This window comes from Rousettus aegyptiacus, unplaced genomic scaffold (assembly GCF_014176215.1).
Source record: "Rousettus aegyptiacus isolate mRouAeg1 unplaced genomic scaffold, mRouAeg1.p scaffold_m13_p_2, whole genome shotgun sequence".
Taxonomy (NCBI): Eukaryota; Metazoa; Chordata; class Mammalia; order Chiroptera; family Pteropodidae; genus Rousettus; species Rousettus aegyptiacus.
This window is the reverse complement of record NW_023416295.1, coordinates 101022379-101094467: the sequence shown is the minus strand read 5'-3', so window position 1 is coordinate 101094467 and position 72089 is coordinate 101022379. Positions and strand designations below refer to the sequence as shown.

At 33.6% G+C, this 72089-nt stretch overlaps 2 protein-coding genes across 2 annotated transcripts; both read right to left on the bottom strand.

Moving 5' to 3' along the window:
- Window positions 1–12782: 12782 nt before the first annotated feature.
- On the bottom strand, window positions 12783–14032 carry CCER1 (coiled-coil glutamate rich protein 1). Its single transcript, XM_016160507.2, has one exon. It carries the CDS (start codon window positions 14030–14032, stop codon window positions 12836–12838), a length of 1197 nt encoding a protein of 398 aa, XP_016015993.2. The 3' UTR covers window positions 12783–12835.
- Window positions 14033–22765: 8733 nt separating this feature from the next.
- EPYC (epiphycan) lies at window positions 22766–57244 on the bottom strand. The gene is made up of 7 exons (XM_016160513.2): window positions 57154–57244; window positions 54684–54864; window positions 35899–36067; window positions 30953–31111; window positions 29900–30102; window positions 28528–28623; window positions 22766–23399 (listed from the first exon to the last, which is right to left on the bottom strand). The coding sequence occupies exons 2-7, from the start codon at window positions 54849–54851 to the stop codon at window positions 23229–23231; spliced, it is 966 nt and encodes a 321-aa protein (XP_016015999.1). The 5' UTR covers window positions 54852–54864; window positions 57154–57244; the 3' UTR covers window positions 22766–23228.
- Between the last annotated feature and the right edge of the window lie 14845 nt (window positions 57245–72089).

The window sequence follows — 72089 nt, the reverse complement described above, 5'->3', positions numbered from 1 at the left end:
ATGAGAGAATAAGTAGTGTTTTCTCAGGCAGTTTCAAAGAAAACCAAGTTCCTTGGAGGAGCATCAGATTTCCAGAAACCAGAAGGCTCTGTCTGGGAAGAGTTTGAGAATGCCAGGAAAGCTATTTCCCATGGTAGGGCCACCCAGCTCCCTGAGTGTGCTCCTAGAGTTCTCAAACAGAACCTCACTCTCAAAAGAGGATGCTGACCTTGTGGCCATCACCTTGAAATTCCTGTTAATTTTGTCTCAGAATTTGTATTTTGTAAGTGAAATCTGTTGGGACGGTGGAGAATGTGCGGGCAGCTAAGAGCCTCACCTGTCGTCTTGCCTCCCGGCCTTCCTGGACATGACCTCAGCTACCTTCTGCCCCTGACCCCTGCCACACTCCCCCACTGCTCAGCAACTTGCTGCTGCCCCAGGGTAGGGTGACTAGGGCCACACAGTGGAGGTTGTGGGGCAGACCAGGCTCCTGTGACGGACTGGATTTGCCCTCTTTAGAGGGAGCATGACGTTAAATGATTTTTTATAAACCATTGTAACTGGTTTAGAAAGAGACCACAGAAGAAAGAAAAAAGCTTCTTTCCTCTGCTTTGTGCACAAGGGGAAATTTTACATTTTGCACTGGCCCTACAATTTGCGTGGGTGGCCCTGACTGAAGGTTTCTAAGGGTAACAGAAAAGATTACAGAAGGAGGGCAGTGGTGAGAAGAGTGATTAGAGAGAGGGGACACCACACTGACTTTAGGGGAGGATGGATTGATAAATTGAGATAACAGGGGATGATGGACTTTGCATTTTGAGCAGTGGCCAAGGATGAGATTGTGAGAGACATGAAAATTACCCTGTCAAAGATCCAAATGGAGTCTGGCAAAAAGTTTTAGTGTGAGTACACAAAAGAACTCCAATGCTTAACTTTATTGCTGATGGTCTCAGCTCAGGGTAACAAACAGGGAATTGAGAGGTTCTTATAAGTTGATTCAAAAAATCCTTTTCCGGGGGCTACTCAGAGAATCTTCACTTCAAATTTGAAACAGCTCCTCTTGTTGAATACAGCAGTACTTTGCATGGTATGTGTGGGCAGATGTAAGTCAAGGGAAGGCAGTGGGTATAGAATTTGGGTCTTTTTGTAAAGAGCTGGATGCAGCCAAGCCTATAGAGCTTACAAAGGAAAAAGAAAAGACTTTGAGTCCTGGCTTTTCAGTTACCAATTTGTCCTGTATTAAAGACCTTAATTTCTTTGAGATTTATTTGTAAAATGAAGATAATGATAATTCCTGCTTTCTGACTGCCCAGGGTTGTTGTGTCAATGTATATCATAAATGTGAAATTGCCTTGCAAATAGCTACATAAATATTATTTTAATTCTATATATATTTTTGAAGGATTATAGTATATTTCAAATGATTCTGTGATGGCATTAGGAGAGAGATGCTGGAGTCCTGCGTTATCACTGCTGGCCCTACGTGCCTTGAGGGGGAAACCTTAGGGTGGAGTAATGGAAAAATTTAAAAACAAAACAGAAGGAAAAGGTGAAGTTCCAAAGAACAGAAAAGCTAAGTTTACATATGCAAATGCAAAGTGTAAATGAGTGAGTGTCTTACAGGTAGATATTAGGGTCATAAGAATGTAGGCAGAGAAAGAAAAGGTCACATCTTTCTGAATTTTAGAATATTTTTCACTCCATATCATTTACCTATATCTAAGTAGTCTAAATTTTTTTCTTTGTTTTTTTCTCTTTTTCAATATATTATGGAAGTATCTAAAATGTAAGTGGGCTTCATCCTACTTACCCACCTTCCTTCCTTCATTTACCAGCGGAATACCCACAAAAGAGCAACTGTGGACAGTGTGAAAAAAATGAACAAACAAACCCCAAACAAAAAAACAATTACCAATCCAAAGAGAACAGTGAAGCATTTTATTAAATAATAATGTCATGGTTTTAGAAAAGGAGCTATGAGTAGCCCAGAACCTGAAATTTGAGTAAAATGTTTTAGTCCCTTCCATATTAATTCAAGCCAGCTTAATTCAAACCAATGTTTTTGAAATATCTTTTCTCAAACACATATTTATATTTTTTAAGTAGATAACATCCATCTTTCCAATTTTGTGAGATTTTGGAGACAGAATTTAAAATCGTATTGTGTGACAAAATTGTCATCCCCCACAGTGGAGATGAAAATAGTAGCTGGAATAAAGTATAAAGTATAAATATTCGGTGTCCATACTAGCTCAATTCTCCTAGGTGGCGGTGATGGCTTCTCTTCTTTGAAAAGATTGCCACCTAGGGGAAATTACAAATCAAAGCAACATCTGCAATGCACCACAGAAGCTGCATGATACCTAATGATACATTTAAGAAGAAAAGAATGTAAAATTCTCTCATATTTCAGCAAATTAGGTGGGCCACCTAAAAATCATACTAACTAGTGGGCTAGAATGTGTGTTTGTTTATAATTATTTTTTTTCTAAGTATCATTAGAACTGCATAGCTTTTGTTTATACAGTAGAGCTTGATTTTTATTTTTTCCTCCATACCTAGAAATATATTTAGAAAATACACATCGTGAAATTTTATTACAGGGATAAAAATTACATTTTGAGCAAATGGTTCAATTCAAACATTATAAATAACTTTAATTAGCACCCCGAAAGTGTTTAACAGCCTAACATGTAAAGAATTTCCACGTAAGTCTTAGAAATAAGGAGAAAAACTTTTCTCCATGGATTTATCTCTGAAGATTTATGACTAAATTCTCAAATTAGAGCAAGTAGAGTGGGAGATCATTTAGTTGGTTAATTCAGGTAAAAGGGGCTATTTTTTTTTTTGCTTCAATTTCTGATGTATTTGATACGTCTTAGAGAATCACTGCATTTTCTAAAAACATATTTAACATGAAATATGATCCATGTAGTAACCTTACCTTTACGTGCTAATGTTAATAAAAAAAAAAATAGAAAACTTGAAAGGAACAAATCTTTAAAGTCGGTTTAAATGGATGATTGAGCGGTTATGAGTAATTTATGTCCTGTTTTTTTTTTTAAAAAGGTTACTAACTTTAAAATTTAACTCTTTTAAAAAATCTCTAAAAACAAATTAAATCACATGTTCCAAAGAGAATAATTTTTGGTTGATTAGCTGCCTCTGGATTATGAGTTTTTAATGTATCAAGAATTACGAAGTAGAACACAGTATAAATAGAAAATAAAAACAAGCATATGGATTATTTTAAGAACTTTTATTGTCCTGTGTTTACCCTTATTAAATCAATCTTCATTATCTTTAGCGACAACTTATGAACTCATCACTCTTCCTCACTAAATGGTAAACACCATGGGGGCATAGACTACACTTTACATACGGTCATTTCTAGGGTACTATATGGTCAGTGTCTGTTCTGATTAACTGGTGCCCACAGCACACATCATTAAATACTTTGAATATAATTCTTAGATGTATCTATAGCACTTAAAATAATGCCTGACATTCAGTAGGAATGTAAAACACAATGAGTGAATGAATGAATGAATGGCCTCACAAATGGGATCTGTCCCTTGCTTTTAAGTGTATGTTTATGAAATGTACCACTCTCCTATAGAAAAAGAGCAAAACATAATTAAATTAACCTTCCATAGAAGGCATAATTAATAGTTGTAAGGTAAATGTGAATATAAATTATTCTCATTGCTTTTTAGATGATTATTAACCTAAACTTCTTCATAGGTAATCAATAGGTGGTGTGCACACCAAAGGTAACTATTTTGTCATATGAATTTTATGAAAAAAAGATTCTAAGACGCATTAATATAAATTATGAATGTATCTATTTGGATAAGTAAACTTGACGTTTGATCACTGCCTGGTAAAATTATTTAAATTATTTGGCAGTTCACAGGTAACACCCCTAAGCTATGTTAAATTCAATAAGCACTGATTATCTTGTTTGCAAAGTAGCTGTTATAAATCCAAACTTTAGTGTCCTCTAGTTTTCATATAAAAATGGCTAATAATAACATGCGAAAATGCCTAATAATAATAAACACCATTAATTCTAAAAAAAAAAAAAAATTCCTTGTAGATCTGCCTTGTAATCTGGACCAATCACCCTCCTCCCTCTAGCCTCCTTCAACAATACATCATATGAAATCCTCATCAAATCTCATCCTGTTCTATTCCTCATGAGCCCTTTTTTTTAGTGCAAGTCAATGACTTTGTTAAATTGGATAAACAAATACATACTAACATATTCATGGGGAATTATTAATTGCCAAGTCTCTCCTGATATATGCAGAATTTAATAGTTGATTTATAAGAGAAAAAATTGTCTTAAAGTAGTGAAGATGTTTTAGAGAGAACACAAATATTCCAATGACCAGTAGAAACTATTTTGAAAAAAGTCGAGTTTTAAAGTATCCCAAAATTTAAACTCCCTGTCCCTTATTCATACTGTGGCTGGGTCTGATGGTAACCTTAGTGACATAGGAGTTACATTACGTGGTATTATTCCTAGCTAGTTCTTATTTTCTATTGTTTCATCCACATTTTCTATTTAGAGTCTTACTCTAATTCCTGATACTTTTTTTTTTTTAAGCTGAACTTTTCTCAGCTTTTACATTTGGACTCTTCATTATACCCATATGACCTCCTGACACTGACTATTGCTTTTATTTTTTATACTGTATTTAATTTTTTTTCTAACCGTGACTGCCATGTGGCAGCCCTTGGGCTCTTTTCCTGCCAATAGCGAGCCATTTTCCATTTCTACTCACTTCCATTAGGGATAGCTGATTCCTAATTAGAGAATTAAGAATTCTGCAATCAGAATGAGCTTTATACTTTCACCTTGGAAGAAAAGGGAAAGGGGCCAGGAAACTGCTCTAATGATGGGAATAGTCTAGCAGTTTTGCACTCTGCTTCTTTTATCTCTTTAAAATTTCTCATCCCATAAATAATTTATCACAGAACCTTTGAACACCAATTACTGACACTCAGCATTTTTCCAGTACGTATTACAATATGCGGCATGAGTGCAAAACTTTGACTTTGCATATAGACTCAGAGTTATGCCTTTGAATAATCTAATCTACTCCATTTCACAGAGTAGAGTTAATGATATAAGGAAGCAGACTGTGTGGCTTCCAATCTGTCACCTATTAGCTGTGCAACCATGAATAAGTTGTTCAAGAGCTGTCTCCATCAGCTTTCTCATTGATAAACTAAGCACATGGTGCTTAGTGCAGGCTCTGGCACGGGTCTCAGCAAATGCTAGTTTAAACATGGAATAAGATAAATGTTGGCTGTCTTAAATTTCCAAACCAGGCACTTTAAATTGTAGAATTACAACAAACTTAAAATATATTTTCAGGTATACTTTAAGAGGAGAATTGATGCTGTATGGATTACCTAGGAGGTTCATAAATTCATGATTCTGTGGCCCAGCAAGTTGGAGCTAAGAGCTTCCTTGTTACATTAAAAGATTTTGTGCCCAGTTCCTATAAGGATCTATCTAACAGAGTTCAGAATGCAAGAAATTTGGTTGGGTACCTGCTCTCTAACAGTTCCTTCCGTGCTCACCCTTCTCTAGGCTTTTTTACTGAAAGTGATTTTAGTACACACATCACGAATTAGTCACCATGCTTCCCTGTTAGAACTATCTGATAATAATAGTTCATTACATAGATTTATTCAACTACTAGTTCTATGTTATTCGTTTCTTTAAATAATATTAAGAATATTTCATGAGAACTTCTTATGCGCGACAGGCTCTGCACTGGAAATACAAAATTAGTTCCTTGCCCTGTAGGATTTTCTGGGCTGAAGAGAACCATACACAACTTACTATAATTTCAAAAGGATGATGGAATAATGACTGAAGTGAGTCCTCACAGAGCAGGAGTACCTACCCTTTCTAGAGATGCTCGCGAGCAACTGGAGAATGCATTACCAAGGAACTCGTGAGCGTGGAAAGTGACTCTCGGGCTAAGGCAGAGGCAATCCTTAGCATCAATTTATGTACCCAAAAAAGTAGTTAAGCAGATGGAAGGAGCTGGAAATAGGGCAGTAATAAAAATATTAATTATTCTCTGAATGCTAGAGTCATGCTCTAATTAGTGGCTGTGGTCATTAATAAATTTAATGATGCTCAGATCCCAGGAGGTAAATGACTATCACAAATCCTAAATTTAAAACTAGTCGAATAAACATATATTTTCATTTTTGTTTCTTAGGATTAAATTATAAAGCATAAATTTAGTTTAGCATTTAGGATTTCAAAATATGAATTCAAAATATGTATAATAGTAATGCCTTTAGATAAACTATTATTAACAGTGTAAAATTATTATAACTCTATAAAAATAATAATTTGTGGAAATCCAAAGACTCTTGGTGGGTCTGTTTCCCTCTTTTATAAATTTTGATAGTTCATGACTTGATCTCATAGGTCAAAAAGATATTATTAAAAAGTAAGGCATATGATAACACATTCAAATAAACAATATAAATATTTTAATATGGTGATTATGTCAATACCTTTACAATACTTATTTAATATATATTAATGTATTATGAGTCACAAGAAATGAGTCTGTAAATACAACAGAACCCCATGATGTTACATTTACATGTTTTACCCTTGCCACTAGGTGGCTCCTATGCATTAGTCGTAGAGCATGTTCTGAGTAAAACAGAAAGTAAATGAGAGAAAGAAAAGTCAGTTTCATTAACTTTGTTTTGTATATAAATATTTATGTTAGTATATACCTTGAGGTCATTGATTTATTGCAGGAAATAGTGTGGAATTCACAAAACTTTTAAGAAAAAGAAAAGCATTAAATATTCTTTTGTAAAGGAAAAAAACAAAAGATGAATGTTGACTTTGGAAAATCCACTAGAGAAAAATGTAGAGCCACTTAGTCTTGACCTGGTCATTTCTCAGCTCACGGAAATGTTACAATCAATAACAAATTAACACACAGATACAGTTATGTACTGTACTATTATAATTTTGCTTCTGGCAATGCTGTTTAATGATAAATGTTATATGAAATATCTAATCTAATAGTGACTTTGTGAGAACTGATAAATTAAATTAACGCCAGTTAAAAGTCTTAATTTACTAAAACTAAAAGTGGCATGCTAAAAATCTAAATGTATTCTTAGCGGAGAATACTCAAATATTTCATAACAGAAATATCACTATGAAAAGTTCAAATGCATTATGAAGATATGAGAAGATGTCAATATTAATAGCTTATCTTTATGTATAGCATAAGACATACCCTTTGATAATATGGTAGTATTATGAATGATGTCATCCAGTTATCTTACACACCTATAAAATTAACCTACAAATTCTAATGAATATTTTTCTAAAGTAAAATTTTGATTTTACTTTAATTATAGTTGAGAACAAATAAAATACATCTTAGACTAATTTATTCCACTCACGTATTTTTTTCCACCAAATACGTGTATATTGGTACACATATACATAAAAATATTAAACAACAATTTGTTAGATTCTCATCATATGACTTACATAAACTATAAAACTATGACTACGAATTATAATTGTGACAGAAATGCCAGTATCTCTTCATTAGGTGCTACAATTAGCAACCCTGCATTGAAGAGGCTACACTCTTTTCTACCCTTCTTGGAACTCAAGTCAAGCATATAAAGGAAATTTCATTTCTAGACAGGTTGTTTTAAATAAGGCAGCAAGAGAGATAAGTTTCAATAATATGTGTACCAACAACTTTGAACACAAAATAGTGTACTTGGGTCTCAAAACAATTTACTTCTTTGCATTTCAGTTCCTTCATCTGTAAAAGGAAAGTAAAGCATTAGTTCACAGGGTGATTATGCTTAAACGTGATAATATACGTTAAGAATCTTGTATATGCTCAAATGATTTTTTTTATTTAGCTTAAGTGTTCTCCATAGGTGGCTTATAGTAGACATTTAATATTTATTGAAATTTTCAATATATTTAGGTATAGCAAAAGACAGAACCTTCATCTTTAAGCATTACAATGCATGTATTTTGATTTTTGAAAAGATGCATTCTAATATTCATTGCTTGTATGGGAAAAAATGACCCTGACCTGAATGGGTAATTTTTAGTATTAGCCATATTAAGATATTAATGTTAGCCATAAGAGGAAAGGAAACATCATTTACTTGCAGTGGGAGAAGGAGATAAAGGCCAGAAAGCATATTTTTTTTTAATGAATCCAGATCTAGAGATTTAACTGGTTCTCATAGTCTGCATCATGGTATGTGCAGCTCAAAGTGGTATATCTGATTGCAGTTACCCAAGGAAAAACAAGACAGAGTTAATGAATCACTTTATAAAATTTTACATATATGGTTGTTCTAATCATTAACAAGTGACTTTTAGATAGCACATAATGTGTCAATGGTCTCATCTGTGCATTGTTAAATACTTATTAAAACTAGGTAAACATTGATTATCAGTGCTTTGAGTTCTGGGTAAGTATTGGACAATTTAATCTTCATAATATTATGAGGCAGATATTACAGATAGCAGTTAGCACATGTGTTTTACATGCAGAAGGCCCTGGGTTCATGCCCCAGTGGTGCTATAGTCCATGGTCTATGGCCATGCCACCCTAAATAAGCCAAATGTCTGATCTCAGAAGCTAAGCAGGGTCAGGCCTGGTCCGTGCTTGGATGGGAGACCACCTAGGAAGACGAGGTGCTATAGGTATAAATAATAATAAGTAATTTTTTTAAAAATGAGAAGCCAAAACATCAATTACATGCCTGAGATCACTCAAGTAGTAAATAATGGAAGTAATAATTAATGGAAGTAGTAAACCACAATCTTAAACATTAAATTAATATGAGGGCTCTGCAATGGATCTAACACCTAAACCACAGAGCTTCTAGATCTTTAATGTGCATGTATATTACTGAGAGGTCTTGCTACATAGTAGATTCTAACTCAATAAGTTTGGTGGAGTCAGGGCATCAGCATTTCTAACAAGCTTTCACTCAGTGTCAATAGTGCTAATCCATGAACCACTCTTTCATTGTCAAGGTGCCAGACCGCTGCATTTGCACACCATTTTACCAGAAGCAAAAATTAAATTTTAAGACAAGAAGATTTATTCGTAGTTCAGTGGCAACAACTAAAATACTTAGATACCTCAGTCCAAAAGAATTGCAATGAGATGAGATTTCCTGAGTCTTGTTAATGAATCTAGATTGATCTCATGTTCAGAAATTGAGACGACAATTTTGATTTTATAATGTAATTTAGTGTATGATGAGTAACAGTGATTTACAGTCTATAACGTAATTCTTTTTCAATACTTGGTTATTTGGGCTTCACAGTAGGTCTGAGAAGTAATGGAGTATGACAATTATGTTTAAGGAAACAGAGACTGAAGACTACCACCACCCCCCAAGTTCTCTTAGGCAGCAATGACAACACACGTATTCCCTAACTCTTCTCTTTCATCAGATGAACTTGATAATAGGCTGTGTTCCATTAACTGGCTAAAAGTAAATTGATACAGAACAATCTACTACTGAAATAGTTAAGATAGAGCCACATTCTGATTTTGCTTTAAATGTACAAATATTCAAGGCCAAAGTGATTTGGAACCATTAAGAGTAATTTTCTATTGTGATTGCATTAATTTGAACCTGTATAAATACAAACAACATGTATCATTTTATTATGCTGCTAAAATTTAAATTAAAGAAGCTATTATCTTACTCCCTTGGCCCAAGACCACCAATGGGGTGATATTTGTATCATTTTCTTCTTGAGCTCTGTAGGTTTGGTATAGCTGGCAGAAGACTGGTTATTTCACCTAGTGTGTTTATTTTAATGAAACTAAATATGTTGGAATTATTGTCTTCTTCATATGCAGATGTTGTAAAATTTTATAAAACCATAGTCAGAATTCAGTTGATCTCTAAATGTCAAACATATTTACCATCCTTAGAGGGCTAATATTTTCACAGAAAATAAAATCTCTTGAGGTAGCTGTGCAGACAAAGTAATGAAGATAAATCAATAAATGCAATAGAGAATAGACAGTACAGATTCTAAACAGATTAATGGTTTATGTTATTTTTCTGAAAAATGACAAAGGAAATAATTCCATCCTTGAAAGAAATGGCTAAATGGCACTTCATTATTATTGTTCATTTACAAGTTTCAAATGACTTTAAGAATAATGAGCCTATTTTAGAAAATTGTGTTTTCTCTAAGCATACACTTACCTCTAAAACTAAAGACTGGGTGTATTCTGAGCCAGACTAACACTGATCCATTGAATCATCATCAAATTGCACTGAGCAAGCTTTGCACAGGTTCTCCATGGGAGTTTAAAACTGCGGTGCTCCAGTCATGCTGAGCAACAATTCCTGAGGGCTCTGCCATTATATGATAGTGTGGAGAGGTCTCTGAAAAGGGTAGTAAGTCTACTGGGAAGATCGATCTCCCATTGCCCAACATGATTTAATCATTTGATACCATTCTTCAGGATTAGTCAAGGGACCACTGCAATGTGTGGCCAATATCTGTCTATTCAGAAGATAGTACAGGTATGAAGAGGTAATGTGGCTTCTGCCTACCTCTCTCAATTCTCACTGTCCATTCCTTCAGGACACTAGGGTCCTCAAAGGCACCAAGATCCTCCTAGCTCTCCACCTTCAGACTCACAGCTTCCTCCATTCACAGTAAACATCCCCAACTTCATTCTTGGGTTCCCTTGTGATATAGACTCTCATAGTGGTACATTTCCTTTAGAACAGTTGCAGTGACTAATTTGTCCAATTCTTCACTTAATGTTTGTCTTTTCTACTAAACTATAAGAAACAGGAGAGTAGGAATTTTGCTTATTCACCTTTGTGCCCTTAACACTCTTTACGGTGCTCGGTCCCTAGTAGTTCAGTAAATATGTCTTGGCTAAAGGTCTGTGAAATAAACTGAGGTACTGTTCATGTTTACATCTTTGCGCATATGGAGACGATGTGCTACATTTCAAAATGTAAAAGTAGCATCTTATAAGAATAAATTGAGAATTGTCTGGATGTGATTATGAAGAAATTCAGTCATAAATGATAGGGTTCTTTTTTTTTTTTTTTTAAATGAGAATATACTTAAGCCTTAGTGATTGAGTATATTGGGTCAAGTATTTGGGGGCTATGACTTGTAAAGATTTATTGACCAGCATCAGGATTAACCAAGAGCAGGATTCTTGGTTCCTCCCTGTATATATACATTAGAAATGCAAATGGGCGGCCAATTTTAAACTACTTTTATAAGTAACTCAGAAATTACATGTTGCAGGAAATGATTTCTTAGAGTAAAATTAAGTGGTTATTCATTGCTATAGTTTGGAGTGTTTGGTATTATTTAAAATTTTCTACAATGTTTGTGTTAGTTTTGCTTCTTCTTTTCATCCTGTTGGCTACTGAAGTTTTGCTGAATAGATACTTGATATTTAAATAAAAGTGAGAAGTAGGGTACTTTCATTTAATACTTTATTTTTTAAAAAATTTTATTTTTTAATAGCTTAAGCTTGTCACTCTGAAACTTCCTATACACTGGGATATATAAGTAAAAATCAACATTCGGGTAAGGTGTCATCATACCGTCTTCTTCACCAAATAAATACTAAATTTATTTACTATACTTAGAAGTACAGTTTGTCGAAAAGTAATTTTTGAGGAGGCAGGCTCAAATTCTTCATCTAAGGATTCAACATATTCTGGAAATATGCTATGGATAAAAACTTTAAGTTATGAAAATTAAGGAAGGAATGTCATTACTTCCTAAAAAGATCTAAATAAAAGCTATCATTGCAAAAGATATAATTTGCATAGAGAGTTGTTTAGACATTGGAAATTAGCTCACACAAGCGTGCACTTACACATCTTTGTTTTACTCTCCTTTATAAGGCAGAAAAATGGAAAGAAATAAGCTATTCCACCCCCAGAAGGTCAATAATCTTAAAAAAATCCATTCTGCAAAAACAATTTTTATGATTCCTGTGAACTTATGACAAGGAGTACACCAGGAAAAAGGCTTCAAAATCTAAGCCATGTTCCATTTTTTGCAGTTACCTTGGATTTTAACTAGATGTGCAAAGTTGACTTCTGACCATGGTGAATCCTCTCCATGCATGGATTTATGGATTGTTGAGGCCATGGCAGATAACCAGTTCCACAGAAGCAACTTCATGTTCTTCTGAGGAAGGTCCATAGCACTGTGGAACAAGGAATATAAATGAGCAATGCCACAAGAGACTGAAAATAGGGTTACCAAAATACAACCCTCAAAAAGGAACTCTGAAGGTGGAAAAATCTACAAGGAATTTTTTTTTTAATAGATATTTTAAGATGATTTGAGTTACCATCTTAAGAGCACTGAATGGCACTTGCTTCTTACATATTTAAGTCAAAATAGCTGTTGGTTCTAAGCTCATTAAATTGACAAACTGTATAAATTTGTTATAAAAAGAAAGTTTTAAGCACTGCCAGAATCTTTAAAAACTCAGGTGTGCAGAGGGGAAATATCAAATGAAAATGTTCAAACCGTAGTAATAAAATATTTGGCCTTTAATCGTTTCCAATTAAATTATATTGGAGAGTGTCCCCTCCCCCACCCATAGTCATACACAAACACACCAATTTTTAAACATTTTATAATGGCCAAAGAAGGGGTTTACATAGATGTTTATTAATGGAACTCACTTTTTAATTAGTTTTTTTTTTTTTTTTTAGTAAGTCGCTAATCCAATTTAGCTTCTCATCAGTTCATCCCATTCCTCAATCCCTTTCCTGATGTCTAACAGTTAATGTCCTGTAACAGGAGGAGAGCTTCCTGTGGCACTTGGGGAATGATCTGTTTTGGGCTTAAATAAGGACAGTTTATAAAGTTCTCTCTCTCTTCTTCAGCCCCCACCAGGAATGATAAAGGCATTTCTAGGGGCAAATGATCCTCTTCCTCTCTCTGCTCATCCTCCTCCAGCCCCTCCTCTTCCTCTTCCTCTTCCTCTTCCTCTTCTACTTCCGTCTCCCCCTCCTCTCCCTCCTCCACCTCATCTTCGTCCTGGGCCTCTGCCTCTTCATCCTCCCCCTCGCTCTCCTCCTCGCTCTCTTCCTCCTTCTCATCACACTCCTCCTCGTCACTCTCCTCGTCATTTTTCTCCTCTTCCTCCGCCAGTGGTGGGGCGGGTGACTGGTTTTCCTCCACTGGGTCAGGATTGAAGACGAGGGAGGGATTCTGCACACAGCTATACAGCGACTCGGGCAGCTCCGCGTCTTCCTCGCCGCCGCTGCGGGGCGCGTCGTTTCCAGAGGAGCCCGCTGGGGAGGCCAGGTCGCCCGCCTGGGCCTGCTGCGCCCGCAGCGCCTCCTGCTGGCGCTCCAGCTTCTCTTGCTGCCGCATGTCCTCGTAGATCTGGTTCATGATGAACTGGGTGGTGTTGCGTGGCGCCCGCATGCCGGGTGCCCGCCACCCGTACAGGTTGACTGGCCGCAGCAGCGTGCTCAGATCCACGGGTGGGCTCTTCGGGAAGGAACGGCGAGGGTGGCGGCGCAGGCCGCGGCCCCTCCGGCCCCAGCGCTTCTTCCTGCCAGGGGGCCTCTCCCAGCAGGGATTCCAGGGCCCGCGCCAGCAAGAGCAGCAGCAAAGGCAGAGAGGGTGCAAGCCGTACACTCGGATCACTTGTACCCGGCCTGGGGGCTTCCAGAATCCCACCGGAGGTGGGCACCAGGGCCCTCCCCAGCGCCCCCAGTTAGAATACATAGCCCAATTGGAACTTCGAGGTGGTTGGAACCACGGGCCCTGGCCGTGCTGTTGCTTCGGTTGTTTCCTGGGGGGCTCATACTCGGCCTTGGGGCCATAGCGGTGCCGCCGCTTGTACATCGGGGCGTTCCTGCGCCTTCGGTTGCAGGAAGACCAGGTGCGAAACGGGGCGGAGGATGCACAGCCTCCGCCAAGGTTAAGAGGGTCTTCCCTTTTGTCGAGGGTCTGGGTCATGGTTCAGGGAGCTTCAAGAGGTCTAAATGAGAAGCGTCCTAGAAACTGACTTCAAATTTGGCCCGATCTGACGTCTGAAGAGCCTCACCGTCACCCTGTGTTTCTCCTCGCAACACCTGCCGCTGAGATCCCGCCTTTCCTCTACAGGAGGACCCCTCTTCTCCACTCGTTAGCTCACTCGCTGGTCTGTGTGATCGCTTGTCCTTTGCACCCAGGTTGTCTTGTCCAGGTAGGTTGGGTGGGACTGGGGCTGGATAAAGATGGTGGGGGAGGAAAATATTGATGGGCGACAGGCAACGAGAGCCGCTCCCGGGTCCCACACACACCCACCTCGGTAGAGGCTTGGGCTGGGGACGGGAGAGGCAGGGATTGCACGTTACCTTGCTGCTCCCTCTCAACCCAGGTGCTTCACCGTCGCCGCCCTGGCGGGACTGTGGTGCGGCTACAGCGGACAGCCTTTAAATACCGGCTGGAGCCCTCCGCGTGCCCGCCGCGTCCTTGGTTGCCCTGGGCGACAGCCAATTGGGGTTGAGGTCGTTCTTGCGCTACGTGGAGGTGGGTTCTGGCCAGAACCGGGTGCGCCATGAACGTTCTCAGGGGTCTTGTGACGCAGTTTTTGAGAGGCCAAGAGGGGTTTGTGCTGCTTCACTCAGGAACCGATTGAAGCAGTTTATTTGAACTTTTCGTATCTCTTCCAGGAGTGGGGATACAGAAGATGGTCCTTTGGCTGAACCTATTGAATGCTGGCCGGGGCGGGGGAGCGGAGATGGGAGAACTGTGTATTGAAAAACACATATCCTATACCTTTGAGAAGCCGAGGAGGTAAAGAGAAAGATCTTTCAGTTAGAAAACTGGACCCCACTCCTTACCTTATGGTTGATGCCTGCTCTTCTAAATCCTGGACTTGCAGTTCATGCTGCGTGAAACAAGACCGCAAAAGTTTATTGCGTTACATTGCACATGTGGGCCCATGGCACGTAGTCCTCACGTCTACCCTGTGAGGTAGTCATTGTTACCACATCTCACAGGTTAGGGGACTGTGAGGTTAAATTGCCCAAGGTTGTGGGGCTAATGAACTTCAGGGCTAGTTTTTAAGCCCAGGAGTGCTTGACTGCAGAGCCCAAATCCTTAAAAGACGTTGCTACGCAATACTACACACCTACCTAAATAGGTCTCCTGTAATGAGCAAATGAAATCAGTATGAGAAAGCACTTTGCTAATTGTAATATAACACGCAAATGTCCTGTTAAGTAAACATTACCAGGTTGTATACCGCTGGTTCTTGAGAATAGGACTATGCCAGTGTGTCCTTTCTTTTTGTCCCTTTATTAGCCAGATAGCACATACATTGGGAGACTTCACAATATTATGGTTAAGACTGTGGGCTTTGATTTAAATAGACATGAACCTATTCTGATACTATGTGGTGGATACATGCCATTATACATTTAGCTAAACCATAGAATGTACTACATTAACTGTGAACCTTTATGTAAACTGTGGGCTTTCAGTAATAAAGATGTGTCAGTGTAGGTCATCAACTGTAAGGAATGTACCACTCTGATGGAGGAGGTTTATAATGGGGGAAGCTATACATGAATCAGGGGAGGGAGTATATAGGAAATCTCCATGCCTTGTGCTCAATTTTGGTGCGAACCTAAAACTAAGAAAATAAGGGCTATTGAAAAAGTAGACATGCTTTAATTTTAGATCACCAATTACGATCCTCTATAAGCCTCCAGTACCTTACCCACACCATTAGTATAGTTTACAGTGCCTCATCCCGTAGTGTTGCATTAAGGTTTAAACAAGGCACTTCATTAAAGCACTCACGGCAGATGCCCAGTAAGAACTCAGTGACTGTTAAATATCATTATCTTATTTAAATACTTTAGGACTTTTAAATAAATTGATATAGTATATGTAAAGATAACTGACCCTGTGCCTGATGAAAAACTAGGTACCCGCCCTTGTGTCCTTTTCTTATTCCACTTTTTAGAAACATCAAGCCTGTACTACCAGGCTTGCTCCTAGAGAAAACTGTTACATAGTATATCCCCATATTACCTTCCTATGATGAGTGGAATTGTGCAAAATGAAACTGCCCACTGGGAATCTCGACTATAAATGCCGTCAGTAAATGAGAAGCAAAATGTGGGAAAGCCCTGAACTTTGCAAAAGTTATTTATGCATTCCTGGTTGAAAACTGAGAACAGTTATGGGTGGAGAAGGAAGTGGGTGGGACGAATGGTGGAGGGTCAGGTCCTGGATCAAGACTCCAACCTTTGCCCAGATTTCATTCAGTTTTATTTGCTCTGTAGTTGGCTGAAGATGAGCCTGCTTGACTCAAAGTGCAGAAAACTGGCACTTTTAGCCTCCACTGTCCCTTTCTGTATATAGACTCATATATTTGGCAGTTAACACTCGCCCTGCTCTGTTTATCTCAAAATGGAATGGTGATATTCCAGATTTATTTTTCTAAGAAGAATATTGTAGTATACAATATTGGGTTTTAATTGAGAGCTTTAGAAATTGACCATGTTGCTAGAGTGGAATTTACATCAGTTTCTTTCTTGTTTTAAAGTAGAAGATTAACTCAGATAATTAAAGACATCATTTTTTTAATCATTTGTTGTGAACTTTATACAAATAATACTGGTTTTGTACACTTTTTTCATGGTGAGTTTTATATCTTTCATATTCATTTTCCCTATTAAAAATATTAATGCAATATTGCCTTGCCCCACTCTTCCTTTTATTAAGAAAAATGGCTAGTTACAATTCATGATTTTTAGTTTTTTCAACACATTGGGATTATAATATGAATTGTTCATTTATTGGTAAATCACCCAAGAAAATTAGCCCCAGAATATTAAACATATCCATCAGAAATACAATTAAGAAATTTTTAAAAGACATTTTAATTCATCCATATTCTTTACTGCAAAATGAAATGTTTTGCTTTAATATTAAAATACAACACAATTACCATATTATTATATATTGTGTTAGTTTTATATTGCTGCACAAAAATTTTCTACAAACTTAGTTACTTAAAACAGCATACATTTGTTATCTCAGATTTTCTAAGTGTTGGGGATTCAGGAACAGCTTACTTGTGTCTTCTGTCCTGGGTCTCACCAAGGTTATGATCAAGTTAAGAATATGAAGCATTCGTAATGGACATTTAAGTAGGATATATTTAGAAGGAATACTAAAATGTTATCACATTTTCAGGGCTATAGTAAGTGTTTTGTCCTTCTAAAATTCCTGGTGAATTACACATCTGGCAGTTTGGGTTCTCATCCTTGGGACTCAATTTGGAAAAATTTGCTCCCAATATTATTTGCATTTTGCAGAATTTGTTTTCTCGTGGCTGAGTAACAGAGCCCTGGCTTTTAGCTGTCTGTTGGCTGAAGGATTTAGGTTTAGAGGCCACCCATAGGTCTTAGGGGACAACAGCAGTTCCTAGATGCTACATACTGATCTCTGCCATGGACACCCTCAGTGTGACTGCTCACTGCATTAAATCAGAAAAAAAGAATCCCGTTAGTGCTTCCTATCATGATAAATACACACACGATAAATACACTGTGTATATCACAATTATGGGCTTGACATCCATTTGTGACATCCATTACCCTTGCCATATTCTGTTGGTTAGAAGCAAGGTCCAGGTCCTACTTGCCCTCAAAGAGAGAGAATTAAACAAAGAGATGCACACCAAGAGGGGGAAATTCATTGGGCGTCTTATTAGAGTCTGTTTGCCACATATATCAAGTAAACAGCAAAATATGTTCATATTAACTAGTTACAACTTTGGGAGATTTCAATGACATTGTTGCAATTCGAAATTCTGATAAGTGCCATAGGATGGCACAGTTTTGGTATGCTTTGTTTCATGCAGAGCATATGTTGTTAAGTTGAAAACACAGTACAATGTTGATGTTGGTTTTGTGCATTTTTGTGACTTAAATGACTCCTAACACTCAATGACAGTTATAACTCTTTCAAAATCAGTCAGCGGGAGGACATGTGTGAGAAATAATGAGAAATTAGACATTTTATTTTTATATTTTATCACAAATACCAAGCTCAGACTATTCCAGGCTGCCCATATTAATGGTTCTTTATTATGGTGCAGTGGAATTGGGTATACTTACTAGATTTTTAACTGTTTCAAATGGCTTTTAGAAGGTAAACCAGCTAATTAAACTTGTAAATAAAATTATTTAGAGGGAAGTTGGATACACCTGATATATTTGGTCGGAGAAATGAAATTCAACATATATTTTTAGATTTATCTCTGGAACCAATGCATTGCTATGAGGTACAAAAAAAAAAAAAAAACCAGTATAAATATTATGCATTTTATGCACTCTCAAACAGTTGCCTTTTTCCATCCTGATTTTGTTCACCTGTAGTAATTGAAACCAAAAAGGAAGGCGTCATCTAGTGGTCACAGGGATGAAGCACAAGGTATTAAGCCTTTCAGGCTTTTCAAAAGTAAGATGAAGGGAATCAAAATTACTCACTGTTTTCTCTTGATAGTTTGGGAAGTCGTGGGGTTAGTGAGGCGTGTTGTGCATCTGGAAGTGCCATTTTGGTAGTTTTTCACTTATTAATCATATTATTTAAGTAAATTATGAAAGAAATTTAACTTTGTAAGAGGTATTTACAAAGACCGTTTCTACACATTTCGAGAGGTCGGGATGTGACTTTTACACTCATAATAATAGTACTATCTATAGATATTATTTGCTCTTATTCTTTGAAAATATTAATCCTATAACAATTTAGAATTTTCACAGGATTAACACAACATATTGTAGTCATGTCATCAGAAAAACATGTACTCACTAATGATTACTTAAGAACTTTAACTGAAAATGTTTGCTTATTAATACTCTTAAAGTATACCGTAGTATTGAGCAATAAAATGCAGTGTCCTTTCCCATGAAAAATAACCTATAATATTTGAGAAAAATGTTTTTGGCATATGAATAGAGGGAAAAATTATGTTATTAAAAACATATAGCATTTAATAGGGAGTCAGTTATAGAATTAGGGATTTCAGTTAAGAATATGAGGCATTTGTAATGGCCATTTAAGTAGGATATATTTAGAAGGAATACTAAAATGTTATCACATTTTCAGGGCTATAGTAAGCGCTTTGTCCTTCTAGAGTTCCTGGTGAATTATACACCTGCAAAGTATCCTTGTTAGTAGGCAGTGGTAATGCCTGTGAGAAAGTCAACTGGCCTTATAAAGTTTGCATAATAATGTCCTTTTTATCCCAGCATTATTATTATTATTATTATTATTATTATTTTATTATTTTATTTTGCTACAATTTCCTGCCTCCTCACCTATGATTTTATATTAATGGCATCCTGAGAAGGCTGAGAGAACAGAGAGGTATTATATGCTATTTGTTGGGGGAGATCTGAGATCATCAATAATATTCCTGTGGGCAGGGCATTATGGCTTAATGGGCTCTTTCCTCCATTATATATAGTTATGTCCTATTGCTATAAAGATTAATATATTCTAGGCAAGATACTTTATTGCATGTTTATTATTATTGTGATCATAATCATCATCATGTTTTCTTTGTATTGAAAAATATAAACATTTGCATAGGTCCCTAAAATTATCATAAACCCCAGGCACTGTGCCTATTGTGCTTAATGAGGAAGTCAGACCCACCTGCTGGAATCCTCCTTTTGTCCTCATGGCCCTAACCATCTCATTTCATCCTTTTGCTGATCTTCCAGAGGCCTGGTATCTGGAGGACTACTCTCCACCCCACAAATGTTTCCTCAAACACAACTCAAAGGCCCTTGGCCATTTGGAAGTCACTGTGACATACTAAGCTTGACATCTATATTAGTTTGTTGGAGCTGCCGTAACAAAATACCATGGACTAGTGGCTTAAACAATGAGAATTTTATTTCTCACTGTTCTGAAGGTTTGGAAGTTCAAGATCAAGGTCTCAGCTCATTTAACTCCTGGCGGGAGCTCTCTTCCTGGCTTGCAGTTGACTGACTTCTCATTATGTCCTCAGATGGCCTTTCTTTAGTGTGTGCATATATGTGTGCACTCATGCACACACATACACAGTCACCCATACATACAGATCTATTTTTCTTCTTCTTCTTAAAAGGTCACTAATTCCATCATGAGAACCCCATCCTCATCACCTCATCTAACACTAATTAAACTCCCAAAGGCCCATCTCCAAATATCATCATATTGGGGTTAGGGATTCAATATATGAACTTTGGAGAGACAAGACATTCAGTACATAACAACTTCCCCGCCCAATCCCTACACCATTTCCTTGTGTTATAAACAGGGAAAAGCCATATCTGTGGTATTTGAGGCAAAACAATGATGTGGAATAAGACCGAACTTTGATGTCAGTCCTTAACTCAGTGAAAGTTACACATGCTCTCTCTTCTATTGTGACTTGAAATAGTCATTCTTATCCCCAACTCCTAGGATGTTGTGAGTTAATACTTGTGAGTCAATAACCCTTAGTAGATGCCTGGTACATAGTTTGTGTCCAAGAATTGGTTGCTATTATATATAAATATGCGTATATTTATGGAGTAACTTTAAAACAACAGTATGCTTCAAATTTGAACTCTAGGCCACAAATGCACATAAAAGTAATACTAGAAGATAGTTTTGCCTAAAACTATATATCTGTCTGTTAAAAATAACTTAGCAATGTTTTACCCATGAGATTTTTACTAAAATTTTGAATTTTACTGAAGATTGATGCAATTCTTTTACTTAAACTATAACAACAAAAATAAATCATCTATTTGTCTGCCTCATTGGCATACAGAACTGGAAAAGTTAGGGCCACTCTTAGTCTGTTTCTTTGTACACATAGAGAATAACTACTTTATTTTAGAAATATAATTGTAAAATGGCTTTATTAAATATTACTAATATGTTATTATTATTAATGCCACCAGTAATATTTTCTATCTATTTCTAGGAAGATTTAAGGATAGAGGAATAAGGTCATAGTCTATGGGAAGTCACCATTTGCTTAATCCTACTAAAATTTGGAGTTAGTTGTAGGCAGAACTTTAGAAATTGCTCTCCAAGATCTCTGTGCTCTGGTTATTCAAACACTAATCTAGATATTTGTATTAATTTTTTTTTTTTTTTGCCATTGTAATTAAAGTCTCAAATCAGTTGACCTTAAAATATGGATATTATCCAGGTGGGCATGACCCTATCAAGTGAACATTTTTATTTATGTTTGTTTATTTGTTTGTTTGCTTGTTTTTAAGCCAAGAAGCTTGTTTTATTTTGGTGGAAAGAGAGTCATGAAGTTTCGACTGTTTAGCAATAGAAGTAAACTGTGAATTAATCCTAAAGCAGAAATGCTATCTGTGTGTGTTATAATACCGCAGAGACACCTCTGATAACACAAATTACATTTTATTTGAGAATTTTACTATGTAGCTTTCTCTTTATCACAACCTTTTCCTGATATTTCCCTTATCATATCATAGGTAGTTTCAGATCTCTTTAATTGTTGTACTACAGATATTCTAGATTTAGCTATATTGTCTACAATTAATGGCATATGATGAATGGTATGAAGCAATGAGAAAAGTTCAGATAATTTAGATAAAGAAATATATTTGCCTAAAAGGGATAGTTGAAATAAAAATATCTGTTGTGTTTTTAAATGTAGGAGATGTAATGCCAAATAATTTTCTCATTTTTTATTTAATATATCAATTCAGAAATAGATTTTACAATGATGGAAAAGTTTGATATTAAGCCATCTTGAGGCTGTAGAAAATCATGCACTCTCTCACTCTGTTAGTAAAAGTGTGAGTGAGTATAACATCTTTGAAGGACAATTTAATAACATTTATTAAAATTTAAAGTGATATACTCTTTTATCCGGAATTCTACTTCCATAAATTTATTCATAGATGTACTCTCATATGTATCAAAGATATTCACATTCACACAAGAATATTCTTTGCAATTTTAGTGGAAATACAAAAACAATGTACATCTATGTAATTGGCTGATATTTGATTTTCAGAATCAGTTGAGCCGTATGTGCTGATATGGAAAAATCACCAAAAACAATTTTTAAGTGAAACAAACAAGCTTAAAAATAATTATTATTTTTTGTACTTAAAAAATCCATGTTTACGTGGATAGATACATAATGGTGATATGTACATACCTGTAGTACATATGCATATATATTTGTGTCAAAAAGGGAAAATTATTTAGGTGCAAGTTTTGTTCTCGTGGAAAACTTCCATGAGAACTTCCAAGGAACCATTGACTAGTTTTTCTAGGAAGTGGAACTCTGAGTTTATGGCTAGAAGGAAACTCACCTTTCCTTATATATTCTTTTATTATCTTTCAAATTTTAACCATATACCTATATTATGATCATACATTTTAAAAAGATCAACTTAAAAAAAAATATTCCTGAACTTTTCCCGTTGAGTTGTTATAATTATCACTATCTATATTTTCCACCTCTTGTATTTTATTTTTTTACGAGCACAGAAATATACCAACTAACTAGTCAGTTTAACAAAAGTATAAAATGAGATGACAGATCTTTAAGATGATAAAATGTTATTATTGAAAAACTGAAGCTCTGTGTATTATTGTTATGATTATTTGCATGTTGTAATTATAATGAATATTTTCTCACAAGACCCATTGTCATTTTCAAATACTTTTATTTTCTTCATTTATTTAATTAATTTGAAAACGGAAACATGCTTCAGTGAAAAAAAAAAGAAATATAAAAGTTTAATTAAAAACATCTAAAACTTGATAATAAACCTAAAGTGTTCACTTTTCATTTGTATATGCTTAATTTGAAATTATATAGGATATGAAGCCCTAAAACCTTCAAATTACATGTGATTTATAAGAATATCTATGAAATATTTCCTATAATTTAGTTTTGCTCTTTCTGTATGTCTTTTGGTTTGTTCCTGACTCATCTGGTATTTTCTAAGATTACTTAACTGCCATAATATCTTAAAACTTTGAGTTATATTTTATGTAATGATGTCATCTTTCAAAACACAAAGTGAAAGTATCATGCTGAGCTTTGTTTGTGAAAAGAGCAGTAAGAATTGTTTTGTTATACTAGGTTTCACAATGCTAATTATTATTTTATTTAGATAAGACTCCCAATAGGCAAACGAGGTAGGCACATATACGCTTGAGGAGTTTTGCTGAGATTGATAGGGTTTCCATCCAATCGAATATCTTCTAGTGCTTTACGAATATAAGTCACATTTTTAACATTGCAGAAGGTATCTTCATGCATCTCCAGAATGTTGTTATTCTAAAAAAGATGAAAATAAATAAGGCAAGATATAACATATTTTTAGTATTGATTAATAATATGGTCCATTTTGCTTCACTCTCTTTTTTATCCTTTTGTTCCTTCCCTCATCCAAAAATGCATTTTATGTAATTTTTATACATCAAGAAATTTCTAGGTGATGAGTATAAGTCAATGAACAAAATAGACATATACTTGCCCTTATAGAGCTTATACTTCAGTAATGGGAATATAAGATAAGGAAGTGAAAAAACAAATTTACAGAAAAGCAATTATTTTCAAAAATGATGAGAACTCCGAAGAAAGGACAATGACTGTAAAAAGTTATCTTAAGGGATAGCAATGGAACTGAGACTGGAATGACAAGAAGATGTGGGTATTGAAAGAGCAAAGGTAAGAATATTCCAAGTGGAGAGAACACCAAGTTCAAATTCTGAGCAATTCCACTGAATGTTCAATAATAGGGGGAAAAAAATCAATGTAGCTTAAGTGAATTGAGGGAGAGAATGAGCAAATATCAGGAAGATGGCAGAGAGTAGTACTAGGTGTTTTAAAAAAAACAGCTTTATTGAATATATTTTACAAATATAAAATTCACCTGATTTAAGTGTACATTCCAGTGGTTTTAATATATTTGTAGACTTGTATAAGCATCTCCACAATTTAATTTCAGGACACTTTTAAACATCTCCCAAAGAAACTCCATAGTATTAACGATAACTCCCCATTACCCCCTACCTCTGGACCTGGCAACTTCTAAATTACTTTCTGTGTATATGGATTTTTCTAATCTGGATATTTCACATAAATGGAATCATACTATATATTTTCTTCGTGACTGGGTTCTTCCACTTTGAATTGTATTTTCAAGGTTTATACATGTTGTAGCATGTATCAGTACTTTTCTTTCTTTTTGATTGCCCAATAGTATCTCATTGTATGGATATACCATCTCTTTGTTTATCCTTTCATCAGCTAATGGGAATTTGGATTGTTTCCACTTTTTGGCTCTTCAGTGAACATTTGTGTACAAATTTTATGTGGACATGTTATAAATTCTCTTGCATATATACCTAGGAATTGAATTACTAGTCATAAGTAACTCAATGTTTAATATTTTGAGGATCTGTCAAACTGTTTTCCAAAGTAGCTGCACTGTTTTACACTTCTGTCAACAATATATGAGTTCCAATTTTCTCTGCATCCTAACTAATAATAAAATAACAACTCTTATTTTAGCCAAACAACTGGGTATGACGTGATGTCCCATTGTAGTTTAGTTATTGCTAGTGTGTAGATACAAAATTGATGTTTATATTGATTTTGTAACCTGCTGCCTTGCTGAACCCATTTATTAATTCAAATAGTTTAGTGGATTACTTAAGACTTTCTACATATAAGATTTATGGATCCATTTGGGGAGTATTTTTGTGTTAACATTAAGTCTTCCAAACCATGAATATGAGACTATCTTTCCTTTATTTAGATCTCTTATTCCCAGCTTTATTGAGGTATAATTGACAAATAAAACAAAATTGTATATGTTTAAGGTGTATAGCATAAAGTTTTTATATATTTATACATTGTGAAATGACTACCACAATCAAGCAAATTAATATTTTAATCACCTCACGTAATTACCGTGTTTGTGTGTGTGTGTGTGTACGTGTGGTGAGAACACTTGAGATCTACTCTCAACAAATTTCAACTATACAGTACAGTATTATTAACTGTAGTCACCCTGCTATACATTATATTTCCAGAACTTACTCATCTTAAATTACAAATTTTATATCCTTTGACCAACATCTCATCATGTCCTCCCCCCAGGCTCTGGCAACCATTATTTTACTCTCTGCTTCTATGAGTTGCACACTGTTAGATTCCACATATAAGTGAGATCATACAATATATGTCTTTCTCTGTCTAGCTTTTTCACTTAGAATAATGTTCTCCAGGTTCCTCCATGTCATTCCCAATTGCAGGATGTCTTTATTTTTAAGGTTTTTTAAATTATATTTTTATTATATCTCATTTTAAATGTACCACAATTTCTGTATTCATTCATTCATTGACAGACATGGGTTGTTTCCATATTTTGGCTACTATGAATAACACTGCTCTAAACGTGGGAGTGCAGACACTTCTAGATACTGATTTCATTTCCCTAGATATATACCCAGAAGTGGGATTGTTGGACCATATAGTAGTTCTGTTTTCAATTTTTTGAAGAACTTTCATGTTGTTTTCATAATGACTGTACCACTTCACATTCCCGCCAACAGTGTACAAGGGTTCTCTTCTCTCCGCACACTTGCCAGCAATTATTATCTTTGGTGTTTTTGATAATAGCCATTCTAAAAGGTGTGACGTGATATCTCACTGTGGTTTTGGTTTGCATTTCCCTGATGATTAGTGATGTTGAGCACCTTTACATACACTTGTTGGTCATTTGTATGTCATCTTTTGAGAAATGTTTGTTCAGGTCCTAAGGCAATATTTTAATTGGGTTATTTTTTGCCTATTGAGTATTTGAGTTCTGTATATATTTTGAATATTAACTCCTTATCAAATGTGTGGTTTACAGATATTTTCTCCCATTCTGTAGTTTATCTTTTCTGTTGATTGTTTCTTTTGCTGTGGAGAAGTCTTTAAATAGTCTGTTGTATCTTTCAGTATACAAATCTGTACTCCTTTTGTTTGAATTACTCAGGTTATTTGTTATTTTTGTGATCATTAAAAATCACATTGTTTTCTTAATTTCATTTTAGATCCTTCATTTGTAATGCATACATATACAATTACTATTTGTGTATTGATTTTGTAACCTGCCACATCACCAAACTCATTGGTTAGATTTCCTCTTATGAAGAAAAGGTTTGTTAAATATCCACATATTAGTGAATTGTTTCAGTTTTTCTTTGTTGTTGACTTCTATTTTAATTTCATTATGATCATAAAAATATTTTGTATGACTTGAATTATTTTCAATTTTTTGAGGCCTGTTTTGTGGCTTAGTATGTGGTCTATCCTGGGAGCTATTACTTGTACGCTTGAAAGGTAGGCATATTTTGCTTTTTTGGGGGTGGGATGTTCTGTAGTTGACTCTTAGGCTTAGGTTGTTTATGTGTTGTTCAAATCTTCTGTTTCCCAGTTGATCTTATGGCTAGTTCCATCCATTATTAAAAGTGAAGTATTGCAGTATCCAACTATCATTGTTGAATTGTCTATTTCTGCCTTCAATTCTAAAAGTTTATTCCTTATAAGTTTTGAGGCTCTGTTGTTAGGTGCACATATGTTTATATCTTCCTGACTGATTGACTCTCTTATCAGTGCAAAGTATTCATAAGAAATAATACAGATTTAGTGCCTAGGCACTGCATAGTTCTCTTTGATAGGTAATAGAAACATGTTATTTAATAATAACTATGCCTCACATTTAATGACTTATCATGTTCCAGTAACAGTACTACCTACTTTATAAATTAAAATTGAAATGCAAGGAGGTTCAGATAATTTTTCTAATAGTGTTGGAAGGAAAATTTCAGCCCAGGGAATCTGCTTTAGCCAAAGCCATCATTCTTGATTACTATACTATATGTTGGCAAACATTTTTCAAATGAATCAAAAGGGGATTTTTATTTTAGTATTAAAAATAAACATAAATTAAAGACAATGTACATGAGAAGCAGTTTTATGCTAGCTAGTGGTGAGGTGGTTGTGAAAGAGAAATATTTTTAAAAGGTGTGCTTAATGCTTTTTTAAACCATAAAGTAGGGAACATAAAGCCAATCATTTTTAATCTCATACTCTATATTGTGTTTAAGCATAATATCAGAGAACTGGTTACTTTGTAGAGTCAATGTCATCACAGACAAGAGTAATAATAAAATTTCATTCATAATTGAAAAATACATTCCAAACTTTTCTTGAGCATTCCTTTAGAAATCCTCCTCCTAATCACAAACAAGGCAAAAAATCTTCATGTACATAAAGAGAGACTAAAAGAGCTAGCCAAAAACAGAATGAGGACTATAAAGGACATATATATTAAAGAAATAAACACAGCTAGAAAAACTCTCAAAAGAGATAGGTATCCAAGACTCAGAGACAGATATACATAAAAGGACACCAAAAAAATATGGAAGGATATATATTAATAGGAATAACAGAAAAGACATAGAGGTAAATATTTACAGAATCCATAGAGAAAAACGTAAGAATCAAAAACCTGCCCTGACATAGCAAAATCACTTCTCGTGATAGTTTACATTGTTTCTGTAAAAGATTTTAATATTACACTATGGTACTGTTTCTTTGAGCACACAATGAATTCATTCTTTATAGATTTATTCCATAGAACAAATGAAATTATTATGGAAAGTCGATTACAGCTGTAGACCAAAAGTTACTCTCATACAAAATAAAAATAATTTATCTTTCCTTAACAAAAAAAGTGTTTTTTTTCATTAAGCATATTTTAAACATATTTAAATAAAATATATTTAGAAAATATTAGATCATAACATTTTTGAAAATGTGTTTTCACTTGTAACTTCAAAGATAAAATGTAGCTTAATAAGATTTAAAATCATGTGAAATTTAAATATGTTGGTTTAGGAAAAACTACATTTTCTTAATTCAGAGAGATGAAAATCTATCATCTCTCAGCAGATAGGAATGCCTTAGGGTTGAATTTAATTCAATACACAGAATCTAAAGCTAAAATTAAAAAGCTAAAATTGACATTTTCCCCCTAAAAGCTGGAAATCAAATTAGATTTTTGTTTTCCTCTTTTTCTTTTCTATTTCTAATCCTTACACACTTCATAAGCAGACAATATTTTCAATTGTTTTTCAAAGGAAGTTCATGTGCCCCCAAATGCATTATGCTTTGGCAAAGAATGAAAATAAAAACTAAGGTTATCAGAAATAAATCAGCATAGGGTCATGAATGTACAAATGCCTTGTACTCAGACTGACAGTGAAAATGAAAGAAAAAAGACAAATAAAAGAAAATCGCAATGTGTCTACATGCCATTATAAATAGCTTCTTATATCCTGACTTCCTCCTGTTTGCTTTTGTTTTCCATGGAGCTGTTGGATATACCTTAGTAGTAGAAGCGTACCTGGAGATGAAGGGCCCGTAGGTTTTCTGGGAGTGGCAGAGGGATGTGGTCCAAGTTGTTATCAGTGAGGTAGAGATGATGAAGATCATACATATCCTGTAAGCATTCCAAATGTAGGGACTTAGGTAGAAATTAGTGGTGTCACTGTATTTTCTATTTCTTGTCCATGGAACTAATTGTAAAACAACATACCTGACCAGATCTTGTTTTGTAAAGCTGAGGCAGATTAGTTTTCTAAATTACCAGACAATTCAAATGTGTTTAGAAAAATGGAGGGCAAGCAGGCATCTCTTGATGAAAATGAAACGTTTCTCAATCTCTAGAAAGAAATTTGCTTTGTACACTTTAACTTTCTCAATTTAAGTAAGGCTGTGACTTCCTGTTCTCTGTTCTGCAATAGGATCTGAGGATTTTGGCAAGGCATAGCAAGAATTTCATTCATGTTATAGAGACTGAGAAATGAGATTCCCTACCCAACGAAAGCCTGCTCTTTCTAGCCTGGGTTCCAGGGATGGGACAGTCTAGCAAGACAGAAAAAAAATTAGACAAGAATAGATCCACTCTAGCCAAATATCACAGGACAAATTGTGACTCACCACCACCTACAACAACAGAAGAGTGAAGAGACTAGTGACTAGACTTCTACTCTTGCCTGGCTCTAATGAGGTACCCTAACTCTCTTACTCAACAGAGTGCTGTCACAGGAGGGTTAGTCGACTTTGACCATTGTCCACTGCTAATGGGTTTACGTGACCTCCTGTTGCCGTCATGGAAGTAATGTGATGTCCCGTCACAATATTTTTTAATGTATTTGTTCAACGTATACTTAGAGGAGCAGCTTGAACAGAGTAAGAATGTGTAAGAAAGTCAGTTGGTTACTGTTTTCAGACTCAATGGTATTATTTCAAGCAAGTCACTCTAGCTCCAAACTTGCTTCCTTCACTGAGAAAACAAAATTTGTAAGATTAACTGAATCCATCTTCCTTATAAAGTAATTTAGAAGCCTTCTATCCCCAAGGCACCAATCATACCCTGTACAGGTAGTTATCCTTTAATCACATTAAAAACTCTCCTTAAGTGGAGGAGTTCTTGGTAAATACAAATTATCTGGCATATGCCATTTCCAGGTACAATTTATAGACTGGTGCTGCATGTAGCTACCCACTTCTTATTTCAACTTTGCTTTCTGTTCTTGGTGCTTGACTAGCCTCAAAATATACCAGAACATAGTATTTTCCAAAAGCGTGATAAACAGTATTGTAAAGATTGTTTTAGTAGTTAAAAGTCTCATCAAAATGAATTCCTTTCTAGAATAAAAAAGGCTAGTCATTGACCAAGATGAAAATCTTTCACATTCAACCTTCAAACTCACTTTAAATGCTTCTTGCTTTATTCCTTTCCTTCCAAGTCTGTTGTTGCTAATATCAATGAATGTCAAAGTACTTGGCAACTCTGGGAGTTGCCTTATTTTGTTGTCACGTAGAACAAGCTCTCGGAGTTGAGGCAGCTTTCTGAATGCATCTTCATCAATCTCAGATATTAAATTTGATGTCAGATCAATCCTTCTTAAATCATCTAGAAGACAAAATGAAGGAAGTGGTTAAGTATTCTTGAAAATTTTTTGTTCACATAAAAATATGGACATAAATTTCCCACATATGGGCAAATATAAACTAATTAAATTAGCAATGAATAGTTAATGCAATAATTATTTCTAAATATTTTATAAAAATTTAATTGTTTCCTCCAAATACTATTTATATTTATGCATTTTATGTAATTTTAGCGAAAAAGCTGGAACATTATTTTTAAAATAGCTAGACTTTTCTCTATATTCTAAGTAAACTTTATTTGAATTTAACTATTTAAAATGTTTCACTAAGTGATGACAGATTGTTGTATTTTCTAGTGGTCAAAGGTACATTATTGTTAAAATACATAGGCATTAAAGATAAATTTTTAGTGATTAAAACACTTTATGAAGACAAGTAAAAAAATTCTAAGTTAGCAACAATTATAAAGTCAGAATTCAGGTTTGCATTCATCAACCATAAAGTATTGTGCTTTAATAGAAGGCTCTGTAAACAAGCCAGATTCTAGTAAACATATGATCATGACATTTTGCTCTAATATCATAACATGGTAATGAGTTCTAGCCTATAAAATATAATTATTTATAATTTCTATTTAGTTAAAAATAGTTTGTTTAAAAAATCAACAACTAGTTTCACAATGATTTTTAATTATGCATTATTTTTTAATCATTATTTTTAATCAAAGCAAATCTTCAAATGGTTAACTAAGAAAAATGATTTATGAGCCATATTTTCTATTTAGCTATAATTTTCAGTAACAGCAATTTATGGTGCAACAATTTTAGGGAAGTCTGTAAAGAAGAGAAGCACATTAGTGCTGTCATCCATACTTAGGCCTGAAAGATCATTTTTGTTGATCTTTTTAATTTTGTTAAACCGGGAATAGAAATAAGCAGTGTTCTTGGGCAGCGGAGGAATAGCATCAAGTTCATGGTCATCGCAGTATACAGTGGTACTTATACAAGTACACAGAAGGCAGGTTGGAAAATCTAAAAGACAGAGGCAAATAATTAGAAGTAAGTAAGTAATAAAAAGCAATTTCTATGTCATTGTCAATATTTGTTAAACAAGATTAGAGTCTCATACAGACCATCCTAGTATATTTCATATATTCTCATGTATTTTTCTGTAAATGGAATATTTGCCAAATATACCAATTAAAACTGCTCCAATATTTTTGTAATGTTTTAAAATTTTATTTTAAATTACTGAGTCAATATTTCACAGTTGTTGCTTTTACACTTATTAGAAATTCTATCTATCAAATGTGAATATTAAGATTGTGGTTTTCATAAATTTAAAACAACCCATATAATGTTTTTATTATGTTTTGAGTTCAATATTTAAATACCCCACTGAAACAAAATCTCTTCAAGAAATATATGATGTAATAATCATTAATATTAATTAACTCAATATGTATTTATTGGACTTTTTTCATGTAAATGGCACTATATGAGCTGAACAAAGAGAAAGAGTTCTATTTTATAATCTGTTATGTATGATGATTATTAATCACACAAGTAAGTAAAACAACAACCATGGCAAATGTCATGAAATATCATATAAGCATAAAATAGGGAAATTTGATCCAATCTGAAGAGTCTTGGTTTTCCAGGGAGGTGATAATTGAGTTGAGACCTGCAAGAAGAGAAAGAGTTGACTATGCTGGTGGAGGGAAGCATATTCAGGCAGAGGAAGTAGCATGTGCCAAATTCCTTTACTTTGGAAGGACTGAAAGATGGTTTCTGTAGCTGGAATGCAGAGAACATCAGACTGTGTAGGATATAACACATATAGCCTTATAGGGTATGTTACAGATTTTGTTTCTTATCCTCAAGATGGGCATGTTAAGATATTAATCTGCTTCATGGTATGGTGGAAAGCTGAGGGAGGGCCAGTGAGTGGGCAGAGCGAAGATGAGTTTATATAAAAGATGATGATTGCTAAGGTAATGGTCATAGAAAAGGCAACAGATCCAAAAGATATTTGTTAGGCTGGATTATATCTCAACATATTAATCTATTTTTCTCGATATATTACACAGATACACACACACACACACACACACACACACACACCTTCTTCACTCTCTGTTTAGTGGTTATGTAGAGGACAGTAAGCTTCTACGGAAGACAGAGGAGCAACAATGAGAAAGGAAGAAGAAAAATAGGATGTGGCAATATTATAGAGGCCAAGTGAATAAAGGGTTTAAAAGAAAAGGAAATAGAAAACAGTCTAAGACTGTCACGATGTCATCTAAAGTTAAGGACTGAAAAAATGTCCTTTGAATTAGTCATTGTGGTGGTTATGAGAGACTTCAATAAGAGTTTCGAGTAATGAGGCTGGAAGCCAGATTATAGTCAATTAAGGAGAGAGTAGGTGAAGAAATAGGTACAGCAAACATAGACAGTGCTATTGAGATATTTGACTGTGAAGGAGGAAAGAGAGGTGGCGGTAACTAAGAAGATGTTATTTGTGGTGTTTATAATGAGGGGTATTGACTAAAGTGAGAGAGGTTTGCAGAAAAGGATCCAAAGAAGGAGAAGTTGAAGATAAAAAGTATCCTGAGACGGCAGTGAGAGGTGAAACTCAAAGCCCAGTGGGAAGAATACACATCCCGCATGTGGGAGGAAAGATGATTCCCCTGTTGCAATAGGAGAAGGGAAAGATAAGGTGTATGGGTACAAGTGTAGGTAAATTTTATGTTTGAAAATAGAAAGACCAAAGAGCTAATGACCAGAAGGTTGTTTGTATTTTCTTTGTAAAGTAGGAAGTTAAGCTTTCTGAAGAGCTTGAGGAGTAAAGGGAGGAGGAGACGTAGGATTGTGGGAGGTAGGATGAATAGAGAACGTGAAATAAGCTATGAGAGTTATAGAAGAAGAAGGTGATGGAAGAACTTTTGGGAATTGTTTAGTGATCATTTCATCCTAACTGAGCAGAGACTTTCCTGGTTTTGGCATTGAAAGTCTCCTGTTTTGGGATTCCCTCCCTCCAGGCAAACCAAGATACTTGGTTGTCTTAGTTGAAAGATCCATTTGCAGTTTGTGATCAGGAACTAGTAATGTACTTACCGAAGTCTTATTGCTATCATTAAATGGGAAACTCATTTACAGTAACAACTTCAGAAATGAAAACTATTTCAGGAATGGAAATCTAAAGAAAAACTTTAAAAGGAAGCTATAAAATATTTAATATTTACCAATTTCTTCAGTCATTATAAATTTGTCATTTATCATACATATTTTAAAAAGTAAGGCATTTGATTCTTTTATATATTCTTGGCTTTGTTAATTTAGCAATAATTGCTTAAGGTAATTATATACATTCACAGCCGTTATAATTTAACTCTAGTTTTTCCACCCATAATTCAAGCCTACTTTATATGGCTTTAAGATATCATTTTTAGAAATTTGCGTTATAGCAAAAAATACATATTTTGATTTCTAATGTTCTAAATATTTCCAAACTATTTAACTTTGACGAATTTATAAGATTTAAATTTAATTTTACTTTAGAACTACTGGTGGTATTTTTTCTCTAGAAATTACAATGTGACTTAAAATTTTAGTTTTATTACTCACACTCAGACTATTTTTGAGACGACATTGTTTTTAAAAGTAATAGATTTTTAAATATTGCTTCAAAACTTATGTTATTAAGCCATAATTTTGACTAGAGTTTTTAAAAAGATTGGGCATTATGTTTTTCTATTGTTTCTGGCTCAGGTGAAAGACTCAAGTTCAGGTAATGATTCCAGATCAGTCAACTTTTGAAAGATCTGAAATGACTTAAAAATAGTATAATGGTATAGAGATATTTAATTTATGTATTGTGAAGCCTTTCTGTTGGGTATTTCCATTTTCTTGTCATTATATTCATTTCCTTGGTCTGTTTATAGAATATTCTACTACTTTATAGAAAGTTAACTATGTTGAAAAAATATGATTTGTTCATTAAAGACTTAGGATTTAATGATCTCTGTTTGCAATCTCACACCATTACATACAACCTCCATGATCTTGGACAACTTTTATAATTGTTGGCATTTTAGTTCTCCTGCTCATAAGGGAGAGATAACAATACATAGTTCATAGTGTTGTTGTTTATGACTCTGCAAAGACTTAATGTATATAAAACACTTTAATGGCTGTAACATATAGGCAATATTTCAAAAAATTTACTTTTTATGTAAATTATTGATTAACAGTTAAAAACTCATAGAATCAGAGAGTAGATTAGTGGTGACCAGGAACTGGGGAGAGGGGGAAATCAACAGCAGTTGTTCGACAGGTATAAATTTTCAATTGTGCAAAATGAGTAAGTTCCACAGATCTGCTGTACAATATAGTGTCTGTAGTTAATGATACTGTTTTGTATCCTGAAAAGTTTATTGAGATTGACAAAAATGGTAAACTTCTATCAAAAATAGAATAATGAGAATAACTAACATTTATTATGTTTACTATGGGCCAGGCACCAAATTCATTCATTTAATCCTTACAAAAACTCTATGAGGTAAGTTCTGTTATTTATTATCTCATTTTTTTAGAGGACACTAAGGCAAGAAAAATATTGAATGCCTTGCTCAAGACTGTATATCTATCAGGTGGCAAAGCTGGATATGAATGGTCTTTTCTCTCTATCATTCTCTCAGTATATTCTCTACAGACTTTTCTCATATTACCTGTAACACATAATAGCTTCTAAATTTACATGTTTGTCTCTCTGTACTGGAACAATAGTCATTTTAAGATACGTTTTGTATATCCAAAATTTAGAGTACAGCGATACTTGACACTAACTAAACCTTTGCATTGAGAACCTTACTCATTTTTTCTAAATCCCTTCACTATGTGCCATTCTGTGTGTGTGTGTGTGTGTGTGTGTGTGTGTGTGTGTAAATATTTAGATGTGAGTCCAGTTGAATATCCCCAAGGTTGACACTGATAAATTTTAACAAGAAATATAGATAAATCATAGAATTATGTTTAGCACCAGGAATTCCTTTTCATTAACGAAAGTGCTCTGGTTTAGATCACCTTCAGGCCATGCAGGGTGGAGTCCAATGTAAGGGAACACTTTCCTCTTTTCCTCTCTCAGCTGTTTCCTAGCACTGAATGGGAAGAAGCATACTTTCCCATACATATACAGACAAGAATCAGAAGACTCACATCAAACCCAGTGGGTGAAACAAATAGCTATGTGATCTCTGGCAACTTCCTACCCTTTCGAACTAGTCAGTAATAGTGAAAAGATTAATATTGATTAACACCTTCACAGGGAGGTTGTAATAGTCAAATGAGATAATATGAAGTGCTGAGCATTATGGCCCACAGATATTATGTGCCCAATCAATGTAAAATCTTTTAGTATTACTACCATCACCACCATTATCATCATCCAGCATTATCCAGCATCAATCACCTTATCACCCTGAATTGCTGTGTCCTGATCTCTAACATAGATTCTGGTCTTGCTAATAGTGTATCCTTTGTTCTAAAAATGCATTCACCACAAAAGTTTTGAATAATAATGCCAGATAAATATTTTTATCCCAAATCATTGGTTATTTGAAAATTTCATCATGCCCAAGATGAATTATTAAAACTACTTTATAAATTTTGACACAAAATACAGTGTATCTCCTGCTTCAATCCTAGCCCATTGCAAAATTTTCTTTTTGGGTCGTATGGGTTTCCTGTGGCCTTGGACTTGGCAGTTTTGAGGGATGACCAAGTGGACTTAATTACAATTCAGCTTTGATGGACCTGACCTTCATTGGTGTGGGGACCCAGAACCCCAGGGAATTCAGGCTCCTGTGGAGAAGAGCCATCGATCAGCCTGGGGGTGGACTCTTCCTCCTCCTCTTCAGCCTCCTCTGGCTGTGGGGGTGGAGTGAGGAGCTCTCTGTTCCCTGAAGGCATCATTGTCACCATTTCAATCTGAAAAAGAAGCAGAATTTCATCAGGCAACCTCCTTCATCCTGTGTGGTAGTGACATGCATTAAAAATGTACCCATCTTTGCCACAAGAGGTCGCTCGTGTTCTGAAGTTAACTGTGGTCTGCTTACCTGGGAGAACACATGTGCTTCCAGTTACTGCTATTGTTTTTAATTAGTTTTGATTCTCAAATTGTAGTAATAGTTTCCAAAGCCGCCTTTTTTCTTTTGTTCTTCTTGCTCTTTTAAGCATCTTTATATATTTGTTCATGCCATAGAGTTTTTTTTTAAAACTCACTTATTGTTTTCTAAATATATTACATTGTATTCGAATGCATTATTGTCGCGAAAGATACAAATTAACCCGGAAGTGGGCAGAGTAAAATCCAAAAGTTCCCTTCTCCCTGCTGCCCAATTCTATTCCCTTTGACAAAAATAACCAATAAGTAATTGATGTGTATGTTTCAGTCCTTTTAATCCTTGGTTTCCTAGATTCAAATATTCTATTCACTTTTTTACAACAACATATACTTCCTCCAATTGTATGTTACTGAAAAGTAAATTAAAATATATGGAAATTTGAAATCTATATGATTCAATTTTAACATGACATTTCTTATATAATTTCAGTATTATTTTGAATAACAAGTATTCCTACCAGCATTTGGGTATGTTAAAATTGACCTTGTTGAGAGCTTTGACAATAGGAGGCATTAAAACTTGCAAAAAATACTCAAATAATTTTACAGGAATTATATTTTAGATAATACTTGCTTTTCTCTTCTTACTCGCATATTTTAAGTAATGAGTTATTACTTCTAAGATCACTATTTGTATTTAAAATGACCCTTTATTCTCAACTCTCTTTTCTTGTCTCAATGGCTCTTCTTTTGTATTACCCGATAAATATTTACATCTCTGATGACCTTGTGACTTTGGGCAGGAAGTATGTTCGAGACTATTGATTGGCAGCATATATGTGGGACCCACTGATTAGGGCCTAGTTTCCTCACAGCACCCACAGAAATCCCAGACTCTCCCTAAAATGGCCTCTTAATCCTTTTCACCCTTCTTCTTTATTTGCTTTCTATGAGCAAGCAAGCAAACAAAAAAAAACAAACAAAAAAACCCCCCACAAATTACTTTCTCACTTATTTACTGTAAAGATGAAATACAAACTATTATTTTCATGTGTAAAATATGTAATAATTAGGCAATATATTTCCTGGATTATTTTAGATAAATGTTTAGATAATAATAACATTTTAAAGATACACTGATGATTTAATGTCACTTTTGATACATTTAAATACATTGCTTCACCTTAAAAACAAACCCTAAACTTCTTTTTGTCACTTTCCACTCCTGAGTTATGTCTCCTTCTGTACTTCTGTAGTCTTTCCCGTTCAGCCCTTCTTACATTGTATTGTATTGGTTCTATCCTTTTTTTTTACCTCTCTAAGCATATTAGATGGTACACTCTCAATCATGGCATCTATCTTTGTACCTCAAGGCTGTAGCATAATAGATGATCAACAAGTGCTTATTGAATGTAATACAAAAACTTTGCTTGTCCAAACATCTAATTCACGGTTCTATACTTAATTTTAGAGATATTGCTGAGAAAAATCAGTGAATGTGTTAACACTGACTTTAATGCATTTAAAGCATGAAATCAAACCGAAAGTAAATCATACTGTATTTGATGCATTAGGACGCTGCACGTGAATATATTATGGCTAGAAAGCTCCAGTTGAGAAGATTGTGCACACTTCCTTAAACATACATATGGATTCCATCTGCAGGGTCAGAATGAGGCAGATTCAGAAGGAATGGATTTGCAGAAAGACCAAAAGGAAGGCTCCAGGAAGAGCGGAAATTAAGACAGATGTTTCATGGAATGGAGGCAGTTTAAAGGGAGAAACACATTCCAGACACATTGCCTTGAATCTAGCTTTATAGGAAAAATGTTTGCACATATTTTTTACAGATAATTGTTTTTCCACTGATCTGACGTGAAGCTGTAAGATCTCACTTGTCATCCAACATAATGAGGCAAAACAGCTTTTGAGTTTATCAGAAACTGTTTTGTTCATGCTTACTTGCTATTAAAATGAGAATGTTAAACAACTTTTAAGAACAAAGAAAAAGAATGCCTTTTCAGTTCAGTAAAATTGCAGAACTGTAACCTCAAAGTACTGTGCTGGAGAGCCTTTTGCATTGCAAACAGATTTATTCTCACTACTGAATAAAGTGATTTAGGCTTCTTTTCCTCTCTCTTAGCAGTTTTTGTACTGTGATATGAAGTTGGGCGGCAATACATGCAAAGAAGTGAAGCCAGGGAAACATGACCACCTGGCTCTCTGTGAAGCCGACCTTTATACTTATGCTTCAGAGACCTAAATTTTGGAATAAACACTAATGGCCAGAAAACACTTCTGCTCTTTTCCTCAAGCTACAATTGGTAAACTCAAATGCAAATATATAACCGAGTCTCTGATATAAATATTAATCTTTTTTACTTTTTCTCCATTCTCTTTTTACCTCTTTATTTAACTCTTACTTACTTCCTACTGAATTAACTTTTTATTTTGTTCATTATAGTTTCCCAAAGTTTAAAATCATGATATAAAGGATCATGCCTACATATGACCTTGAACTTAGTCATTACTGTACTTGCTTATCTTTTTTGGCCTAGTACCAACAGGGTACATGTATGAGTTGATTGGCTTGGAATAAGTTGCCTATTTCTGTTATCATGTTTACCCGGTTTTAGAACTGTAGATAATTTATGTCAGGATGGACTGTGCTTAGTTGTACATTTTACATCCATGGAAGAGTCTGTCTATACCAGAGATGACAAATTCTTAGCCCACAGAGAGTGACCTGGGTAGAATGAGGTCTCAGCCTTCACTGAGGTCCAAGTCAGCCTGGAGAGAGAATGGTGCCAAGAAGAGTCCTCTGGCCTGCTTCAGTCTCTACACTGTGTATAGATTTGATTCCATGTAAGAGAGCCAGCCACTCAATATAATCTAAGGGGAATATAATGGACTTCTCATCAAACATGCCAATCATTCCTGTTTATGATGGTTGCAAACCATTTGCTGCTGTTAAGCATTGCGTTTGAACTAATAAAACAATGGTTTTTTTTTTTTATTTTGATATTTTTTAAATCTCAGCACTTAATCTTTAGCTAAGTTTCCAATGAAAATGTAAAAAATTTTTGATGGAAAGAATGCTGTGAGAAAATTCAAGTCACTCAGGTTTGGGTTCTACCTTTATGAATGAATGAAAAGGTCACTGAATAAGTGAATTTGTAAATGATGGAAGGTTTGCCACAATTTATAATTGTTTAAGCAACCAAATCTATGCCAAGCATTACATTTAAGTTATGATCAACTGTTTTACCTATCAATATTTTATAAACATCTATCAATATCATTATTTTTTTCTCTTTGTCTACTATCATTGCCGTAATCAAAGTTACTATTCTCTGGAATACAGCGATAATCTACTTACAATAAGTTGAGATCTACTCTAGTGTACATTTATCCTACAGTGAGAATAAACTATTAAAAAGCAAAACTCATCATGTCAAACCCTGTTTAAAATCTCTTAATGATTTTGTATTGTTCTCAACAACCATAAGAACAATGGCCTTGCAGAAGCACTGTTACATACGGTTAAGAGGAAAGATTCAGACCAGGCGATTCGACTCTAACTTAACTGTGAGGTCTTGGACAAGCTACTTTACCTCCCTGAACCTCACTTTCTCTCTATTTGTAACATAGCTTTGATAGGATGAATATATTAAAACACATGAAACACTTGGAATATGTGACATACATAATAAATGCAATGGAAATGCTTGCTATTATTTTTAGAATAAATTCAAAACTTGTTTCATTACAGATTTTCATGGTTTGGCCCTTCTGGTGTTCCCTTCTTCATACCAACTGTGCTCTTTAACTGCACTGGTCATCTTTAGTTTTAGTTCCTTAGGTTCTTCATGCCCCTCCTTGGATAGGACATTTTCATGTGCTAGTCATTCTTCTTGAAGCTTCCTCCCCAGTCCCCATCTTTTGAAAAATGTTTATATTATTTTGTTTTTTAACAACTTTAATGAAGGTTTAATTGATATACAAACGACTTCACAATTTAATGTGTACAAACAATTAACTGGAACATATGCAAATATCTGTGATAAGCCACAACCACAATCAAGGTAATAGACTTAGCTAATATCTCCCAAAGTTTCTTTGTAATTAACTTTTTATTTAACTCTCATATTCAGTTCAGGTCTTACTTCCTCATGATCAAGGTGATATAGACAAATATGCCTGTTGGGTTTCAGAGGCTTGTGTACTTCTTGTTGGCACATCGACCATTATCTTTGTGGTAGATTATTTTTTTAATTGTTGCAATTATCCCTTCCTTAGATCCATACCCCTTTGCAATATAATTTTCAACTCCTACAATCAAGAAGTAGAGGTTAATTTCTCATCTCTTGACTTTTGAAATTAGACTGACTTTATGATTTGTGTTAGTGAGCAGAATGTGTTGACATTGTGTTGCTTTTGAGGGTTCTCCAGAAACATTACTTTTTTTCACTTGCTCTCTAGGAACCCTGTCCAGTCATGATATAAACAAGTTGAGGCCAGCTGTTAGAAGATGAGAAAGCATATGGAGTAGAGGAAAGCCATATTTGCTGAGTCTAACCTAGTCCACCTAGCAAGGTCTGAACCAACTCGGCAGCTGGTTGCAGACACATGAGTGAGCCCAGCGCAAACCAGAAGTATAGCCCAGCACAAATCCTAAACTACAGAATTGTAAGCTAAGTAAATGGTTTCTTAAGCCACCCAAATTTGGGATTATTTGTTATATGGTAAAAGATTAATACAGATTTTTACATTGTATATGTTAATATTTGATTAATATATATTTACCCATGAGGGCAAATGTATATCTCATTTTTTTTCACCATTATATTTTCAACTCTTACCCCAGTTTGTCTAACAATTAGTAGGCTGATAAGTATTGTTGAATAAATACAGGTAAACAATGGTAATTTTGAATATTTTAAGGGACATTTTGGGTATCAGAGTAACAAAATATTTTCACATACTAAAAGTCCATGAGCAGGTGGAAAAAAAGTTTAGTTGTGGCTCAGACATCTTCACATCTGCTAAATGGACCTTCATTCTAGATGCAAACATATTATAAAAGGAAACTAAAGGAGGTGTGCTCTGACTTTATCAGATGCTACTGGTTTTGAATCTACTGGTGATCCAAGGATTTTGGTAGGTATTTTTTATATATGAGGAAAAGGCGGAATTATATGCTCAAAGTCAGAGCATCGCACAATTCTGAGAGGCACTATTCATCTGACATTCTATATGAATGAGGCTTCTTATATTTATAGAATGTAATGACCCTACTGAATATGAGTTAACTCTAAAAAATCAGTTCACTATCCTGACACCAAGGTTTGCCTGACCTTTTTTTTTTTTCATCCTCTTTATCTCAGCTACACTTCCTACAATTTTGACTTAACACTCTAACTTAGGCAGAGGTGGGAAATTTCTTTATTAATCTTTGCTTGTATATGCAACTTGGAAATAAGGATAATACAATAAATCCCTAAGGAAAGAGAAATTGAAAGCCTGTATACACTGAGATCCTAGTTGACTTAGTCAATTTAGAATATGTAAAATGCAGATTTTACTATATAAAATAGAATCAGGATAGAATCACAGTGAGGTTCTCACCCCAAGAAATTAAAGCTACTTCAGATTGTTCTGATGCAAAACTGATCTTAAAAATGCACAATGAGCAGAGATAATTCCTCCCAAGCCTTTGGGAGCAGCTTTTTGACTCTTGACTCATTGTCGATGAAAATACAGGTAAAAAGTAAAAAGTAAACTGAAAAACATGGCAGCCTATGACAATTGATTTTAGGGAAGAAGAGTTTGTTGTTGTGACCAACATTGTTTGTGGGAGAGTAATATTGAATTTGTATAATGTAAATAATACTGTCATTATAGTGATCATCTCTGACATGAGAAAAGAGATTTCACTTGATCTTTTGAGGACTTAGCTGAAAACAATTGGCATGGACTGCATACTAACTGTATGGGAAAAACTGTTATGCTCTTTTCATTGATTCTCAGTCATTCTCAGAACAACCTATGTAGAAGGTGCAAAAATTATGCATATTTGATAGATTTGTAAATGGAAAATGAGTGGTGCGGGGGACTAACTAAATTGCTGTGTGAGGTCACACAGCTTCTAAGTAGTTAAGGCTAAGATTTGAATTCAATCAATCCTGCTATAGGCCTGCTCAACTTCCTTGATTTTGATTCTGTAGTCAGCCAAATAAAATTCTGCTGAATAATCTATTTTCTTAGTTACCTTCATTCTGAGAAAGAGGGGCTCTGAGTGGGAAAAGTGAGCATCATCACTGGAAAATGACCATTTAAATTATAAACTCATAAATAAACTTTCTTGTTCACATTTTAATCCTCATATTATTTTTGCAGGCATCATTCATCAACCTACAGTCTGATCTGATCATGACTGATTATGTATGAACCTGAAGGCTGAACATTCAGTTACTGAACCTGAAGGCCGAAGACCATACCAAGGCCATGTAGCCCTGTGGGAACACTCAGAAGTCAATCAAACTTCAAAATTAACAAATATGAAAAAGATCACATAACATTAATGTAAGTAGATTGTAAAATTTAAGCAGCATTTATTATAGTTTTCTCTCACTTTCGTGAGAAATAAGTATGTCAGAATGAAATTTTAGCCTAGTTAAACCCGATGGCTGACACTATTCTGTGTATTCGCCAACCTGTTTCATTTTCCTTCTGGGTATTCAGCTAACATATATTTTCTCACTTTCTTTGAATCTAGATTGGATCATGTGGCTAGTTCTGGCCTGTTGAATGGGAGACAAAGTAATATGTTAGTTACATCTGGTCCAAATCAGTGAAGAGCAAGTATACTTTCTTCACATTCTTTCCCTTTCCCTTTCCTCAATCTGTCAATAGAATATACCACTGTGACTTTGAGGTCCTGAAGTAAAGATAGTGAAGTTCTAGCATGAAAGGAGTTTGAATTCCTGAAAAATTACTTGGAAGACAATAAACCTGTTCCCTGAACTGGACAGTCCTTTCAGCAAGATATCAAAAGTTTTATTGGGATTTGGAGTTGTTTGTTAGAGCTGCCAATGTAATTTGCCCTAATATAGACTTCTTCAATTCTTGTTTTTTTTTTTTATCTATTTCCTAATTACACTGAGGAAACAATTTCTAATATTTCTTGGGTTGACTTACTTAGCACATATCATTAACATAAGAAAAAAATAAATTTACATTTTTTTTGTCTTTTTATTCTCTCTGATTTCTCTTTCACAAACAATTTTCTTTGGTCTTGATTCTTTGGTATAGTACTTCCTGAAATATTATCACCAAATTTGAGTAAGTTCATCATATTTCGACTTAATTATTTTTACATCTTGGTATTTTATTAACTTGATAAGTCAAAAGTAATATATCTATATAATTAATAAATGTCTTTAGGTCAAATATCAAAATTTGTGTCTTGTTTATATCAGAATAGTAGAAAATCATAACATTTGATATTGTCTTGCTAGAATATTATATACATATTTATAAAAATGTTATGTATATGATTTTTTTAGTTTTTTAAAAATATCTGGATGTATGGCTATTTTTTATAAATTAATATCTCTAAATGAACAAATATTATATTATTCTTTGTATTTAATGCAATATTTAATTTATGAAGTTGATATGAAAGAAACAAGAGATGACGATTTGAAGGTTCCATTTAATTATATCCTGACAGTCTGTCTCTCTTCTGGGATCTCAGCATTTTTGTTGTTGTTGTTGTTGTTGTTGTTGTTCACATGTTTATTTTCTAATTTCTTTTTTGTTGCTAAAAAATGGTAAAATTCCATTTTTAATTGTCAGGAATATTTCCTACTTCAGTTTTATCACAGTTTATTTGGGACTCCATTCACTATCATCCCCTTAGACTCCAGAAACTTAATAGGTTTCCAATATCTAGTTTTTACGAATATCTCATCTAGTTCTAATTGAACGTCCCAAAATAACATTGGTAGGGAACTTTGGCAAGGCTTTAGTAACATTATCTCATAGCAAAGTCAGTTCATGTTTCTTTTCCCTTTACTACCCTTGTTCCCCAAGTAAAGATGCCAGAAGGACAATTTAGTGTAAGCTGAAATCAGTAGTCTCATGAGAGTGGATATGGGGGAGAGAGTCAATCACTGTAATTGAAAACAAAGAAGTTGGACTGAAAACCAAGAAACTTAAAACTTCCAAACTCTAGCTCTTTGTTTTATGACAGAGTAATTTAGTATTATTATTATTTTAGGTTTCAGTCTTTCTCATTCTAACACAAGGCAAATTGTTCCTTCTAATACAACCTTTATTAAGTCACAAGGTATGATAAACTATGCCTTTTAATATGTAAAACTTCTCTGAATAAAACTGCTATTCACTCACGATGATGATGATGATGATGACAATGATGATGATGTATATATTATTATAGGGTATTTTGAATAGAAAAACATTTGCATTTATAGAGGATGTTGCAGGGCGGATCAGCTGATAGCCAATTGTTTTTGAAAAAGACAATTATTACGTTAAATTTTTTTCTACTGTTCAGTATCAATGGTAAAACCTTGTAAAATTTTACAAATTTAGAAGCCTGACTTTATCTTTTAGAGACAGAATTACTTTAAACAAACTCAAAAGAGTTTGTATTTTTGGTAGCCTCTGCAGTCTCCCTTTGGAAGCTAATTGTAATCAAAGGATTGTTGATGACTGTAGAATCAGAGTAAAATACTCAACATATGTCAACTCTATAATAATATAAAGCAAAGAAAGTGCTTACAAAAATATTCGATCCAGTCTCAACATCTTTTAGGCATATTTTCTGTGTTCTTCTCCAATATGTTAAGAAATGTAGTAAATAATAGGTATTTGCATAAATAACATTTACTTCTTTAAAGGCTACATTGAATGTGAGCAGAAAGAATGGCATGATGTCATTGTAGTTATCTTTTAGGGCTCACCTATCAATATCTTATATTGGGTGCATAGACATCACAAGCTAATAATTGTACAACCTGATGGATGACAACATCAATGTGTCTTGAGTTATTTCAAGCCTGTGTGTGGATCTTAATAAATACAGTGTAAAGCCTTTCTGGCATATCAAAGAGGGCTAGGAAGGACAATGAGAGGTCAAGTTCAATCCTGGCTTAGAAACTAGTATGATAGAACATGTCCCGGGTAGTATTATCCAACTCAAAAATATGAAGATTGCTAAAATTTTCTTGAACAATGTTACTTTGGGAAAATTTATAATTTATCAATTTTCATCTGTCCCTATGAAAGATACCACGAAACAAAATCTAGAGGACTATGTTAGAAAAGCAAAAAGTCTGGACCAGAAAGAAAAGAGAAATCACTTATTTAACACGCAGTACTAGGGAAGTAAAAGGACTAAATTAAAATGTGCATTAAACTGGTTAAACGAAAACAGTAACTGACTAAAACTGAAAGAATAGCTGGGAGGGGTCAAATCTGGATCTTACCCCCTGAGATTCTGATATCAATAGTCTGGCATGTGGCCTAGGCATTAGGATTTTTTAAAACTCTAAAAGTGATTCAAATATATGGCCAAGGTTGAGAACTACCACACTAGAGGGGAGAGTTATTCTGCAGAATAGGATGTAGGAGAAGACAGAAATCGTAATTTAGTCCTGGAAGTTTGAAATGTTGTGTAATTTCTTGATGGGATTGTCTTTCACTAAGCCCCAAGGGTCCACAGGTTTAGAAATATCAGTATCATCAGTTCAGGAATCTGCTGAGCTTGATTTTCCAGCAGGGGTGGAGGGGGTGGGTAGAAACCATGTGGAAGAGCAGAAACTCTCTGGGAGGTAAATTTTGTGTATTTCATAACAGAAAACAAGGGTGGAAGCCACTGGGGCACATAGCTTCTAAGCAAAGAACTCTCCTGGCTGGAAATGTTCACTCACAAGAGAATCTGTCACCTGAAAGACACAAACTCAATGCAGCATCAGGTGCCAGAAAACCAGGCCTACAGAAAAATGGGAATTCAAAGGTTTTGAGGATGCAGAGAAAAAGAGGAAGACATGTCAAGTAAACCTGATGACTGGGCCTGACATCACTGTATGTTTAAAAACTGTGCTAGAAAACAGGAATATTTCAAATGCTACTCTGAGAAAAAAGCTATTACATTAGGGGTTATTTCTTAGTTCAGTGCTGCTCATATCTTAAGTGCATCAGAATGACCCGGCGGGTTTGTTAAATCCCCTGATCACTGTTTCCAGGCCAAAGACAATGAACATAAGCTGAACAACATCTGGATGAAGTTATACCAAGATTTCTTCTATCTTCTGACTTCTCAGTTGCCACTAAGTCTCTTCTCGGGTCTCTGGCAACCCTATGTACTGGTTTGGGGAATATATTTTTGACTAGAACAACTATTTCAGGTACTCAGACTTAACGTGGTCTTTAAATTTGCTGAGGGTTAGGGTAAGTATTCTGATAATAATGTGAATGCAATGAATGTTTTATTCTCTTTAAATATCAAGGTCATAGAAGACTTGATAGTGAACTAATAACAATGCATGTGCCTCTGAAAGAACTACATCTGTATCTGGAAGAGTCCACTCAGGTTGCAGTTATTGAAAGAATCCAGCTTGATACAGGCACTAAGAATCCATCTAGCTAAGGCAAAGTAAAAGGAATTAGGGATGAGACCTTTTGGACTACATATTATTTGTATTTTTAAATCACAAGGCAAGCAATTTTAATTTTGTACTGCAAACTCTTTAGATTTAAATAAGTTGAGACTTTAATATTCAAGAGATGTTTATCTGTAGATTTTTATTTTACCTCAAAAACTTCATAGAAGTAGGGGAACTACATATAAATTTGTGTCATCTTTATGTTCCTGGAATTGTATTATTGGAATCTATTCATTTAGTATTTAATTTAATTTAATTGCAGAACCTCTCATAAACTCTGTTATTAGATAATGTGGCTTGATATAATCTGAGTCAGAATATAAAATTGATAGCGAAATTTCAACCTCAGGTACAGAGAGGACTTTGAAATCAATTCATTGATGCTCTTGGATCTATATCAGATCTTTCCGGGGTCAAAATCTGCAGAATCTGCAGTCTGCCAGAGGACACCTAAGAGTGATGATTGGCATGAGAGTAAGTCTCAGGAAAGTAGAAGAATGACTGTCATAAAAATGGGTTGAGTTTTCTCTCTTGATGGAGAGAGCTGTCTTGAACTTAATGCTTAAGGCTAATGGCTTAAGAAGCCAGCATACTGGGGAGCAGTTGCATCCTCTGTTGGCCCTTTTACTCACTCTTCCTCAGGGAGTAATTGGTAGGGTAATTGGTGAAAAGAAGGAACTAAGCCTGGGTCATTCATCCTCCCTTTGGGAGAGAATTGGCTGCCTGTCAAGAGCATCCATTCTGTTTTGCCCCTCCATGCATGCACTAAGATTTGTTGAATCAGGCACTGTTCTGAGGCCTGTAGTTGACCAACCTTGACTGGGACTGATGACTTAGTCTATTAAGAAGTCCATAGTTACTTCAGACCTAAGTCATAAATTTCAACCTAGATTTTTATAGTAATAAGAGGGATATTTCGAACTCATTTGTCTGAGTCTCATTTCTGTCTCTCAATTGATTCTGAAGTTAGTAAGGCATAAGAAAAGCATGTATGGGTCCCTTAAAACCTAACACTTATTGCTTAGAAAAACTTCAATATTATATTTTTCTATATGTGTTATCATACAAAATAGTGTATGTTTTCATATATGTACCTGACTCTTGGTTTCATATTATGTTCTCAAATCTTACTTTTTCTTTGCCTCACTTTCTTAATTTATATTCTTTATACCATAATGTACTATAACAAATAATTATTCATAAATAAAATAAGATAATATTATGAAGACTACAATACAACATATTCTATATTATATACTTTATAAATTATTTTGAGATTATATATTATAGATATTTTATCTGTTTGTATTTATTTTATATGTTTATATATCACTTTTGTGCTCATTATAATATTTATTCATGTAAGTAGCCTCAAATACTTTTCAGAAAAGTTAGTCGATAAATACACGAGGAAGATTATTTATATCTCAGTTTTGCTGTCATGTCTGTGACTGACGATAAATTTGGGTACATAATCTGTCTAGTGTATGTATGCATTTTGTGATTGAACTCAAAGAACATTTATGTCCCAATAGATAACTATAGATCTTGTTTGTATTTATTTATTTATTTATTTTTTACTTCCTGAAATTGTGTGTTTATAAGATGTATAGACTGGGAGTTCCTGAGGGACAAGAGTGGGCTTGGATAAGTGAATCTAAATTGTCAGAGGAGTCAACTTTTCATTACAGCTCAAATCCCATCACTTCCACAAAGACGTTCCCGATCACCAGTGGGTTAGCTTCAGTAGCTGTTGATTGAATAAGTTATTTGATAGTAAAGCTAACATTTACTAAAATTTACTATGTGCCAGGCTGTAAGTTAAACAGTTAACAATTTTTTTTTTATTTAATCTACACTAGGTTTCTTATAAATAGGAAGCTAAGGCTCAGAGGAGGTGTATGACTGTCCAAGGCCACACAGTTAGTGTGACAGAACTAAGACTAACACAAAGGGAGTCTACCTCCAGAGCCCATGTCACTCAACATCGTGAAAACTGCCTTCTAAGGATAAAACAGGTATAGACATGAGCAACACCAAAGCCAGTGGTTGCTCCCACCATTCTTTATAATGTGTGTGTTAATAGTTTAAGTGCCCAGGGAAAGACAGATTGGGATGCACATGTCCTCATCTATTTATTCACTTAGGATCTCCACTGAACCACTAAGTTTCTAACCAGTAAATCCAGTTCTTTAGCAGCTGGTACTTAAATTATAGGTCTGTCTCCCATTTTTAAAAAAGTATTTGAAATCTTGAATGTTATTTGGATTTTTACTCCAGCACGGACTAAGTTTTTTGTTAAACAAAACAGACTTTTAAATTTATCTTTCTTCCAAATTGTCCCAACACTTGATAAATCTTGAAGCTATTCGATGTTGCTATCATTATGTCAACAGTTCATTTCTAAACATGTTTAAAAAGCTCTAAGCTGTTCTGCCTGGGTGACTAAAAATATTCTTACGGGTTTCAAATACTAACATGTAGATATGTTAAGCACAATGGAATTCTGTTCTAAACATGTCTAAGTGCTCAAATTGATTTAAGTGACCATATTAATTATCTAAAAGAAGGTAACCATGAACACTGGCAATGAGAGCTGTATCTTATTTTCTATTTTATCTTGAAAATAAATGAGGAAGAAATGTGTTTGGCAAAGATTGCTCAATCCTCATATTCCTGACAAAGAAGCTTTCTTTTCAGAAGGATCATCTTACCTCCCTCTCCCTTAAATACTTTGAAGGCTAAGAGAGTTGCTTAGATATTGTGTTCTTTATAATCCTTTGAAAATCCTTGTTTTTCTGATCTCTAATAATAAAATTACTTCATTTCAAAGAAAAAAAACCTCAGTATTGTACACAGCTAACAAGTAAAGATTAAAGAGCAAAAGCAGAAAAACAATGGAGGCTTTTAGTGTCAAAGTCTCTCTGGTTTGGCATTAAAAAAACTTGGTTTAAATTTTACTCTGAAACTTACTAGTTGAACACCCTTGGACAAAATTCTGATCATCAGTTGTTCATCATCATCATCATCATCATCATCATCATCATCATCTCTTATTTCAAAGGATAGTTATGAGAATTAACTTAGGTTCGTGGTCTCATAAATAATGTATAATGCAAATTCTAACACAAACAAGTCACAGGCAAATACTATCGGTGTTCTTTTTTTTTTCCTGATGAGCTTATATGATTGTATACTTTTGTTGCTCTTTTTTTTTTTTTTTTGAGATTTTCAAAAACTTAAACTAAGGATCAAATGGTTTAACAGTTTTTAAAAGAAACATATGGAAAGTCAATCAGAAAACCCTACTAAAACTCGTCAGTAAAGTTCTTTCTTCCCTCTCACTCTCCAGAGCATCTTTGGTGGAGAAGGAAGGTAAAGAGAATTATTAGCTCCTTTTTCCCACCATATCCTGAAAATTGAAAAAAAAAAATTAATTCAGGTTGACTGAAACTTCAATAAGTGACTTTGATAAGTACTTTCAATAAAAGGTTCTGTATTTGCAAACAATATTTTTAAAACTTTAAAACATATTGTTTAAATTATCCAAACTGAGACATAATTTCAAATATAAAAATAAAAGTATTGCATATTTTTTGTCAACAGAGGAAATAAATAGAAATATTACTGATTTAGTTACTTTTTGTTCAGAAAATACAGATAATTTTTGAGGTAAGCTAGCCATTAGCATTGACAAAGTTCTATACTAATTTATCATGTTATTAGGTTATTAGATAACCTCATTTTAAAATACTTCTTATATATCATTATCTGAAGTAGGCATTGATTTCCATAAGCAGTACAAAATTAGTTTAATGCTACTTAATTTCTGATATTATAGGGTATCAACAGATATTCTAAAATTATTTTGCATAACACCATTTCATCATAATGACAAAAGAAAAGAAATCATTGCTTAATTGTTAAATGACTCAGCTTCTTTGAGGTGTATCCCATTCTTACAACTCCATTAAATGTAATTTTCATTCCTTTGGTGAAGCTTATAGCTTTTCCACCTATAAATGCTATTTTTGAAGCTAAATTTATTTCAATAGCAGTTTTCTTTATAAAAATTAATTTAAACAATTTAGCTACTTGATCCTTCTACAGAAGAGATAAATCGGCATTAATTTTCAAATCAATATGAATTATAGAAAGGCATTTTTCATTCAAGACATTTTTTATTGGTCAATTATTACTAATATTTTGTATTAGTTTTATTTATTTACTTATGAATGCATATCTTATCTCTTTACAGAAAGTATATGAAGCACTTTTAAAAGTATGTATGATAATACTACATACATGCTATTATATATGCAAAAATAATAAAATTATATATATATATAATTGCCCATAACCTAGATATATGTTGGAGAATGCCTATCCACAATTATTCTTTTAAGTAGTTAGTTTTAAACCATTCTTTCTTACAGTAATTAGATAACAGTCAATTGTCTATAAAAGTTACTTTTAGATTTTCTTTCTCTTTTAGGAGTGTTGGAGCACTTGAAATTCAGTTGAACTAAAATTCATATTAAGTTAAAAGAACAACTTGGAAAATGGTTGAAAATGGAGAGAGGATAATATAATCTTTTATTGACCTGCTAAAGATTATTTTCTGATGTGAGAAGGTCATCACTATGGTTATATAATATTAGTAATTGTGTGATTTTATTACTTACATAATATTAGTAATTATGCTACTTACCTGTTCTTTGTCTCAATATCTTCATCTATTCATTGGAAATAACAATAACACTTCATAGTTGTATCGTGAGAAATAAATGAGGTAATACATATGATATCCCCAAAATAGTACCTGGCACATAATAAGTGCTTGAATAGGGTTAGCTATTATTCATCGGGAAGCAAAAAGTCTGTATTTTGGTCTTATGGTTTATAACCAATTCTTACTCATACCTTTAAAGTATAATAAAAGCTCAGTTAAAATTACAACAATTTTATATCAACAAATGTATTCACTGGGTAATACAGGGCATTACAATAGAATTTCTGGGCCTAAAATCTGCTCCTAATAGAATCCAGCGGGTCCTGGATATGCTAGATCATCAGAAATCACCTGAGTCATCAGTCTGGAATACTATTATTGCATATAATTTTCAAAACCAGAAATACTTTCATAACCCTTTTCCAACCATTAAGGAGGTAATGAATATAGCACCACCAGTAGAAATCAAGAGAGCTCTATTGAGATTCTAAATCTGAGGATCAGGATTTTGCTTATTGACCAGATAAATCCCTGGATTTGATTTTCAGAATAAAATGTTTAATTAGTACATATTTTATTAGTTTTCTATTGCTATACGGTAAATTCCAGTAACTGAGCAGCTTAAAATGATACCTATTTTTTAGCTCACAGTTTCTGTGGTCAGAAGTCCAAGGCTAGCCTGACTGGGCTCTCTCTTCAGGGTCTCACAAGGCCAAAATTAAGGTAATGACTAGGGCTGTGATTTTGTGTGGAATTCGAGCTTTATCGTATCTGTAGGACTGAGGTTCCTATAAGCCTGCCGGTTGTCAGATTCCCTCAGCTTCTAGAGACTTCTGCATCCCTTGCTTTGTGGACCCATTTACCCTTAAAGCCAGAAACAATTTCCCATGCACTGAATTTCTCTCATGCTTCACATTTTGTCCCTAACCTCAAGACACCAATTTAAAAGGTTCATGAGTTTAGGTCAAACTAACCAAGATAATCTTTTTAAAATTTTAACTGTGCCATGTAACGTAGCCTGAGTGGTATCCCAGTAAATTCATGGTGTTAAGAATTATATATTCATGGTGTTAGAATTCTGTCTTACACGTATGTCGAATTCTTAAGGATTAATCATTTAAAGTCTAAACCAAAGAGTCTACCTTTTTGGCTTAAGATGCCAAGTCTTAGATTTTATAAGGAAAAAAAAAAAAAGAATCCTGGCATTTAGAAACGTTCAATTAACCTATAAATTTATAATTTTAGACTATAAGTTGCCTTTTCTATAGATAAATTCTAGGCTAAAACAGGCAGAACCATACTTTTGTCACTGAGGACAAGAAGTGAAGAATCCTATTTCACTATTCCCCATGTATTTCATTTATCATTATTTTTTTCATCAATTGTACCATATATGGGTATATCACCAGTGTTTATTCAAAATGTGTCATATAGGCTCCAGAACAGGTAGAATAACTGCCCTTAATTTATAAAGCGGGTCTCCTGGGCAGCAAAAGGCATCCTGACAGCAAGGAATGGCTTAAAAAAGATTTGCAGATAAACTCATTGACTTCACAATTTTGCCTAAGGCAGCCTTGTTCTCAAACAGTATTCCCTCTATTGTGCACTTGGTCTTCTGAAGGGAATAGAAGAGGCAGTCCTTCAAATTCACTCCCTAGCATTACTCAAAATAGAGGATTCCCTTAAGGTACTCACCACATCTTTTGATCCTATAAAATATTTTTTAGAGAAATGACAAATAAGTTTAAACTAAAATATTTAGTTTGGTAGACACCTGCAGATATGCACTGAGATTTTTTAAAAGATATTTATGCAAGATGGAAAAAGGAGCAGGGTTAGATGAGTTAAGCACTAGAAAGTTTTCTTCTTATATTCTATGTTGATGAATTAAGTTGGAAATATAGAGAGCACATAAAGCAAAATTGGTATTAATGACCAGAAATTTTTAACAGACTATCTTCTTAACATAACAAAGCCATACAGGGAAATGAATCAAAGGGCGAATATTAATACTTAGAAAACAGAATCATAACCAATGTGAAGAGAAAAAGTAATCTGCATTCAAGCCTGAAACTTTACTAAAAAGTGGGAAAGAGAGAGAAGGTGGGGACAGTGAGAAAAAATAAGGGCAAAGAGAGAAAGACAGGGAAAGAAAATAGGGTAAGGGGAGATTTGCGAAAATTATCATATCGTGATATTCTGATTTTAGTATTTCATAAGACAACATAAATAATAATGAGAATGTTTAACATCTTAATAAATATACATCTATATTCCATACAGTTTATAGACATGCTTTCATCTAAATATTTGATTTTCCTAGTTGTCGTAAATAATTATTTCAAGAAAATTCATGCTTGATCTACTACCCAAAATGTGTTATGATTTTGTAAAGATGACGTAACTTTCCTTTTGGTTTATTTTTCCTTAATTAGTTTTTGTCAGAGTTATACATTAATTACATTCCAGCTTTTCAAGGTCTGTTTGTTTTCTGATTCATAAAAAATTTATCTGTATCCTTAAGTTATGTTAAAAACCTAGCATTTAATTAGAAACATGTCATATCTGATTTATGAGATGGCCTGTAACCCTGCCAATGCCTACATTACTTGTAAGAGATTATTAGTCATTTGGGGAAACACATTCGCTCTTGGAATACAGCAAAGTCCCAAACCACTGTCCTTTCTCTGCATTTTTTTATTTTCTTCTAATTCATTTTAATCTCACATATTTTCCTTTTACCTCCAACTTCCCAAAGTTCCTCATCATTGCATATGTATTATTTTAACTTTTCCTTACTGACTGCCTTTTTCTTTCTTTTTTTTTTCTGCTCTAATTTAATAGAAAGGTTTTTTTTCAATTTTCCGAGGAGATAAAAAGAAATAAACTATAAGAAGTAAAATAGTACCCCAATGTTAATTTCTAACAGATTAAATGTGTTCTAGAGAAAAGGTTCATATGAAATTATTAAGATATCTACTTATAAATAAACAAAAATCTATCTGAGGAGAGCATCTTCAAAAAAATTTTTTATACAATGCTTTTAAAGGTTACCTCAGCTTGACCAACAATAGGTATGCTTTCATAGTTGTATAAATTATCCAGGTCTTCTAAGGTGGTATCATAATTTTCTGAATCATAGTTGATGGGCTCTAAAGTTGGAGCAGTCACAGCAGCATCAAAGATGACAAGTCCCAGAATGAGTCTTGCTAATGTTTTCATTTTTCAAACTTTCCTAATCATAAAATATTAAAATGTATAAATATTTAATTGAAAATAACCATGAATAGTTTGCATTAAATAAGAATGATAGATAAATCAATGTCAACATTGAGGAACTCAAGGTGGTAACTTTCTTAACATGAATAATTTATAAACATGACACAAGAAATAGTACAGCTTGCAAGGACTATTGATACCAGATGTTCAAATTAATGCGCAAACCTATTCATGTTTTTACAGTAGGTATTGTAATTATAATGAAATTGATTATATATGTATGGAAACATGGGGAAATGGGGTACAGAAAGATTGTGTGATGCACTTATTCACAAAAGCCTTTACATTAAGAGTTTTACCATTTACTAATTACTTTCATCAGCTCTAGGAGATAGGAATGATGAAGACGATGATGATGATAATCATCTTAATCTGTTTTACAAATGAGGGAACCAAGGCCAAATTGGCAAGTGATACAACTAGGACTCATAGCTGTTTCTTATATATTCATGCCTAGTGCTTTTTCAGACAAAATAATATTTTTTTTCTTTTACTTCTTTGTTACCTCTGGCATTATTAAATAGAGATAATTTAATATGTGTATGTATTAGTATTTATGCAATATTTTTTAAAAACTTGTTATTATTCCTTTAGTCTTTAATATTTTATTTTGATTCTTAATAGCTATCTAAAGTTTAAACTCAAAATTAATAGGAATACATGTCTAAAAGATACTATTTGGCAAGATTACTTTAGAGGAGGATTTGCACATATGTGGGACTAAAGAAATCTTTTGTAATTCTTTAATAAGCACAATTCTTGTTTTGCATGATCATGTTATGTTTTTTTTTAAAGATTTAATTAAGATCTTATCATTTTAATTATTTTAGTTCTATATTTACTCCTTCGAATACATTTTCTTTTAGGAAAAAAACCTCTCATGATTAATTTAAACATCTAAGTTAGGCCTATCAAAAATGTTACCTAGAGACTATTTTTGATGAAGCAAAGTATTTGTAAAACTTTTGTCAACATGTCTAATTTTAAAGGTTTTGTATATTGGATACACTTCTTGAGTTTACTTTAAAAACAGTATGTATGGTGCTTGTACCCATGCACACATATGAAAGGTAAACCATGGTAAACATTCTTTACAAACTTGAATGCACTGGCAGACAAATTGACCTTCACCGACTTAAAGAAAGTCTTTATGAAGCAGGTTTAGGCAGAGGGATATGAAATTCCTCTGAGAATAAGAAGGAGTACAAAGAGCTCCTTTTTATCCCTTCTATGCTTTCTTCAAATAAATTTTTTACTCAGACTGGATAAACTAAACCTCTGTTTTACTTTCCTTTGCAGAGGCCTTTGCAGTATTGCAGATTTGGAACTGTTCTTTGCAATTATCAACAAAGTCCTTAATAAAATGGTGTGATTTGCAAATCTTAATAAAATGGTGTGATTTGTAAATCTTCCAGGAACCATTCTTCCATATTCAAGAGAGAAGCATTAACAGTGGCTACCACTAACCTGTAAAATATCTATGTTTTCCTTATACATTTTTGGCAACTTTTATTGTTCAAAGAAAATCATGCACTTGTTGATTTTTTTTCACTTCATACTCTTTCGATTTAAATATCTACACATTAGAGTTTACCTGCATTTGGCATATGCCCTACCAGCAATCAGGCAGTCTGTATGAATCCTGGAAATACGAAGAACATATATCCACTTTTAGTTTTAAAAAGTATGTTTCTTCTTTTGAGTAATTATTTAATGTAGTGTTTTTGTTGAAACTTTGAAATTATTGTCCAGTCAACACCATTTTTTAATATTTTGAAAATAGATCTTTATATAAAACTTTAAAATAAACGACTTGAAAAGACATTCTAATTGTATAATTCTAGTATGATCAACATATTTTTAAATACCTGAATCTTATCATTTTCTTCCTTTGCATAATATTTCAATCAATGATAATCAATAATGCCTTTCTATACTGGCAAAGAATACGGTCTGTGTCAGGGCACTCCAGTTAAGGAATACATTGGAAACTGCTGTAATTTTATTGGCATCTGTCATGACTATTAAGATCAACTATTTTGTATGTTATTAATTCCTGAGCTAATTCAGAATTTTGTATTTTCCAAGAATAACATAAATATAAATATATAAAAATTAAACCCAATCCTTTGAATCAAAGTTCACCAGGAGATATTAAAGCAAGTCGAATTATTTTTTTAAAGGTTGTTATTGTAGGGGGAAAAAAAGTCTCTAACCCAAGAAGAAAGCAAGTGTAAAAACTTACCTTTGGCTTCTACTTGAAGAAATGGCATGAAGTGACTGAGGACACAGAGCCAGTGGTATTTGCCCCCGACCAATGGTTGTGAATTCTGGTCTGTGGGAGGTGGAATTTGTAACACTCAATTTTCTGTTTGCAAAAGCTAACCTTGAGAAATACCTCTCAGTCTTTAAAAACCCCAAACTGCTTTATAGTCACTCAAATTAAATAGTAGTATCTAAAGTACATAATATATAAATATGCTAATGTGTCACCTTAAAAATTTTAAATAAAAAAAGTTGGTTTAAATATATCTCATCTATAAGTAATTCACTAATAAGAAAAGAAGATATGTATGCAGTGATAATATAGGTATATATTTCAGAAGTATTCTAACAAATTATTTTCTTAAACCTTGCATGTCTTGAATTACTTGCTTCACTTTTCATTAATGTTAACTGAAATTCAGAAAATATTACAAAGCCTTACCTGTTTAATGTTGTATAAGTAAAAGATATATATTCAAATTATTTTGATTGTTTGGAATGCTTTGAAAGCAATGAAACAATGAACCTTTGCATGGACATTTATAAAAATTACGTCCAGAAATAATCATAAATATGATCTGAGTGTTTCAGAGAACAAAAAACAACTCCTTTTTTCCATCTTTTATCTATCAGAGCCAAACTAATCAAATTTCATTAAAAAAATTTTCTTTCAGAATACAAGATTTGTTTTAGGTTCTTGGAAACTAACATGATTTGTGAAACTGAGTTTTATTACAAGTTGGAGAGAAAATATATTTGTATTAAATTTCCATTCTTCACTTCCATTCACACTGCGAAAGTTCTAGAGAAAGATGAAACTTACATATTGTATTCTAGTATGCTTTACATAAACCTAGATGTCTAGTTCTCATCTGTGCATCAAGAATCTCCTGCATGACCAGAAGTGAATACTGCATTGAATTTTAAAAACTAGTTTGGACCTGGGCAAACCGATAGAGTGACAACTCTCACTCACCTTTCTTGCTTCCCTTCCATCTTTCTCTCCCCACCCCACCACCCTCCCCGCCCCCAAATTTCTCTGCCTGTCTATTCAGGGTACTCTTAGTCATTATCACCATCATTCATACCTGCTTCCAAATGACTTGTTTTCAGTATGTTAATTTTCTCAGGACCAGTTTTATTAGTAACAGAAGCAGTGATACCAGGTAAAATATGAAGTCTACCAAGACTTCTCCAGCAGGAGAGAGGGGATCTTGGAGGGAAGGACTTCTTCCCAGCATCCTTGTAGTTTCGTCAAATCATATAGAGGCTATTTTCAGAAACATTTTTAAAAAGGGGCCTGAATCTGAGTTCCTCCTCTGGCTCTGTTTAGCGGCAATGTCCCACACTAGGTGTTAGATGATTTTATATATTGTTAATACTCTCAATACATTTTTAATCAGAGTGATTATCACTATTCGCAGATGGGTAAACTAACACTCAGTTGTTAAATTATCCAGTGTCACATGTGACACAAAGAGAAAACCAAATTGGGTCATGTCTTCAGATGTCACTGACCCCTTCTGAGGGATATTGATGAAAGTAAATGGGCATCGATATTTCTCAGTTCCTTATATTTTAAGACTATTTACCTGGCACTAGTTTTTAGGCTCTTTTAGATGATTTATTATAAAAATAAATGACTAGAATGTCCATGAAGATACATTATATTTCTTCCTCTTTCTACATTATTTAATCTAGTTCTCTGCACACATTGTCAGTTGACTTAGAGTTAGATCTACCTAGTCTCTTGTTTTCTGAAGGGTTCTGGATGAACCTGTAAGTCTCTATATCCAGAAATAATATTTTCACACTATGTTTTGAACTGTTGGTGTTTAAGCGATATCTTCATTAGGTTTCGGAACACTCTCTACTAATGCAATTGTTTGTGATAATTTAATAACCAAATTATTTGTCTTAAGATAGAATTGAAAGCAGAAATTATCATTCCTGAGTCTTCTTCTAAATAAATAAGCTTTTCATTTTTCTTTATAACGATGGACATTTTTAAGAATCATTTATTTTGATCTTATTTGGACTTTTTTCAATATTTTAAAATCTATTTTTAACTGTGGAAGATTACATTTGTAGCAATCTCATGAGGACCTAATTTTCATTGAACAGTAAGGAAAGATTAGTTACCAGATCCAGGGGTTTTTATACCTAGTAAATATCATCTAGTTTCATGATAATTTTCTTAATAGAGCCTGAATTTCGTTATTGGACACCCTCGGGGGCTCAGTTATTATGACCAGTTGCATTATTCAGTAACTGAGTCTTTGTGGCTTTATCCTTTTAAGCCCCAAACATTTTACAAATTCTTTGGCTACAACTCTTTGCAAATTAATTAAATACCATTCTTCTTGCCGAAAAAGAATTAATTTTAAACAAAATGCTCTTATCTTGATGATAGCCTCTTATCCGTTCTGTAACAGTGGTGAGCAGAGAGGAGCAGTCACTCTGAAAGTCCAAGGGCCACCTGCCCTTATCTATAGCCCCCAAAAGCCCCATCCATAAGAGCTGCAGGAGGGCAGAGATACTGATTATAAGGAATGAAACTATTGCCTAAAATGCTTAGCTAACTTCATATGAAGAATTCCCATGTTGCCTCAGAGATCTACTTATTAGAAATCCAAACTCCAAGTCTTCCAGCATCACTATAAAGCCATATACACTGAATAGTCTGTCATCTTTAATTTTATCCAATCTCTTCCTCAAGAATCTTTTATACCTACTCTGAAATGGGCCAACTCTCTTTTGTTTCTAGTTTCTTTTAAAAAGAAATTCCCCATTCTGTCTTTACTTTAAAAGAATCTGACTTTCTTCTGACAAAGATTTTCTACTGCAGTCCTTTAAAGTGGTGGCTGCTTTATCTGCTTTGCTCACATAACTCTAAGAGAGAGGGATTTTTCTTGCTCTACATTTTCTCTTCCAAATGATTTTTTTCTCTTTACTCTTTCAAAATCTTCATTTATTCTGAAACTCAGCACATTATGCTTAATTATCTACAACTCCTTCCCTTTCATCAACTGCTTGACCTCCTAGTCAAGCCTCTTGTTGTTTGTGACTTTTGCTCTGGCTCACTCACACACTCTACTCGTACCCCTGTCCTCATTCCCTCCATTTATATGATCCATCAATCATGATGACCTGGTGGTTGCTTTGTCTTCTAATGTATAGCAAAGTTACCACCTTCTTACACATCCACCAGCATTGTCATACTCTTTAGCTTATCATTACCAAGCATAACATAACCCTACTAGTGGGGCACTGTTGCAATTTTTCTGTTTGCCTCATGAAAACTTCATTTTATAGACTCAGTATATGCATTAAATTTTAATATGCATTAAATTTCAAACCTTCAAATTCCTCCTTAATTTTAGTTTCAATAGACAATTATCATAATTATTTCCTTTCAAGCACTTTCTGTTTGCCTTCTTTTCCCTTCCATCATACCCAGAAAACCTCAACTTTTGTTGAACTCACCTGCCAACTCTATTTTCTCCTGCATCTGAGTAGCTGTACATTACTAGAGAATCACACACAATGAGGGTGGTGTTACTTTAAATTCTTAAAGATAAGCTTCGACCCTAACAGACAGGTCTATTAGATTTCTGAGGTTGATTCCTTTTCCAACACTCTAAGATGACTATTTTATAATGTGTCCTGTCTACAAACCTCCTGTATTCATTTTTCTCCTCTCTTAAAGTTTTTGGAGTGATGGTAAAAATCATCAGGGAAATATACAATTAACTTTCCATTATCAAACCTACCTGTGCTCATATGCATCTTTTTGTTTTCCCTTCTGTGACAGTAAAAGGAGTTTAAATTCCCAAGTGGTGCCCAAGATCTTACTGCTTTTTCTTTTTTTCAAGGTCTACAGTTCTTCATTATCTTCTCCCTTTCACAATCTCCCTATTAGGTTAATTCTATGTATAGACACATATGCTCTGAACAAGAGTCACACTGGCATTCTATATGACATAAGTGAACTGAATGAAAGTCAGTAAAAAATGATGGTTTAATAGTATCTGTGAGAGGACAAATGCATCTGAAGACTTAATTCATTCTACAAATCTTTCAATTTTAACTTCCAATATTATATCTCATCTTCCAAAAATAATAGCCCTTGGATTCCATATTTTCAGCCTCTTACTATCTCAAACAAATGGTATCCCTTGGCTGTTTCCTTTTATTCTATATCTATTCATCCTCATTCCACTGCAGTTTAGCTATGTATAGATAATCTTTTGGCTTTGTCTTAATTGTTATGTCACTCAAATAGGGTGATTTTGATTTTAATGTGTTTTTTTTCTCCTACTTTATTGACTATTCCTTCCCATTTTTTTGGTCAGTCTCTTCTTTCTCTACACAACTTTTAAAATTTGGGTTTTAATCCAATGCTTCATCTTTTCTCCTTTTTTTTTTTTTTTTTTTTTTACAAAAAAATATTTATCTTTTTTACTTAGGTGATCTCATCTGTTTCCATGTTAAAATTACATCAAAACCAAGAATAATTTTAATAATAACTAACTTTTTGAATGTTCACTATGTACTTGACATTGTTTATTATCCTTTCTTTTGGGAAAGGAAACTAAGGTCCAGGGAGGTTAAGTGACTTCAGCTCCTAAGATGCAGAGCCAATATTAGAGCCCAAACCATCTGGTAGTAGAGCCCAAGTTCTTAACCACAACACAGAACCACCACCTTATGTTTAAATCTTCCAGCATTACACCTCAAGCTGGCTCAGTTCACAATTAGCCACTGATTCTTATATGCCATTGACTACTTAGAACTTGACATCTTTGCTTTGATGTCTAATTGGAAAAATCACAATATACCTGAAATAAAATAGCCTTTGGTTTCATCCTAAACATTGTTCTTCTACTCTTCATTTTCTTAAGCAGCATCACATTTCTCTAGTTGACTCCAGCTCAAGGACTTACAATTATTATTTTTTTCCACTTTCTTTATGATTTTCCCCATCCCATTTATGAAAAAAAGTCAGTTCTACTTTAAATATATCTCATTTCACCATCTCTCTCACCTGAACTACCAAAAAAGGATACTACTGGGTCTCCTTGCTTCCTCTTTCATGTTTTTATCATTCACTCTCCAAACATCAGAGATCATTTAAAATGTAAATACTGAAACTTCATGTTTTTTCATTAAAAACATCCAATAGCTTCATTATTTCTTTTTGAACAAAATTGAAACTCCTAAGCCATATCCTAAAAAGCTCCCTTTCATCTAGAACCTGCCTACTTCTCAATCCATAGATCAAGTACCTCTTCCTCAGTCACTCTGCTATAGCCACATGAATGAACTTTTGGTTTTGAATCACACCAAGTCATTGTTTCCTCAAACTGTTGCACTTAATATTGTCACTCCTCATTTTAGAATGGCTGGTTTATTTTTTAAACTTTTAAGTTTCTGCATAAATATCACCTCGAAGATGCTTTCCCTGGTAACCTATCAAAGTAGACTCTCTTCCTTCCCATTACACTCTAATGTCTCACTACATTTGTTTTTTCATAGCACTAGCCACAATCTGTTATTTTATTTCTCTTTTTATTAAGTCTCTCCCAGGTGAATATAATCTCCATGATGCATAAACTTTACTGGTCATATTTACAATTGTATTCTTAGTGTCTAAAATAGCCCTTAGCCCAAATTTGGGCAGTATTTTTTAAATAAATAAATCAATTAATGATTGATTGCATGAGTTAAGTGCACAGTAATTCAAAGTAATAAATAAGTACTTAATGAATTATTATGGTTTGATCGGGCTATTCTAAATTCATAGGAATACTTTTGCTTATAATAACTAGTTTTTGGTTAATATGCTAAATTAATTCTTTTTTACTTTATAATTTTTTTTTCTTTTTATAACTTTTGTCTCCTCTAGCTAACTGCCATCCTATGTAGCAACACTTTTCAAGCCATTGCCAATGGGCCTCTTGCAGCAAGGTTTTAAGTTTATTTGCTGCTAAGACTTTCTGTGTCATGGACAAAGATATTTGGTATGGACTTTCGAAGAGAATCTGAGAGAGTTCCCCTACCATTTGGGACTCCTTCCAGATAAAAGTATAGAAAAACAAAAATCAAAATGACTTAGGAAAAGGGAATTAATTGGCTCAAACCAAAAAGTACATGTTTCTCTTTTCAGAGAACTTTCTTTTGGGAGCTAATGTTCTCAAGGGCTTCCACACGTAAAAGGTGGCTGCAGTTGCTCCATATCTTAAATCCGTTCAGTAAGGTAGAAGCGAATTCTTTCTTCTAGAAACTTCAAAAAAGATTCTCCTTTGTACTATTGATTCTCATCAAATCACATGCTCATCACTCAAAAATGAAAAATGAGTCATTTTTGGTTAAATCCTCATCTCCTTATTTAAGGCTCTGCTTGTTACCTCTTCAGTTACATTTTCCCTGATCACTCCGTCTAAAAGAGGACCAACTTCTTTATAACACTTATAACTATCTGACATTGTTGCATACATTTTTAGTCTATTTATTTCCTCCACTAGAATGTTATCTTTATGAAAACTTGGTTTATCTGTTTGATTTATGGATGCATTTTTTCAGTCCATAGCACATAGTAGGCACCCAATAAATATTTATTGAATATGTTGACAAACTGAATTAGACCTTAGGCCAAATGCTTTATTCCTAAGTCCACTGAAAAAAAAAATGAAAAAAGAGTGGAGAGTGGTTTCAGCAGGGACTAGTAAACTAAGAGAGAAGAATCATGAGTAGCAAGTGTCTTTGATTTTAGTGCAAGGACATTCTGACATCTACTTTAGCTGAGCTGAAGCTTCTTTGCTGAATTTCTGATTCTTAGCTGTCTTCTAAATAAATTAAATGCAAGATACCAATAAATAATCGCTAAAAAGTATACATATTATAGTAGTATAAATTTCTGCTTTAGATATAGCTTATGGTAAACTATGTTTTCCATATCATTTCACATTACTCATGCTTAATTAGTGATAATTAAAATAACAATTATAGACATTAATGTTTATTTTATCATAATTTGAACTGAATTGTTACTTTTTACATAACCTTTTTATGTTGCATTTTTATAAAAGCTTATTATTTCAACATAAATTATAGTTTTTCACTTTTGTAAAAGTTCAAAGACAATTAAGTTTTGAGGAAATGTAAAAATAATCACCAAATATTATCACCCAAAATGTTATTATCTCTGCATATTTATTTATAAAAAAAAGAGATGATACAGATAGATGTAAATAATATTATAAAATATAATAATATATTTTATTTAAAATATTTAACTCTACTTATATTTAATATGAGAAAAATTACTGAACTTCAGTTGAAGAGATTGGTGAAAGTCAGACAGGTATATCATCTCAACAATATTAGTTCAAAATTATCTATTTAAATTTAAAGATTAACAAATCTAAAACATATTAAATTATTTTAAAACGTTTCAAATTTATTCATGCTTATTTACATTTGCATTTCTCTCCACTTTCTAATTTTGTTATGTTTTTACTTTGCAAGAATTAACAATATTTTTGTTTTTGTTTTTGTTTTTTTTATCTGAATACACACTACTTACTTTAGGTAATGTATTTTGAGAGGTTTTAATGTTTCTGCACTTTCATTTAATCTTCACAATAATATTAATTCAGTAATTACTATTATGAATTTGACTGAGATTATACACCTAAAAAGTGTCAGGACTGAAATTATAATATATGAATTTGGATCTAGACCATTCTCTTTGTTCTATTATACAATACAGTGTTACTGATATTTGACCTCAGGTATACACACAATGGTATTCAATACTAATAAGCTATTCATTTTCCTACATCTGCCTGATTTTTGAACATACAATTTTGATATTACTTTTTTTTTTAGCCATTTTTGTTTTCAATTTACCTCCATCCCCCAAAAAAGTCATATATGCGATATTTCCTGAGTCTTTGCACGCTTGAAAATTTCTGTGAAGTTTTTACTCTGAGGACAAATAGTTGATAGGATATTCTTGGGTCACTTTTTAACAACAAAAAAACATTGAGACTTTGCTTCATTGTCTTCTGGCGCTAATGGTTGCAGTGGAAAAGTCTAAAGACAGCCTAATTATTTTTCACTGTTTATGTGACTTGCTTTTCCTCTCTAGAGGCTCATAAAATGTTTTCTAGACCTTGAATCTTGGTAACATCGCTAATTAATGACTTGGCTTTTATGATTTTGTATCAGTCTTTCTTGGAGAAGAAGGTTACTTTTTCTTGCAGATTAATTATTATTATTAACTTCAGCACAAATCTCTCCTAGCATACCTATGAATTTTTATTTTTGTTTAATTTTTGGTAATTATTTTTTCAGATTTAATAATTGTCATGTTGAAACTTACTTTGCTTTTCTCCATCATTTTTCACTCTAATTTTATTATTTGCTTAATCTTGCCATTCTGTTTTTAATAAATATTTCAAAACATACTCATAGGAAAATTAACAAAGGTCTGCTCTCTAGGGGAAGCTCCAGTATAAGAGTTTGATCTGACCTGAAGGAAAGCCTATCAGCCAGTTCTAGACAACCAAACCCGCCCCGCCCCGCCGTGCCTTTTTACCTCACAAAATAGAGATTTTTAAAAAGAGCTAAGGAATGCTTCTGACAATCACTTTCAGAAATTTAAGTCTACTGAAAATCTAAGATTTAATCATAAGAATATAGAGTGCTTACCCTCCCCAACATCTTACCACCTCATCAATGGGACTTTGATATAAAAACAACAGATGACAACTGAGAGAGCTTCAAGACACAAATTCTACTTAAAAAGGAGTTCTTAAGGAAATCCAAAGACTACATGAAGAAAAAAATCGAACTAGAAAACTAGAGAAAAGTGAAGCTTCTGTCACCTATAGCTTTAGCGAGCATTCAACACAACCAAACTCCTAAGCAGATTAACATAAAACCTCACACTAAAAACTCAATTATGTTAGTGTTGTTATCCAATACATTATGCCTTCAACAAAAAATTACAAGGCATACTAAAAGGCAAGAAAAACGCAGTCTGAGAAAAACAAAGCACACATTAGAACATGACTCAGCTATGACACATTTAAGAATTATCAGATAGAGAATTTAAAACAAACATGACTAATAATATGTTAAGAACACTAATGGAAAAAGCAGACAACTTGCAAAAACAGGTGGGTAATGTGAGTGGAGAGATAGAAATTATAAGAATCAAAATGATGTTCTAGAAAGTAAAGACATTATAACAGAAATGAAGAATGTTTGTGATGGGCTTATCAGTAGACTGAACATAGCTAAGGAAAAAATCACTGAACCTGAAAATATGTTAATAAAATTTCCAAAAGTAAAATGAAAACACTTTTTTAAAAAAGTGTTTAAAGAAACAGGATATTTAAGAACCATGGGAGAATTACAAATGGTGCATTATACATGTAATGAAAACACTAGGAGAAAGGAGATAGATAGGAACAGAATAAATATTTGAAGAAATAGTAACATAATTTTCCAAAATTAATGACAGACCAAACCACACATCCAAGAAAACTTGAGAACACCAAGTAAGATAGATACAAAAATTTACCTTTAGACATATCATATGCAAACTGTAGAAAACCAAATACAAAGAGAAATCTTGAAAAGATCTTACAGAATGGAGTGAACTTCCCTTCAGAGGAACAAAAATGATATTGGACTTCTTGTCAGAAACCAAGTAAGCAAGAAGAAAGTGGAGTGAAATATTTAAAGTATTGGGGGAGCAGGTAATTCTAGACTAATGTATCCATGGAAGATATCTTTCAAAAATAAAAAAGAAATAAAGACTTTTTTAGGCAAACATTAACTAGGAAAATTTGTCACCAGTATATCTGCCATATAAATATGTTAAAAGAAATTGTTCAGAGAGAAAGAGAATTATATAGGTCAGCAACTTGGAACTACATGAAGAAAGGAAGAGCACAAGAGAAAGAATAAATGGAAATGAATATAATCTTTATTTCTCTCATTCTTAATTTATGTAATAGATAATAATGACTTTGTTCAAAATAATAATAGAAACAATTTATTAGGTGACTAGCACATGGAGAAGTATAATGAATGACAACAGTGTTGTAAGGGACAAGAGGAAGGAGTTGAGAATACTCTATGGTACTTTTATTTATAATTATTAAAACCCGAAAGCAATCAAGATATCCTTCAAAGGTGAATGAATAAACATATAGTGTTATATTCATACAATGGAACGTTAGTCATAAATCTAAAAAACAGCTATTAAGCCATAAAAAGACTTGGAGAATACATATTATTAAGTAAAAGAAGCCAGTTTTAAAAGCCTACATCTTGTATAATTCCATTCATATGATATTCTGGAAAAAAGCAAAACTAGAGAGAGAGCAAACGATCAGTGGTTGCTGGGGGTTAAAAAGGGGTGAGTAAGGGCGAATGGGTGAAGCACAGAGATTTTCAGGGCATGGAAATTATTATGTATGATACTGTAATGGTAGCTGCATATCATTATGCACTTGTCAAAACCCATAGAATAAACAACACAAATAGTGAAACAATATAAACCATGGACTTCGGTTAAAAATAATGTATTAATATTGGTTAATTAATTATAATAATTTTTACATTAAGGCAAATTGTTGAGGAAGAAAATATCTCCTGGGGAGGGGAAAGAATAATATGGAAATTTCTGTACTATCTGCTCATTTTTCCTGTAAATCCCAAACTGTTCAAAAAAATTAATATTTGGTCTTTTCATTTCACAACAATAAAAAGGTTAATAGGTTAATATATTCATTTACTCACCAATTTACCTATTTTTTATATACCTCCTATATCCTAAGCACTGTACTTGGAGCATATATGCCTTTGTGGAATTCTGATATAGTAAGAACTTACACTAAATATGTAATATCCTACTAGATTAATACTAGACTATGTTTTAAAACAGTAAATATTATTATGGGTACTACCACACCTACTGTTATTACTTCTAGTTATGGATGGGTTCCTGCATTCATCTGTTGAGATAACCCACACATTGTGTACAGTATATACATATTCAAGAAATTTGGTCTCCCTTAGCAAACAGAAAATCATTTGAAGTCAAAAGAAGCTTTTATCAGAGCAAGGAACCATATCACACAGAATATTTTCTGACTTTTAACTTTATGGTCTATATATGGATATAAATGTCAGCAGTATTAATGCTTTGCTTGCAAGTTTTCTAACTCTGATGTTTGTTGGCTCTGTTACAATTAATATCTAGTCTTCTCTTGGCTGAAGTTACTTTATGTTGTCTAACTTTGTTAAATCACTTGTTCTGAGTTGAATGAGTTAATTCATGTATTTGTTTACAAGATGACATGTTTTTCATCTTGGCTTTCATAGCTGGTGTAGGTGAACAGGCTTTTTACTCTAAGCTTGATTCTGATCCTAAAATATCATCCAACTTTCACTCTTTCTATGCCTCAACTATTAATTTACTCTGGAGTTTGCCACTTGAGACAGCATTCAATACAGCTTTTATAAATTGCTGCTAAGTTTTTTTCTACTTGTCACATAAGTGACCAGAGTTATAGTCATTTTTTTATACTTCAGTTTTTTAAATATATAATTACCAAAATCATTAATGAATAGTTAGATAATATAATGAAAATAAACATACCTAAGAAATAGAGTTAAAATTGAATTTTAGTACCTTTATTAATAATTGATAAACTATTTATAAAAACAACTATATAGTGTATTGAGTATTGTGGATATCAAACCTAGAGATTTAATTCTATTTAGTGTTTTTTATTATAAATTAAAATTAACAAGTAAATATCTTAAAAAATCAAAAATGCTCTTCTTATATATATATAAGAGAAAACACTGAAGATGTGTTTAGGATGGTCAGGAAACTTTTCCATTTAAAGGACTATAGAAATTTATATTTCTACTTAATGTATTGACTAAGTTTCTTTTGTCTACAGTGCATCATTTTATACCATTGTTATTTTAAAAATCCTCTGATAATATTGTTGATATCTGCAACAGAGCGAAGACACTTTCTTGTACTTAGAATTAAGTTAAACATCATTAATGTAGCCAAAAAAATGTTTTCTGATATGGCCTAGTACCTTTCCAATCTCATCTTAACTTGTCATGTACCTAATGTACTAAAGATTCAGTCACATTCATCTTTCACTGCCTTCGATAAACCAAATTCTTTCCCACTTTATCTTCACATCTGCTGTTTCTTTTTGTCTTGTGTGTACTTTCTTCCTCACACAAAATACCACCATCCATCATGTATGTCTCAGAGAGGTCTTCATGACTTCTCAAACTAAAATTCCTACTATTTTTATTATCATACTTCTTAACAGCCTGCTTTATGTTTATAAATTTTTCATTGACTATTTCGTTTATTTATTATTTAATTTCCACAATAATGGAATTGCATGGGGACAAAAATCATGTTTTATTTTTCCACCTTCAGATAACCACTGTCTAGCTCTGTCTCTGGAACAGAAGAGGGCTCCAATCAATGTTTGTTGTATAAAGAAAATATAGTTTCAAAATTCATTGAGTCAAAGTAGTAAATAAATACATAAAATTTAATTAAAATTCAGGAAGACCACCTGGATCACTGTTTCCTTATACAGTCAAAGTATTTCTTGGTAGAAACTGTTCTTTGTGGTAGTCATTATTTAGTACTTCTTGTGTTAGCCCATGAGGTCTACCATTTACTGAACTCTTGGTTGTGCGAAGTATTGCTCTAGACACTCAGTGGGTGATTATTGTTGAGTTTTTCTAACTTTTATCTTACTCAACATTTTGTAAAAGCCACCTTTCATTCAAGAAGTATTTATTCAGTCTTGATATGCCAGTTACTCATAGGTACTAGGAAATAAAAATTAATAAACATGATAAACTTCAAAGCCAGAGAAGTTGAATGAAGACAGCAGAGAGACTATGATAACAATTCTTTACTTTGTATGAGTGTATCTATATCCCATTCTGCATAAATGTACCTATATACAGACATGCACACACACACATACATAGACAAGACTGGGGAGAAAAACACTAAGATGTTAATAATGTTTATCTATATATAAGTTAAAATTGCAGATGATACCATTTTTCTTTATGTTGTATACTATTTCCATTTTTCAAAATTATTATTTCTTAAGTTAAAAAAGTGTTATCTGTCATCAACCCCTACCAACTCTGGGTAAATTATATGCTTCCTCGAAAAGCCAAAATTCTTTAAATCAATTTTTATAATCATAATTGATTATCATATTTTTCTCAAAATTAAAGTCAAACCTGGAAATTATTAATTATTTTATCTTTATTATTGATTGATATATTAATAGCAAATGTGATGTTTTACTTTCCTGTTTGATTTACTCTGTAATTATGTCTCTCAGTTACTAGTCAGTGTTGCTAGATTTAGCAAATAGAAGTACAGTATACCTAGTGAAATTAGAAATTTCAAATAAATGACAGTTTTTAAAGTATGTCTCATAAAATATTTGAGATATATTATACTAAAAAATAACTTTCTCATTGTTCACCTGAAATTCAAATTGAGTGTTCTATATTTTTCTGTCAAGCCTAATTTGTTCAGAACTTGAGCAAGAAAAAGCAAGAGTGGATCTCTTCAAATTCCAACAAATCATTACAAAGGTTTCTCATGGAACCTTAGAATCTCTAGAATGGCAGGGAATTTAAAAGTCACCTAGGAAAGTAAAATGTGTAATATTTAAATACCTCTTATGTGGTACCTAAATGAGGTTATACTGAAGACAAGTAAATCTAATTCAGTTGAGTAGAATTTGAGAGCATGTGTGTAGAGCCTGAGGCAGTGGGAATGGGCCAGTCTTTATCCTTTGAAATCTAAGGTGATATCCTTGAAGTTGCCTGAAAGCTTAAAGGCACATGAAGTTTCAAGGAATAGCGGGAGGCTTTCTGAAAGTAAGCATAAAGAATTTTCTTTGTTTAACAATGGCCAGCATGAGTTAGCATGTAACATAAGAAGCTGTCATTTATGGGTTCTGTTATAGCACTCTATTTTAAGCAGGTTTGTGACTAACACTTTGCCATAAGTATTAGCTATGCACATGATCTAAGTTAGGGTAGGTGTAAATGCCTTCTATATCAGTCAAGTTTCTCCAGAGAAACAGAACCAATAGAAAGGTGTGTGTGTGTGTGTGTGTGTGTGTGTGTGTGTGTGTGTGTGTGTGTGTGATATAATATAATAAATATAATATAATATAATATAATATAATATAAATTATAGAGATTTGTTTCAAGGAAATGACTCTCAGAATTGTGGGGGCTGGCAAGTCCAAAATTCCTAGGATAGGCCAACAAACCGGGAATTCAGACAGTTGTTTATGTTGTAAACTTGAGTCTACATTTCTTAGGGTAGGAAAGCAAGCTGGAAACTCAGGCAGGATTTCTATATTATAGTTCTGAGGCTGAATTTATTTTTCCTATGGAAACTTCAGTTTTCCCTTTAAAGGTCTTCAGTTAATTGGATGAGCCTCATCCATCATATCAAGGGTAATCTTTTTTACTTAAAGTTAACTGATTGTAGATGTTAATTAGATTTATAAAATACCTTCACTGATATATCTAGACTAATGTTTGACTGAGCGACTGGATATCATAGCTAAGCCAAGTTGACACATAAAATCAACTATCCCACCCCTTTATGACTGATATTCATTTAAAGGTTTCAAAGCATTTTATTCCCAACACAGGGTGAAGAGTCTTGATTTTTGAATTAGATGGCCTCTGAATTCAATGTTTTTGGCTATGTAATCATAAAAAGCTCATTTAATCTCTTTACCTCAGATTATTATTCTATAAAACAGGAAAGCAATATACTTAGAGGATTAACAT

Bases quoted from the DNA above. Each gene is read 5' to 3' on its own strand.
- CCER1 (XM_016160507.2), bottom strand. From the start codon at position 14,032: ATGACCCAGACCCTCGACAAAAGGGAAGACCCTCTTAACCTTGGCGGA.
- EPYC (XM_016160513.2), bottom strand. From the start codon at position 54,851: ATGAAAACATTAGCAAGACTCATTCTGGGACTTGTCATCTTTGATGCT. The intron at 30,103-30,952 runs GTATGGATGACA...TTTGTCTTCTAG, and splicing joins AAATGATCTTTCAGGCCTAA to ATGATTTAAGAAGGATTGAT. The intron at 23,400-28,527 runs GTACGCTTCTAC...CATCTTTTTTAG, and splicing joins TACGGGCCCTTCATCTCCAG to AATAACAACATTCTGGAGAT.